At 36.0% G+C, this 72,089-nt stretch overlaps 2 protein-coding genes across 3 annotated transcripts; both read right to left on the bottom strand.

Annotated features, from left to right (window-relative positions):
• Positions 1-41,003: 41,003 nt before the first annotated feature.
• On the bottom strand, positions 41,004-44,544 carry LOC127138476 (autophagy-related protein 18b). The gene is made up of 11 exons (XM_051064937.1): positions 44,298-44,544; positions 44,135-44,208; positions 43,972-44,045; positions 43,660-43,769; positions 43,103-43,194; positions 42,915-43,027; positions 42,651-42,770; positions 42,347-42,492; positions 42,025-42,138; positions 41,791-41,856; positions 41,004-41,638 (listed from the first exon to the last, which is right to left on the bottom strand). Exons 1-11 carry the CDS (start codon positions 44,366-44,368, stop codon positions 41,506-41,508), a joined length of 1,113 nt encoding a protein of 370 aa, XP_050920894.1. The 5' UTR covers positions 44,369-44,544; the 3' UTR covers positions 41,004-41,505.
• Positions 44,545-53,234: 8,690 nt separating this feature from the next.
• LOC127138475 (elongation factor 1-delta) lies at positions 53,235-55,410 on the bottom strand. Of its 2 annotated transcripts, none has more exons than XM_051064935.1 (8): positions 55,263-55,410; positions 54,927-55,026; positions 54,723-54,839; positions 54,293-54,383; positions 54,070-54,193; positions 53,871-53,984; positions 53,530-53,691; positions 53,235-53,441 (listed from the first exon to the last, which is right to left on the bottom strand). In XM_051064935.1, coding segments are annotated over exons 2-8 (696 nt in total). In that variant the 5' UTR covers positions 55,013-55,026; positions 55,263-55,410; the 3' UTR covers positions 53,235-53,439. The 2 variants fall into 2 exon arrangements, with proteins under 2 accessions (XP_050920892.1, XP_050920893.1); XM_051064936.1 differs by having other exon boundaries at positions 54,927-55,037; positions 55,263-55,384.
• Between the last annotated feature and the right edge of the window lie 16,679 nt (positions 55,411-72,089).

Here is a 72,089-nt window from a genome sequence, read left to right as displayed (position 1 = left end):
CTCTTTTTATGCAGGACCTCAGGCCAAGGTGCATTAGTATGGATATTTTCCAATACCTCCACATACCTTTTAGATTGGGAGTCTACCTCAACTTACACAAACCTTTGTGAGAAAGGAATCAATGGATTATAGGAAGAAGGAACAACATAAGGTTTTTATTTCTCTACCTCTTTGACAACCTCCCTTTCGGGTGGTGTTAGTGGATTTTTCTCAATCTTTACTCTTTTCTCACTAGAACTCTCCTCAACATCATTATCACTCTCGTTAGGATTTTTGATTTGTTTTTCATTACTGGTTGTTACAACATCCGTATGTTTCTCAGGAAAGGGTCCTAGAAGTGTGTATGAAATCATGGAAATTTGAGTCTTCAATGCCTCGTTGTTAGTCGCGAGGAACTCAACCACAATGTTCAGCTGCCTAAGGGTTTCATTAATATGGAGACTTTGTTTTCTAAACTCTTCATTCTAGAGAGTTTGTGTCTCCATAAAGCATTCCATCATAAATTGTAGTCTAGAGAGAGAGTCTATGTTGCAATGAAATCCTCCATTAATATTCTGAGATCAGATTTATGGGAATCTTGAGCTTCTTCAAAATATTGGGAGTGGTGATTGTATATAAAATTTGGGTGATCCATCTACCTAAGATTATAGTAATTGAAATAATAGTGCCTTAGTCTATATGATGCTAAAATAGAATCACAATATTGATTGTTAGTCTCCTGCAACAATGCTAGAAACTTGATGTGGTCTATCCGCGAGTGTACAGACCAATCAATTGTAATATAAAAAATGTAGAACATGCCATATCCCAAAATTCACCCTACAATTCATAATGTTCATGTAGGTCATTAACCCTGATCATTTTCATATCATCATAAGCATTCATTTCATCTGCATAAACATGGTTCAACATAAGAAGACAGGTGACTTAAATTCATGGCTCTGTGCTTGCACCTAGTGGAAACTAGGGTTCATCAGCAACTTGAGGCGGGTCAATTGGTCAAACCCAAAATTCTTGGTTTGTGACATTGATAAACCCTTTCACTTGCATGGTAAATCACCTATCTTGAGGCATTTGTTCAAGCATGATCATGCCTTGATCTTTGAGGTTTAGCACATGTCTTGTTAACCAGGTATCCATTTGGTTTCATACCTCACTTCACTCTTAGATTCATGCTCATTCAAGACCAGTCATTTAATTCTTAGTTACATATTTCTACTGTATGATTCATTGATACATTCATCCATTCATTTCCTTCAACCATGTATCAATATAATTCAAAGTATTGTGATCATTTGGATTCACTAGTTCACTGCATGTTGTTATTAGATTCATCAGTGTGTCATCCATTGCATGATATATGGTTCATGATATGTGTTCAAATTTGGATTTGATTTTATTTGAATTTTCATGTGAAACCATACTTGATCATTGCATTTAGCATAAATGTCCATAATCATTTCATCATTGTTTTAAATTGATTTTGGATTCAAATTGATTGTGGAAGTTCAAGTTTAATTTTGGATTAAAATTGATTGTGGAAATTCAAATTGATTATGATAATTCAAACTAATTTTGAAAATTCAAATTGACTATGATAATTAAAATTAATTTTGGAAATTCAAATTGATTTTGGATTCAAACTGATTTTGATAATTCGGGTTAATTTTGGAAATTCAAGTTGATTTTGGAAGTTCAAATTGATTTTTGATAATTCAAATTAATTTTAAAATTCAAATCAAAATTTTAGAATCGTTTTTTTACTAATGGGCCATGAATGTGTTATTTGAAAGTTGGCTCATTCATTCATTCATTTTTATGACAAAAGTTTAGAATCAGAATTACAATTCGCCAAGTCCAAACAAGATCAGCTTAAGCCCATGATTCACATTCCAAGATCCTAATATCCAAGCCCAAGTCAGCATTGCAAATGAGACAACAAAAGGAAAAATGCAGGTGAAAGAAGTGCAAGGTTCATAATGCACACAACAACATGAACGACAAAAAACAAGTGAAATGCAATTGCAAGCAACCAAAACATAGCAGCATGTGTGCAGGAAAACAAAGCGAAACGCAACATTCCAAATGAAAACGCAAGCAAAATGACATGATGAAACAACATTGCAACAAAACAAAATGCAAGGCATGAAAACCAAAATGTGGAACATAAATGCAATTGAAATACAGCTTCCAATCCAACTTAAGAACTCATCCAATACCAAACTCTATATAAGTCAATTGATCTAGCATTGAAGCTTCTTCGGCCTTTTTTCCAAAACTGTGGACGAATCATCATCTTCAGCATATTGCATATGTCATGCACATCCAACAGCTCATAAATACCCATCTACCAAATAACATTTCAATCCCCAAAAGTTGCCATGCACAAAGACCAGTTTGTTCATTCCATACCCTTAGTGAAGAGACTCCTTAAGACCTATCTTCACATTACATTACATTTGTTCTTGATGGGCAGATTTTCCGATATTTTAGTATTTAATCCCCTTCTACTTGATTGTCCGGAAGCCATTGCTATCCGTACATTCATGTCCGAGAAGATTAAATAGGGGCAACTGTCATACTGTAAAATTCACCTTACCCTTTACAATGTTCATCGATGTCATTAACCTTAATCATTTGCATATCATAATAAACATTCATTTCATCTGCATAAACATGGTTCAAGACAATAAGACAAGTGACTTGAATTCATGGCTTTGTGCTTGCACTTAGTGGAAACTAGGGTTCATTAGCAACTTGAGGTGGATTAATTGATCAAACCCTAACTTCTTGGTTTGTGACACTGATAGAAATTTTCACTTGCTTGGTAAATCACCTATCTTGAGGAATTTAGTCAAGCATGATCATGTCTTGATCTTTGAGGTTTAACACATGTCTTGTTAACTAGGTATCCATTTGGTTTCATACCTCACTTCACTCTTAGATCCATGCTCATTCAAGACCAGTCATTTAATTCTTGGTTACATGTTTCTAGTGTATGATTCATTGATACATTCATCCATTCATTTTCATCAACCATGGTTCAATTTAACTCAAAGTCTTGTGATCATTTGGATTCATTGATTCACTAATGTTGTTATTAGATTCATCAGTGTGTCATCCATTACATGATATATGGTTCATGATATGTGTTCAAATTTGGATTTTATTTTATTTGAATTTTCATGTGAAACCATACTTGATCATTGCATTTAGCATAAATGTCCATAATCATTTCATCATTGTTTTAAATTAATTTTGGATTCAAATTGATTGTGGAAGTTCAAGTTTAATTTTGGATTCAAATTGATTTTGTATTCAAAATGATTGTGGAAATTCAAATTGATTATGATAATTCAAATTAATTTTGGAAATTCAAATTGATTATGATAATTCAAATTAATTTTTGAAATTCAAATTGATTTTAGATTCAAACTGATTTCGATAATTCAAGTTAATTTTAGAAATTTAAGTTTTGGAAGTTCAAATTGATTTTTGAGAATTCAAATTAATTTTAAAATTCAAATCAAATTTTTAGAATCATTTTTTTACTAATGGGCCATGGATGTGTTATTTGAAAGTTGGCTAATTCATTCATTCAATTTTATGATAAAAGTTCAGAATGAGAATTACAATTTGCCAAGTCCAAACAAGATCAGCTTAAGCCCATGATTCACATTCCGAGATCCTAATATACAAGCCCAAGTCAACATTGCAAATGAGACAAAAAAGGAAAAATACAGGTGAAAAAAGTGCAAGGTAACAGCATGAACGACAAAAAACAAGTGAAATGCAATTGCAAGCAACCAAAACGCAACATGTATGCAGGAAAACAAAGCGAAACGCAACATTCCAAATGAAAATGCAAGCAAAATGACATGACAAAACAACATTGCAACAAAATGAAATGCAAGGCATGAAAACCAAAAAGCCGAACTCAAAATGCGGAACGTAAACGCAATTGAAATGCAGCTTCCAATCCAACTTCAAAACTCATCTAATACCAAACTCTATATAAGTCCATTGATCTAGCATTGAAGCTTCTTCGACCTTTTTTCCATAACTCTGACGAATCACCATCTTCTTCCCTTGAATAAAATCAATTCTGCAGAACGAAAATTGTTTCTCCTTCCTCTTCACTGAACCACAAATTCTCACCTCCAAATTCAATTCTCACCACTGCATACAATCCTACAAACCAAACTTTAACTCATTACATCAACTCCACAACAAGTCTACGAATCAAACAAAATTGAGTCACAATTTGTAACAGAAACCAATTGCAACTAAAGAGAATGAAAGAAGATTGAATGGTGTGAAAAGTAAGATACATGAGTTTGAATTTGACGTCACTGACGAATCCTTCGCCTTCAACATCGTCAGTAGAATATCTCTTCTCTTCACATTAATTTATTCATTTGTAGTAACGTAAGGCTTGATCGAATATCATTCTGTTTGTGTTCACCTTTTGATTTTGTTTCGTGGCCGAATCGCGTTAGATTCTGATTTGGTTAGGTAGAATGTTTCTTTCGGTTAAGTTAGGAGAAGAAGATAGAGAGCTGCCGTGTGGAGGTGTCACCGTCGGTGATGAAGCCGGCGCAACTCGGTTCTTAGGATATCTGGATTTTCTTTATCTCCCTCTGCATTACTGAGTATGAAGAGGTGAGGAAGATGATGAGCATCCGTTCCTTCATAAGATTCACCTTAGGCTTAGTCTATCCAACTTAAGCCCAAGCAGATTTCGGCTTTGTACTCCCTCCAGAAAACTTTACTTTATACCCCTACATTTATTCATGTACCCCTATATTTTATAAAAAGTACCAATTTTACCCATATATATTTTTAACTAATTTATTATTTTATTTTTAAATATTTTTTTAACTTTTTTTGTGTGTACCGGAAGACTTTGCAAAAGAGTTCCGGTACACAAAAATTGACTACCGAAACTCTTTTGCAATGTCTTCCGGTATACAAAAAAAATTAAAAAAATGCTTGAAAAATGAGTACCGGAACTCTTTTGCAAAGTCTTCTGGTACACAAAAATTGACTACCGGAACTCTTTTCCAAAGTCTTCCGGTACACAAAAAAAATATTTAAAAAATGCTTGAAAAATGACTACCGGAACTCTTTTGCGAAGTCTTCCGGTACACAAAAATTGACTTCCAGAACTCTTTTGCAAAGTCTTCCGTTACACAAAAAAGTATTTTAAACAATGTTTGAAAAATGACTACCGGAACTCTTTTACAAAGTCTTCGGGTACACAAAAATTGACTACCGGAACTCTTTTGCAAAGTCTTCCGGTATACAAAAAAAATATTGAAAAAATGCTTGAAAAATGACTACCAGAACTCTTTTGTAAAGTCTTTCGGTACACAATTTTTTTAAAAATAAAAATAAAAATAAAATAATAAATTAGTTAAAAATATATAAGGATAAAATTGGTATTTTTATGAAATGTAGGGGTATAAGGATAAATGTAGGGGTATCAGGTAAAATTTTCCTCCCTCCATAGCCAGCATACACCTTGCGGGTTGGGTCTTCCCTGCTCCATGATCCAAGACTCATTCTGCTTGTTTTTGATCCACTTCACCTTGTTTTTTTTTTATATTTGTTAATTAATTTTGGTATAGATAATATTAGGTTTAGATTAATTTTTGGATATAGTTTTATTTAATTAGGATAATTTAGTTGATTTTGAAATTAATTTTGAAATGTTGATTTTAGCATATTAATTTTGAATATTGATTATATTGATTTTAAATGTTAATTTTAGAATTAATCATGGTTGCTTGATTTTAGATATTGATTTTAGAATTTTATTTTGTTAAAGAGTTAATTGTTCTTTTTAGAAATATTAATGTTGATACTTGATATTTATTAATTCTCTTATATTCTTGCAATTTCGATTTAGATTGATCCTAACTCTAAACTTCTAACATCTAACTCCTAATTTTTACATTTTCGTATTCAACTTCTAACATTTATATTCCACTTCTAACATTTAAATTCTTGTCATTTACTTTACTTTGTATCACATTACTCATTCATCATTGTCATTCTTCACCTTCATCTTGATATTCATTCAATGAACAAAAACATGATAAAAAATGAAAAAGACATAAAATAACTTGATTCATCTTCATTAAGACCTAAGCATGGAGTTAGGGCATATGGACTATGAACTTTGTGTATGACCTTAGCATATCATGGAGGACTATGGACTTTGTGTATGACCTAAGCTTGAGGACTTAGAGAACTCTTTTAGGACCCTTGCATCAGACCTTGGATAAAAATGATTGACCTAAGCACAGTTTGGAGCTTATTGGACTTTGTAATCTTTCATTACAAGGGATCACTCATGGTACTACCCTCAAAGGAAAAGGGAGTCATGTTTTGTAATATCATTATGCACTATTTAGCTTAGGACACAATGCACACACAAGGCTTTCTCTTGGGTTACCTTACAACAAGACCATTTATTTCTCGCACAAATACCTTGTATTTTTCATGTATCCCTCTCCCCACTTTGGTGTACTTTTTACTCGCTTTTCTTTGTCTTGTTATTGCTTGTTAGCTAACCTTAGAACATAGGATCGTCACCATTTCATAATCAATAAATAAACCCTTGATCCAACGTCAAGCAGTATTTTCTCAAATCAAACTCAAAAACATAATAAGATACGATTAGGATTGTACGCCACGAGCCTTAAGTGGTAAAGAAGGGATGATAATGGAGCTTTCCTACACTCGTTCTGAGTATTTTGAACACAAGACGTTTGACTTGGTAGTTCAAGATACTCACATTTACCCATAGTCTTTAGTGCAATCCGAAGTCAAGAACAATCTCTTCTTTAAAATATAAAATCAATATCAACTCAACAAAACAAACAAATATTTTGTATCCCGGGGCTCTGATTTCTCACTTCAATAAGTGAGCAACGTAGGCACGATGACCCAAATCCTTGGCGAGCACACTAATTAAAATTCATCTTCATTCCGTAAACCTTTAACAAGTAAGCATTAAGATAACGATACCCATTCAAGCGAAGACATCCTAGATGGTTCCCATGGAGTACCATGGATGTGAAGGATGCTAATATTTTCCCCTTACATAACCGACTTCCGAATCTGCCCGTGGTTGCAACGACCATTATTTTGGGATTTTCTCGATATTTTCCCTTTCCTTTGGAATAAATAAAACCGATGACGACTCTGTATTTTTTGCGTAGCGACAGAACCCACAGGGACCAATGTCAACCTACTGTGATCTATCGTCGCTTTATAAATCTAAGGCTAATAGAATTTGGTTGGTTTGAGAATATGTGAAGTTTTAAAAATTAAATAAATGGAGACCGGAATGTGATTTTCGGTGTACCTTCATGACTTTGATAAATCTCGGTACTTCATTTTGCTTTAAAATATTTTTTGGAGGAAATATAAATTTAAAAACACTGCTCACTTTCGCGCAACATGTGTTATGCCTCGAAACCGTATAAGTCATGTTGTCGCTCCACAGGTTACAATTTTGGAACAATTTTTGAAAACTAATAAGTCCTTATTAATTTCTAAAGCGCTATCTCTGTTTTTAGAAGTTAAAAAACCAATTTTTATTGATCGAATACCGATTTCACATTGTCGCGTTGTTGACTAGTATCTGAGTGTTTTCACTTTTGTGCAAAACTTTTTATTTTAAAAACTAAAAATTCAGACATATTTATGAAAATAAGCGCATATAAAGTTTACCAAGTTTCGTCGGAACGACGGTCCTCACATCCCAAACTCTAGGAACTCAATCGGACATATTTAGGAAAATATATTGTATTTAATTAAAATGAACATTTAATACGAACACATACTACGAAATTGTAAAAATATTACTACAATGAGTGATAATAAAAACATTGTAAATTCAGATTGAAAATAAAATTGACAACAATGATAAGTAATTGGAAATTAAAAACAAATATAGAATGAAAGTAAATAAACTGAATTAAATAAACAGAAATAAAATACTGATGAAATAAACCTGAAGTAAAATCTGGAAATCGTAAAAGGTACTGAAACTAAAAAACTGAAATTGATTCCAGTAAGATTGTAATGATCCAAGTACATAGAACTTCCTACCTCTAAATTGCAGCAGTCTCTTAATGTGAAAAACTGCAGCTATAATAGTAGTAAATTTTCTTCATAAAACTAGTATTCTAAAACTCTAATAATTCTAAAATGTAGTGCTTGGGACTCTGAAAATAGGTTGAAGTCGTGGAGAAAATAATGCTGAAGTGGGAGAAGACTGGGCCAATTTGTTGCTACTTTTCTGGTCACGAAGTCCATGGCAGACGCCATGCCATGGCCTCATGGTAAACGCCATGAGTGTAAAATGGGTGAACGTGTCTTCAAAGTCCATGGCAAATGTCATGGCCCTCATGATGAACGCCATGAGTTCTGAAATGTGTTTCTTGACTTTTCTTCTTGCTGAAGTGACTTTTAACTGCCATGTCATGGCTAACACCATGGTGAACGCCATGAGTGTAGTATGTTTCCTTTTTCTCCGTTCTTTGCTCTTTTTGTTCTGATTTCTCGTACGGAAGCTCCTACTTGAAAAAACACAAGAAATAATCACAATACACCAACATAAAACCATAAAATATGAATAAAACTAACTAAAATGGCATGCATATCGAGTAAAAAACGTGATACGTTTCATGGTTATCACCTACGGGAGCATGGAGGACTGATGCATCGGTAGGTGAAACTCATCTCTTATGGTAAGAAGAAAATGGAGAAGCATGAGCCCTAAAATTAGATGCATCCGCATTGCTAGAGTGAACAGGTGCCTCTACAACCTGACTCTTCTCCCTGCACATTGATGCATGATGTGCAATCCTCATGTACCTTAGTATATTGTGTCTATTGGTCATAATGCTTGTAAGTATATCATACAATTAGTACAAGCAAGAAAAAAAATAGACTGATAATTTTCAGAGATGCATCTTTGTTTATTGGAAAACTAAACATTGAAAAATTTCGAAGATGCATCTCCACAAATTTCTGTAACTTTTCAGGTGTGTCAATGGCGGTAATGGAGACATACAAACCCCAAAAGTAATGGTTTGATTGTTATTTTCAACCAACAAACATGTTTTATAGTATGTATAAACTACCATTCATGTAATTCCTACTCATTTCTTATCTAAATCGTCATTTTTTACTCATTTACACAAAAACTCAAAAAGCGTATCAAAACATCAAAAACTTACAAATTTAGACTTTACTTTAGTGTTAGACGATGTCTCTTATGTACTTGATGTTGATTGAAGATCCTTTGAGTTTGATTGTTTGATTTTGGACTTTGTTGATGGAAAAAAATTGAGAGAGTTTGATAAAGTTTTGAGTTTCGTTTAGAAATAGGGAAAGCGAAGGGTTCTAACGCGTTTTAAACTTCAATACTATCCCGGAGATGCATCTTCAAAATAAATTTGAAGATGCATCTGCTGAATATTTTAACATTAAGTCTGAACTCTATGTACTCATGATGCGTCTGGAGATGCATCTCTGGAAATTGGGGGCATTTTATATTTTCACGTGTGTAAGACCCTAATTTTAACCCTAAGATCCCTCATGACATCATATCATTGCACATTGCATTTGCCTCAAGGATCATAACATCTTGGCTCCTAACCCTAGGTTGGGACTTTTGAGTTGGTTTGAGACCACCAAGCATGCTTGAATTGTATATTATTGCTTTTCTTATTTTTTTTACTAGCCAAAAGCACAAAAATATGTCACTAACATCTTTTGTTTTGTAGTTTGAGCAATCATAAGATCTAAGGCTCCTAGGAGGCCCCTATACTCAAAGATTGGCCAGATGAAGGTGAAAGCAAGCATGACAATGGTTCACAAAGCTCTCAATTATCATATATGCCTTCCAAGTATCTCAATTTGTCAATTTGATCAAAGCAAATCAAAGGGCTTGAGGATTGTTTCCCAAGGAAACCCTAATTCATCTATGCATTGACTATGCCTTGCTCATGAAGCAACCTCAACCCATGATCAAATACAATAAAGGGAAGTTATTTAATTCATCATTTCATTCACATTTGAGCTTATTTGAGTGTCCTCAATCATTCATTCATCAAGATTTGAGGTATGGACTTGAGAAGTTGATCAGTCAATTCATCTGACTATTTTGAAATCCACTGAGACCTAACTTTTGATGTGTTTATCAAATGGAGATGACCCCAAGATCAAAAATGTTCTTAATAACCATATGAACAACTTTTATGTTCATCAAAAATTTATTTGAATCTTGTAAAGTCATCATCCATTTCAAAACATTATAGGTCATTTTGACTGAAACCCTAATTTTAGGTCAACTTCCCAAGGACCTAACTCCATCATTTTTCATGATTTTTAGGTGATATCAAATGCATTGGAAAGTTTAAGATGTCTAATTCATTTTTTATGTTGAAATTTTTTTCATAATCCTAAACGAAACACATGTGATAATACAAAACATTATAGGTCACTTTGGACAAAAGACATTGAAATATGAAAAAGTCCAACTTCAAGTGCCCATAACTTTCTCATAAAAACTCCAAATGATGCAAAATTTAAGTCCAAATTGATTTAATTGAAAATATATATAACTTTGACGTTGAAGGTTTTGTCATTTGAGGCTTGCATCATTGAAACATAAGGGTTTGAAGTTGATCCATTTTGGAAAATTTCACATGCACATGTTTTGCACCTTGGACTTTATGACCAATTTTCACTAATTTCCCAATTCCAAATGGAGTTTTGTTCAACATAACAATTGATCCTCATGCCAAGACCTTTCCATCCATTACCCACAAGGCCATGATTCATTTTGGTAAGAGGTAGTTTCGAAGAGGAGAAGATTCATGTGCATTTTTAGAAACCTTTTTAAAACTTCATGTACACTCCAAATGAATTGTATTTGCACGTCCATTTCATCTTATTATGACTTCAGCATGCCAAAGAAATTGGATTTGGGCCCTCCATGCACATGTACAAGCCCATGCATGGAGGCCCTCATCATTCATGCACACGAAATTTACATGCCTTGTATCTTGCTTCACTATAAATAAACATGCTCAGCCTCATTTGTAATCAACCTCAAGGCGCCTGATGTGCTGCAGAACCCAATCCAAACCTCACTCTAAAGGAATTATGCAATTTCACTTTCATTTTTCAGATCCAATTTTCAACTTCATTGGTTGATTATTGGACTTAAATTCCCTGGCCTTACTTCATTCATCTCAAGAGCAAACTGCAATCAAGAATTGTGAAGGATCGTGCTCCATAGATCTGCATTTCAGAGGTGGATGTTCAAACGTTTTTCAATCGAAACTCACTGATTATAGCTCATTTCTTGTGTTTATTGACTTGGCTGAAGTCCTCTCATAAGAGGCATTTGAATTGTGTCTTTAATTTTGCAAATCCATGAAGTTCAGATTGAACACCATGATTTTCTCTCTCTGATTTCTCTCTCTATGAGGATCTAGAGGAGGAACCAATGGTACAGGGGTGGGGACGACCGGGAAAAACTCGACGTTTATCGAAACCAACGGAGAGGTAAACAACTGGGGACGACCAGGAAAAACTCGACGTTTATCGAAACCAACGGAGAGGTAAACAAACATCTGCTGATGAATGGGAAAACTCGACCAGACATCGACGGATGAATGGGAGAAAACTTGACGTTTACAGACATCGAAAGATGATGTTTACAGACACCAAAAAGATCGACCAGACATTTACAGATGAATGGGACAACTCGACGTTTACAGACATCGAAAGATGATGTTTACAGACACCAAAAAAAACCGACCAGACATTTACTGATGGATGGGAGAAAACTTGACGTTTACAGACATCGAAAGATGATGTTTACAGACACCAAAAAGATCGACCAGACATTTACAGATGAATGGGAGAAAACTTGACGTTTACAGACATCGAAAGATGATGTTTACAGACACCAAAAAGATCGACCAGACATTTACAGATGAATGGGAATACTCGACGTTTACAGACATCGAAAGATGATGTTTACAGACACCAAAAAGATCGACCAGACATCTACAGATGAATGGGAATACTCGACGTTTACAGACATCGAAAGATGATGTTTACAGACACCAAAAATATTGACCAGACATTTACTGATGAATGGAAAACTCGACGTTTACAGACATCGAAAGATGATGTTTACAGACACCAAAAATATCGACCAGACATTTACAGATGAATGGGAATAAGAGAAACACAACCAGACGTCAACGGACGAATGGGAAAAACTCGTCGTTTATCGAAACCAACGGAGAGGTAAGTCCACATGGGGAATGGCACAACTAGACATCATCGGATGACTAGGAAAAACTCGACGTTTATCGACACCAACGGAGAGGAGGAAACTTCACTAGGGGAGGGACGACGCTACGAACATCGAAAGATGATGTTTACCGACATCAAAGAAGACCAGACACTTACGCATGACTGGGAATCACCGAAAGATGGTGTTACCGACACCAAGGAAAACAAACACACACGGGTGCTGACAGGGTATACTGACATTCTCAAGATGACAGGGCTAGGCTGAACACTTGCAGGGGGTCTCACTGGGGAGAAACAAACTTTCTGTCACCAACAGGTGAGGAAATAAACCTCTGTGGGGATTATAAACACCAAATGTTGACTGGAGCCACTGTAGCCAATGCGTTGTACAGGTTGAACAAAAATCCGTCTCTGCAGGGAATACGGTCTAATGGGGTTTCGAACATATGAATGCATATGTTTGATTTTTCCTATGGCGTAATGCTCCATTTATGAATGGAAATGCTATGCGATTTTTGAGGATGCAATGATTACTACATGCAAAATGCAAATGAACCCTGGCTAGGGAGCCAAAATGATCAGATACTCTGACTCTGTGGGGAGACTCCTCTTGGGGAAATATTCTGCGGGGAACTCTGCTTGGGGAGTGGCGAAGCGACTCTGCTGGGAGGAAGACTCAACCAATCTTCAGATAGGGTAAACCCTGCTTTGGAGAATGTCTGTTACTCTGCTAGGGATAACCCATGCGATCCATAGGTAGAATCAACTCAGCTGGGGATGCCGATATCAGTCTACTACAGAAACCCGCCCAATCCACTGGTAGGATAAACTCTGCTGGAGAAATAAATGCTACTCCACTAGGGACGACCCAACCAATCCATATGTAGGAAAATCACTGCTGGAGATGTATTTCATGAGACCCGCTCCACTCGGGGAACTTGCTGAGGAAAAACCACACCACTCTGCTGAGGAGAACAATCCTAATGGAGAGAACAACAACTCTGTTGAGGATGATAACACGTCATATCATACTGGAGATGAATTCCCACAAACCTGCTTGGGATAAGCACTCACGGCCATACTGGAGATAACAGCATCACAAAACCAATTGTTGGGGAACACACCAACAGTCTACTGATAAACTCCACTAGGGGATGAAAGTGGGATTTTACAACTACCAGCTAGTAGGTAGAAAACCACAAAGATAGGACTTACAACTACCAGTTGTAGGTAGAGGCCAATGGAAAAGTAACCGGTCATCATCGGGATGAGCACAAAGGGTTAACTCCACCAAGGGGAGAATGTGGGATTTTACAACTACCAGCTAGTGGGTAGAAAACCACAAAGATAAGACTTACAACTACCAGTTGTAGGTAGAGGCCAATGGAAAAGTAACCGGTCATCATCGGGATGAGCACAAAGGGTTAACTCCACCAAGGGGAGAATGTGGGATTTTACAACTACCAGCTAGTGGGTAGAAAACCACAAAGATAGGACTTACAACTACCAGTTTGTAGGTAGAGGCCAACAAATTCCGCTGAGGATAAGATGAATGAGTGCCGGTTAGTGAGCGACTATTCATTTATGCCCCAGGGAAGTACAGGAGACAGCCAACTGGAAGTCAATTTAGGATTGATCCAAAAGGCAGACTGAAACAAGACTCATCCTAATGAGGAAAGAACTCAATAGGGAAAACCCATCCCGTGTAGGGAGGGAACGGAAACAACCGTCATCCACGAGGATGTATCTCAGTGGGGAAATGGCAGGAAAGGATAGACACTTTCTGCTTAAGGGGTTGGCTCTACATGGAGAGATCGGACACACCCATATCTGCTAGGGGAGAATCTACCGGAGAGATCTGTATCACCAAATAGCAGGAGACAACCATCAACAGATACACGACAACAGCTGCATCATGAGTATTCGAATGCTATGATTATGCATGTATGCATTATGCATGATGAATGTATGATGAATGCTGACAAACAGACATGCTCAACACGCAGGTCCGGGAATCAAACGTCTGGAGAGAAAACCAAAGCCAACAGAGAGCAAAGAAAATCCACTGGGGACTGGGATATCAGGGAACACTTATCCTGCAGGGGAGAAAGGCCACCCGAGGCTTCCGGAGGGATCGTCGGTCACAACCGGAGAGAAGAGTTCAACATACAAGCGGATGCGCCACAACAACTTGTGCTAGAGATACCAAGAAGCGATCAGATCTCTGATGAAGATAGATAGGCATTGAGAAAGCTTTTCATGCCAATAACTCCGTTGGGGAATCTATCTGAGGGACATGATGGAGTACTGGGATGTCAATTTGCAAAATACTGAATCTTCCAAGAAAAGCACCCATGCTGGGGAGAGATGAAGACTGCTCTGCTGGAGAGGCGAAAGTTGAAGTCTTCGGTAAACACTCTGCTAGGGGAGCTGCCCCACAATAATGTCCGAAACAGCAAACTTGCTGGGGATGCCCCACGATAGGGCTCAAACAACACTCTACTGGGGATGCCCCACAATAGAGCTAACAGGGATTTGGAGGAAGAATCTGTACTGCCGGGAACATGAAGATGAACAACTTCAAACAACACTGCATCGGGCAACTTCACTGAGGAGAGACCATACGAGGTTCTGCAGGACAAAGATACAGTCATGCTCGAGATACGAACAATTGTCTTACCTGTTGGTAATCATACCACCCTCGGGAGAGCACTGCAGATCTCCTAAGTATCCTTCCATCATTGTGAATGTTCACTTTGTTTAAGAACAAAATTTTTTTGAAAAATTTGTTTATTTTGAAAAACAATGATACTTTATCAATTAAAACATGCAAAACGTTTGTTGAGTTGAAACAAATAAGAGTGCAAATAATTGGATAAAAGCTCAAATTGATGTGATGGAATGGTAGTCTGCAAAGGGCGAGACTCCCTAGATCTGTGCAAGTTTGAAATCGGTGATGTATATTGGAGAGGGATACATTGAACATAATGACCTTTCCTCTACCATTCTGAATTTTCGATGTATTCAAAGCTTCAGTCGACGACGAATCGAGAATCCCTGACGGATGACAGATATAGAGCACAGTCTTGTCAAGATGCAGTTACTTGCCAAATCCCTAATTTTTGCCTAGATTGCCCCAGTGTGAGGTGCTCAATCTAGCGGGATGCAAATTCTTTTTTCAATGTCTCTAACTTTTGCCTGGATCGCCCTTTCGGGTTTTCAATCCACCGAGACGCTCCTTTTTGCCTAAGTCGCCTTTTGGGGTGTTCGACTTAGCGAGCTTTTGCTTTTTTGTCTTAGGCGAAGTATTTCTTGACTGCATCGGGATTCACAGGACGAGTGAACTTCTCCATCCATTGTTGTAAGTGTCGAAACATTGCCTGAAAAGGCTCTCTTGACAACATATGGACATTCATAGCTTGGGGGTTCACTTGCCCCTGGAATCGGGCGCGAAAGACAAGACCTTCTTGAACACAAGGTCACCTTCTCGGAACACACGAGGCTTGACCTTCTTGTTGAATGCTTTTTTACTCTCTGCTGACATGACTGTCCATGACACACGGCAGTTGATCTCTTCCTTTCGATCGAATTCAGCATCAGCCAACTTGGGACTTTAAGGGTGCTATTTTTTTGTTTCTTTCTTTCTTTTTCTTTCTTTGATTTGGATTTCTTTTGATTTTGCACCCTCTCTTTCTTTTTTCTCTTCTTTTTTTTGATGCCCCAGTTGGCTGTTCTGCTGATTCTCGGGATGCAGCTGAGTGATCTTCTTTTCTTGCTCAAGAAGTCGGGAAATCTCGTCAGGAATCCCTTCAACATCATCTTCTTCCGCTTCGAATACAGGGAATTCAAAATTGGGAGATGACGTCTGATCATTACGTTCAATGGGTTTGAGAAACAACCTGCATAATGATTTAGAGATGAAAAGCTCTTTGAAAATCAAACAAGACAATCGTTATGCAGATGAGAAGATTGCTTTTATTCTTGTTTTTTAGGGTTTTTTTGTGATCACCAATTTCATGCAAAAAGCGAAAAGGGAAAAACAAATGGAAAAACAAATGTTTAACATGAATTATTTGAATGAAAATATCATTGCACAAACTGTTGCCAACAATGTCATCACTTCTCCTTTTGGCATGGGAGAAGGGTTTTTAAACAAAGTGATTGTTACTCTGACTTATGAACAACTGTAGGAAAGCCAACAGTGACCCAATTGTGATAGATCCCACCGAGGATGACAACTGTCAGTATCCTTTGCATTAACAGCTTCTGCTCTCTGAACAACTCTTCTGAAGAAAAAGTCGGCGCCAGCCCGGGACTTGTTATCTTCAAGCTTGATTAGCATTGGGACCTAAGTCTTCCAAAATCAGAATACCTGACCTCACAAGGTCTTGAACCTTCATCTTCAGCTGGAAACAACTGTCCACATCATGACCAGGAGCACCCGAGTGATACACACAATGCTGTTCAGGCCTATACCACCACCGAGGGTTGTCGGGTTTAGCCGGCGGGTCTCTGGGAGTAATCAAGTTCCGCTCTAACAGAGAGGGATACAATTCGGCGTAGGACATGGGGATTGGATCAAAAATGATCTTCTTCCTCTCATTACTCGTACTGGCTTGTTGGGAAGCCTGCTGCTGAGGACGACGTTGTTGATGCTGATATTGCTGAGTTGGTCTTCCCTGCTGTTGTCGAATTGCTGGAATAGTCACAGCAGCAGCCTGACGATACTGTCCTCTGTTCACACTCCTCCTACGGTGCACGACATTTGTCTCACCCTCTCCCCTTCTGGGTGCCCCAGAGGATGGCTTCTTAGTACTCGAGGAACTTGAAGAGCCAGGATGGCGAACCGGAGCGCGGGTTGCTCTGACATTAATAGTCTCTGCGGCAAGAGGCCGTTCACTGATTCTGATCCCCCTCAATTCATCACCCACGGCATAATCATTGACGAGAATAGTGACAGCAGCATTCTCATGAACGGGTACACTCACTGGTGAAGCACGGTGGACTGGTGGAATCACGGCTTCCAGTCTCTGGGCTAAGGCACGCAGCTCCTCTTGCCCCTGAACAACTCCTTGCATCATTGTCATGAACTGGGCCATGTTTGCCCTCATCTCAGCCAACTCTGTCTGAACCTGGTCCATACTTCTCTGTTGATTCAATCTGGTTGAGTAACGATGCGGTCGGCGGTCAGCAATCCTGTCTCAGTCAAGAACCGAAGTGAGAAGTCTCTCCAAACATGTCTGCAATGCAAGGATGTACATGATATGCATGATATGGGTACTATATTTTATCATGAATGATCCTGATAAAGGATATGCGCATGCAAGTTAACTTTTTTCATGCATTATTATTTTTTTGAAAATAAATATGCTATGATGCAAATGATGTGAACATGACTGGTCGGGCTGTGCGTCTCAAGGCACAGGGTCAAAGCTTCGGCTTGAACTCTGATCACAAACATCTGAAACCCAAAGTCAATCTGCTCAACTGGCATCTGAAACCAATCTGAGGAACCAAGTCACCATAAATCCGACTTGGGGAGTTCCGAAATAAACGAAACTGGAGATTACATCACTATCATCACAGGAACATCCACTGAACGGATGACAGCCAGCTCCTCTGAACAGGTACTCTCAAATTCAACCCGGGGATCCGAAATAAACGGAACCCGCTGATAAACCACGGACAGAACTCCGGCGTCCCAGAAATAAATGTCCATAATTCACAGTCACCATCAGTACCGAGAGTCACCAACACATCACCAACCAATCAGCAACTGTACCTGTAATGATCAAACCCTCCCCACTCACGGGTGTTATCTAGGCCAGGGTAAGGTCAAGAGAAACGCAGGATAAATAACCTTTCGCAGAATATCATCCTGTGCACACCCGATGTATGCACCGATAATATCCCACCAGGGTCTGAACTGCTCGTGATATCAATGTTCCGCTAAGTGGCGTACACCACCCGCTTCCCATGAATCACTCTATTCCTAGGTTTCCTAGATTTCACTCATAGCCTGGGTATTGGGCCTTTTACCTCGAGTAACTCCCACCCCAAACAGAGAAACACAGCCAGATGAACAGATGAATATGAATGAATGCAAACATTAATGCAAATAATAAATGCAAACAGTAAATGCAAATATATACAAAGAATGCAATAAAACAGTGCAAAGCAACCAAAGCCCTAACCTAGAGAGCGCTAGGAGAGACTCGCTCAGGGAAGATGGACCAGCATAGGTCAACTTCTCTATATCCCCAGCAGAGTCGCCAGCTGTCGCATCACGCGAAAAACCGGCGGGAAAAGAAAGAACAACAGAGCCGCCACCGTGCGTTATTTATCCCAAAAGAGGGAAAGGAAACGCTCAGAGTAAACCTGGAAAGAACATGGTCTCGCGACCAAAGAGAATGGGTTCGGGAGTCGGTTATGCGAAGGGAAGGTATTAGCACCCCTACGCATCCGTAGTACTCTACGGGATCCACGCACAAAAGGAAGGAATATTGGTTGCTAAACACTGCTCAAACTCACACACACTGGCTGAAGGAGACATAAGAAAACAAAACTGAAACTGACTCGGCAGGATGTCGCATCCTGGGCCTACTTAGTCTATCAGGCATAGACATCAGAGTCGAAGTAGTTCGGACTGGGGAAACGACACATGTTCGCTAGGACATCGCATCCTATGCATACGTATCTTCTCGGACGAGAGAAGAATCAGAGCATTCGTAGCTCGGCTGACACGCACACAGACAAACAAGACACAGGCAAACGTGGAGCCCGAATGCCAATCATTGGACTTACATCAGCATCCGAACCAAACACACGCACACTGGAACCCAAATGCCACTCGATGGACTTACATCAGCTTTCAAGCACACGACAGCACAACAAGTTAATAGGGAGTCGGGGACTCAGCCTATAACTGTCAAACACACACAAAAAAGAAAAAGGGCGCCCGGAGAGATCAGCTCAATCTCCTGCCTACATACTTCATCTGGTATGAAGATCAGGGCGATGTAGTTCCCCTACGGAGGGATAAAGGACTAGCCTAACCAGATAACAGAGGGAGACACAACTAGGGAGACTACGACTCGAGCCTAGATGTTATCATGCAAAATCGTCCCTAAGTTAAGGTTTCTAGCTAACTGGCACAGGGAGCCAACCTATCCTAAGCATGGCTCACACAGGAAGCAAGCCACACACACCTGACTTGCCCAGGAAGCAAGCCAAACAAACCCTAACTTGCACGGGAAGCAAGTCAAACAATCCTAACTTGCACAGGAAGCAAGTCAAACAATCCTAACTTGCACAGGAAGCAAGTCAAACAATCCTACAAGCACAGATAGCACACACTATACACAAGCAAGTGGCTCAAACAAGGGTTAGGTTTTAGTCGAGGGGTCATATCAACCTCAACAAGCAAACCTCTGGAACTGGGTGAATGTGCTCTTAACCTTGCCATTGAGGGGCTAAGGTGAAGCAGATGAAAGGTGAGTGAAGATAAGACTTCACAGCTCTTATCCCTGGCCTGGGAGAGCTCAAGACAAGAATGTGTGGGTTCAGAAAGTGGGAACCCTTCTACACATTTGATACTGACTCAACTGTGCAATTGTACAAGATCTTGGGTTTGTATCTGCAATGCATCAACACAGTGGTGTGAGCAAAGCAGATGACACACTGAATAGCAGGGGATAGGTTGCATATCCCTTGGGTTCTGCCAATTGCCTCTTCACTTAGGAGGTCTTTGACTCTATGCAAGGACAAAATTAAACAATCACAAACATTGCCTCTTAAGGAGGACTTCAGACAGTTGCCTGGCCAAGTAACAGGCCAGGTCTTCCAGACTACATGAAGAAAAAGAGATATACCTCAATGCAAATTGCTTATACAAGCAAAGCAAAGCAAAAAAAGTTCACAAGGAACTAAGCAGCTAAAAGCACCTGAAATAGTCAAGCAGATGTTAGTATGCAACTTCAAAACAAAGCAAAAAGAACAGACATCAACCAGTCAACACAAGCAAGTGAATGTGCAAGGCACAAGGCTCAAGGCATGTGAGCCAAGCCACCTACAAAACAAACAAGTTAGACAAGGATATTTAAGCAAGGTCAATCAAAAAGAAATGGTCTCATTGGTCACTTGTTGGTCAACCTGAAAACACAAGCTCAAAAGTGAGTAACAGGACCACTAGGACAAGCCTAGGGTCAAAAGAGAATGAAAAAGTCAAAACAGAAAAGGATGAGTATCCAAAATCATGTTCAAACATTCAAGAAGCAAAACCAATTGGGTTCATGTTCATATCAATCATCATCATCATTTCATGGACAAATTAGGTCAAGGTATAGCAAACAGAAGCTCATAGAAGTCAACAGCAAGACTTAACTCAAAAGCAACCTAAAACATTTCCAAAAATCACCAAATAAATCATGATCAACCCTAACACATAGCATGGTAAGCATGTCAAATTTCATCTCATTTGGACAAGTGGAGGGCAGTCAATGAAAATCAGAAAGGCAAAGCAATTTTGAACATGCTCAATGAAGTCAACCAAACATGCATCAACTTAGAAAATTCATAAATCAGAGATGGCATATGATAAATGAATGGGGTCAAAACCATGGCAAAGATGAGGATGTCTAGTTATCTCATGCAAAATTTCATGTCCATCCAATAAAGTATGAGAATTTCACAAATGAAATGGGAACAAGTGTCACAAAAAGTCAACATATGACCAAGCATGGGAGAAAATCTCAAACAATTAGGAAATGCCACAAATAATTCCAAGAAAATTCACATGTAAACTAGACATACAAGAGTAGGTTCATGCAAAAAATCAGATCAATTGGAGGTCAAGAAGCATGGTAATAAAAATCATGAAGTTGGACATCAATGGTGTGACACAAATTGTCACACCCTAATTCAAAAAATCATAACTCACAAACCACAAATGATAAATTCACAAACTCTACACCAAAATCACCATGAGTGTGTCTAGTTTAAGCACAAAAAATTTGGGAGCCATTGGATAAAGTATCACCATTTCACAAATGTTTTGGTAAAGTGTACAAAATGTGCATACATGTCACAAACCCTAGCGCCATTTAAAAACCACTCATCCAAAAAATTCTGGAAAAAATATGATAAAATACTAGAGGTCATGAGGAAGACAATGCAAAAATTCCCATTAAATTTGGATCAAAATTGGACAAGTTATGATTTTTGGAAGTTTGAGTGATTAAACGAAATAATAATGAAAAAATAACATAATCCAATGTGACATATGCCACGCTGTGGCATTTTTGTAATTCTTTGGACCACTTATCTAAACACAGTCGTTTTGGGCATTGCAAGGAAATGTTTTTATTGGCCAGGCGCTTTCAAGGCATGCAGCACGTGAGAGAAGCCAGTTCTGGGCCAGGCGATGGAAACCTAGGGTTTCTACTGTAGCATCATCAACTTGTTCATCATTTTAAAAAGACAGCAAGGGCATTTGTTAACCAAACTCAAAGAACAACATATCAACGTGATCATCTCAACATATACAACATCAAACCAACAACCATTAACCCTAAATCACGCTGAAATGGAAGCATCATGCAAAATAAATTTTAACGACCAAACTTAAATTCCAATTTTCTCTCTCGATAATCAATCATTTTCAAAACTACAACAACTGTTGAACTCAGCATAAAACGACCTTTCTAAAGCATGTGTTGGTTTAGCCAAAAGAGGGGGTCGAATCCATACCAGTTTTTGAAGCCAATGGAGAAATAGCTGTTGTTTGGTCCTTTAATGGTGAAACAGATGCTCCACGTACCCCCAAATGATGAATGGTTAAAAGGCTTTAGCTCACCAAAGCTTGACAAGGCTCAGACCATGAACTGCCATGGGAGAAGCTAAGCAATAGCAGTTGGTGAACAGGGCTTTACAGTGAAGATGTGAGGCTGGAAAATGGTTCAAAAATGATGGTAAAGGATGCAGCATCTATCCAAGGCTCGAGTTCTTTTGGTTCTCTCAAGGAAAATACAAAAATGCAGAAAATGGCCTTTTGAGAATATGATTTTTTTGCTGTTTTTTCTTTTCCAAAATGGCTGCCACTAGTTTCAAAATGATGCTTGGATGGTGAAAAAGCAATGCAAGGTTTTGTTCTCTTTGAGTTCTTGGACAGAAAATTGGAAAAATGCCAAAAGCAAAGTGAATGTTCTTAGAGAATGAATGATGTTTGTCTGCAAGATGATGGCTGCTCCTAGTGGTTTTCCATGACAGAAAATGATGTTGGATATTGTATTAAGCAAGGCCAGGTTTTGTTCTTTGGCCCATGTTGACAGATTTTTAGAAATGCACAAAAGATGAAGTTTGAGAGAATGAGTGAAGTTGGTTTTTTCTGCTGTCAAAATGTGGCTTGTCTTGTGTTCATTTGACAGCAAATGATGCATAAAATCTGCTGTTAGAAGTACCAAGCATGGCAAGGTTTTTTTCTTTTTGAAGTTCTTTTACAGCTTTCTTGCAAAAGTGCAAAAGTGAAGTTTTTGGAGAATGTCCATTCTGTGTTAGGGCTGCTTCTAGGGTACTCAAAATGACAGAAAATGATGAAGAATACTGCTAGGTTGTGGTACAAAGGATGGTCCATGAAAGTATGGATGAAAGTGTACCTTTGCCAATTTTCAAGCAACTTGGCATGGCTTACATGTACTGCATAATTTTGGCTTTGTAACATGACCAAAACCATATTTCTGAACATATTCCAATGGCCAAGTGGTAAAAAAAATGATTATATCAAAAAGTCAACCCTTGGTCAAACTTGAATTTAAATGAGACAAGTCAAAAAATGCCATTTTGATTGGCAATGTTTTGGCTCATGAAATTTATATTTTTGGAAAGAGGGGATCAAATGTGACTTGTAGGAAAAAACCCCACCCAAATTGGCCAAATGGTTTGAGAGATATGGCCTTTTGAAGTTCCAAAATTTCTGAAATCGATTCGATCATAACTTGCCAACCACACATGGGAATTAAGAGTTCTTGGACTTTTTGGAAATGGGAGAACAAGATCTTCAACTTTCATGTTGGGCAAAAAGGGGTGATGTACATCACCCTAGCTTTCCAATGATATGAGGATCGCTTCATTTGGTTAAGTTTTGTTGACCTGCAACTCTGGCCGGAATCCTTGAGCTCGCCGGAGAAGACGGTGGTGTACACCACCGTCCCCTTTCCAGATTGAATCCAGGCCATTAATCTCAATCTCCAGATCTAATCTCCACCTTTCCTTCTTATGACTATATTTAATTCCATGTGTGGCTCAGTTGACTTGGAATCATGATGCGCGTGCATGCCATTACATTTGGATCTGCTAAGTCATTTAATGAAACAGATCCAACGCGCCTGGATTTTTGTTATTTCTGATTTTCCACTTTTATTTTGTTTATTTCCTTTTATTTCAGAAAATCACAACTCCTTCATTTTAATTCCAAAAAATATGGGACCAATTGCATTATTTCCTTTTTTAATTCTAGTTTCTGAAAATGATTTTTAATATTTTTTATTTTATTATTTGATATTTTTTATGAATTTTCTCTTCTCTGGTTATTTTTAATTCATTTTAAATAGTTTCCAATATTAAAAAAATGCAAGAATATTTTTTTAACCTCTTTGAATGATGATGAATCTATGAAAAATATTCTCATCAATTTATTAATTGATTTGAGATTTATTTGAGATTTTAGTTCAATTAGGTTATTTTTTATTCATTTTTAATTGTTTAAAAATAGTTTCTGGTTTCTAAAAATGCTGAAATTTTTTGTCAAACTTTGTTTGACCTTGTTGAACTTAGGATGATCCATTTGGACTTTTCAAAGTTGATTTGAAATGGATTTGAAGTTTGACCTTTAATTGTTTATTTTAATTTTCAAAAATGCCAAAATATTTTATTTGTTTCTTGACTTCTAAGTTTCATTTTACTTCTGTTTACTATTGTTTGACCTTGATTCCATTTATCTTTGGTCAATGTACTTTGTTTATTTCATTTGATTTCCAATTCATGTACATTCTTATTCATCTTCTTCTTCATCTTTTTCTTTTTGATCAATGAGTTAAAGATTGGTGGTTAGCCTTGATATATGGGAGGTTTAACCTTCCTTGATTCAAATCTAATTCATCTTGATCAAAGATCAAGTGAATGGCTTTGCATTAAGGATATGTTGCTTCTTGATCAAGCAAAAAACCTAAATCAATACAAGATCATTCTTCTTTTCTTTTGGCATGGCAAGTTGTAGGAGCTTGGCTTACTAGTCAAGGTCTCTAACTTGTGTTTGTTGGCTATATTTTTATTGACCGGCCTCAGATAGGTGTGACTACTATATTAGTCCACTTACGATTGCTTAACATAGCGTTAAATTGCCTTATGGCACACTAACACTAACTATTGACCATTAACTTTTAATTCAAGTCTTTAATTCTTGCACTTTACATTAATGCAATTTAATATTCTTGTACATTATTTCATTTGCTTTTGCCCTTTGCTCACTTGAGCTCATGTTTATGTTAATGCAATTTGCCTTTTGCTCACTTGAGCACATTATTGTGTACATACTATTGTGCTTGTGTTTTGTTTTTATTGTTGTGAACCAAATGCAAATGGACAAAAGGACTTAGACTTTAGGACATTCCCTATGCTAATAGAGTCAAAGAGCAACTAGGCCTCGTGCCTTTAGAGTGCTATAAATGTCAAAGAGCAACTAGGCCTCATGCCTTTAGAATGCTTAATGTTGAAGATGAATTGAAAGGACCAAATTCTAAACTCCCTCTTGTCCATTCTTTCTATTGTTTGTGGAACTTTTTTATTTGTGTGTTCTTGTGCTAGAGATTCCAACTTGAGCCAAAATGGAAGAACCATTGTCATGAGCATCCAAAGTGAGAGATACAAAAGCCATTGGAAGATTCCTAGGAGCTTGTTTGATTGTGTGCTTGATTGCTTGAGTATTTTCTTATTTGCTTGCTTATTCCAAAGGATGGGAGCTACTTGGATCATCACTATGATCTCAAGAAGGGAAATCCATTGTGGTTTTATTTCTCCTCCTTCACCTTGGCATGTTTAGGACTTAGCCATTCTTCTTCTTCCCTCCACTCTAACCCAAGCCAAAACTTTTGTGCAAACATTAACATTGCTTTTCAAAATTAGAAACCTAAGCACTATGCTTTTGATTTTCCAAACTTCTTTTCATAACACTTATTTTAAATTGAATCCTAAGTCAACTTTGACCATACTTTGTAAATACTTTTCATTGGTAAATACAACTCACTCAATTGTTTTTATGGTTTCAATGGACACTTCTTGCCAAAGCTTTTCATAAACATTAGCTATTAGGTTTGAGTTATCCTAGAGGTTGATATAATACTCACATATATCCTTAGTGATTGACTATAAGTCTTTCATGCTTATTATAGGGTTAACCTCTCACTAGCATGTTGAAGCTCTCCTCACATGGTGGATTTGTGGTTCTAGGTTGAGTTTTCTCCCTGTAATTCTGGTATCAGATATAAGATGTCGAAGGTAATGTCACGGCACTAATATTTGTTAACACAAATAGGATAAAGAAACATAATGGTAAAGCAAATGACACAAGCAATTGTTAACCCAGTTCGGTCCAACTCACCTACATCTGGGGGCTACCAAGCCAGGAAGGAAATTCACTAAAATAGAATTAGTTCAAAGACTCTCCGTACACTTCAACAAGTTACAGTCTTTCTCACCTAATCTCTACCCGTGCAATTTCTACCTAAGCACTCTTAGATATGAGAACCCATTCACTTCCCTACAATCACACCTGTGATCTTAAACAACAATCCCTTGAGAAAATAAAACACTTTTCAATAACACACTCATGATTTTACTTCACAGTTTCAATCAAGAAGACACACTCTTGATCTTGCTTCATAGCTTTGATCAAGAAGACACACACTTGATCTTACTTCACAGCTTTGATCAAGTAGACACACACTTTTGCTTAACAGCTTTAGAGTGACAAATTACAACCACAAATCAGTCCAATTCAATCATCAAAAGATGACTTGAATGGCTTACAAGTCTCACGACTAAACAGACATAAACCCTAGCTCTCTCTCTATATTTCGCTCAGTATTGGTTGTGTGTTCAAACAGGTTTTCTAAGTCCCTTTTTATAGAAGCTTTCAGCTAGGCTTGGACATCTTGAAAACCCTAAATCTATTTTCCAACTAAATCTTTTCATAACAGCTGGTTAGATCTTCTTGGAAAATAAGTAAATCAGGTTATAATCCATGATTGAATGCACCAGCTAATCAGATCTTCAATCATACATAGATTGCCATTAATTGTGCAATCACAAAACACCAGACATTCATACTGAATGTTTTGTGTACAGGGTGTCATGACATCGGGTCTGACATCCTGGAAAAATCCTGCATAATTCAGTAATTCCTTTTATAACTTGCCATGACCTTGTGTATGACATCTTGAAACAATCCTGCATGAACATGTCTTTTATTTAAGCTCCAGCAGGTACAACCCATATCAGATGCCATGACCTTGTGTATGACATTCTGAAACAATCCTGCATGAACATATTCTTGAACTCCAGCAGGTACATAGGATATCTCATGTTAAGACATCACACATAACATCTTGTGAACACTCTTTGTTTTACCAAAATTGCTGCCAACACTTAGAATCAATACTCCCTTTGATAACAAAAGACCTTCAAGGCTTTTGACCAATCAATTCATCAACTTCTTTTGAGATTTTTACCCCGAACTACGAGGTTTTGATCCTAATATTTTTTAAGATGGTACGTAGGCAGTGGGTTTATCCATTCAAACACAAAATTGTAAATAAATTTGTACATTCTTCTCTCATCCCCCCAATCATGTTTGCACAATTTTTTTTTTTACAAATACCAACCTACCTTATAACATTGTGAAAATGGCTCCCTAGGAGTACCTAGGATGTTTTGGGTGCTTAAAACCTTCCCATTGCATAACCAACCCCCTTACCCAGATCTCTGACATTTTTATTAGTTTTTGATTCGATAAAACTTCTTGGTTTTTGTTCGCTTTCTAACCTTTCCTTTGGATAAATAGAAGTGCGGTGGCGACTCGATTTGTATGATTTACTTTTGATTTAGTCAATAAATCTAAAGGTAACGAATACCCCGCTATCGGACCATCCATCATTTATTTCCATGCTCTAGATGTCTAATCATGGGTGTGAGGGAGATGTGTTAAGAGTCACATCGAATAATATATGATCTGAACATATACTTATAAGTGAGAACAATCCTCATCCTACAAGTCGATTTTATAGGATTAAATTAGACTCTGTTGGGAATTCCCCAAAATCTATCGAGAATTTCAATCAATCTTGATGAACAAGATTATTATTACCCACACAATAGCAATGAAAAGAAAAGAACAATGGAGAAAGAAAGAGTGAGTGTAAAGAACGATGAAGGAGAAGAGTAATAAAATTCGGCAGAGTTTCTCTCTTCCCACAAACTGTGGAAAACTTCTTATTCACTTTGCAACAGCAAAATATTATGAATACAATGTTATGAATAGTCTATTCACTTCATTACAAAAATAAGGGTTACTGTCTCTATTTATAGATTTAGGTTAACTTGTACCTCAAGGAAAAACCCAAAACTATAAAATCCCAAAATAGCTAACACTACTAAGATAGGCATAAATCGAAATCCTGTGTGAGGCAACATGCTTTGACATTCGACACACTAACACAACTTAACATACTAGGTGGTTCGACACTTCCTTGTTTTATCAAGCAACCTGCTTCGACACAAGGAATTACAATTCAACACACCACCTAATTCATTATGTCTAAGCTATCTACATTCATCATAGCTCTTAGTCTTCTGAACACTTCGACCTTCACTCCCTTTGTCATGATGTCTGCAATCTGATTCTCAGTTCTGTAGTGTTCCACATTCATCTTCCCATCTTCTACCCGCTCTTGAAGATAATGGAACTTCATTTTGATGTATCTGCTTTGACCATGTGCTATCAGATTCATCGCCAGATTGATAGCTGACATATTGTCGATTCTCATGGTAATTTCTCCACGACTCTTCGTTGTTATCTCTTCGACCAGATTCACCATACATGTTTCTTGACATGCACAAAGAGAATTAGCTATGTATTCTACTTTGCACGATGATAATGCCACTATTGGCTCTTTTCTCGAACTCCAAGCAACTGGTGCACCACCTAACATAAACACATAGCCAACTGTGGATTTTCGATCCTCAGCATCACTACACCAACTTAAGTCGGTGTATCCCACTAATTTGCATTCTTTTCCTTCATCAGATGCAGGAAACAAAATGCCATAGTCGAGAGTTCCTTTCAGATACCTTAGTATCCTCTTCACTGCTTCTAGATGTGATACCTTTGGCTTCTGCATGAACCTACTCACCATACATACACTGTATGCAAAGTCAGGCTTTGTGTGACAAAGGTATCGAAGTGATCCAATAAGTCTTCTATATTAGGTTGGGTCGACATCATCTTCATCTGAATCTTTCGACAGTTGTAATCTAGGCTCAACTGGAGTCGAAGTTGGGTTGCAATCTCGCATCTTAAATTTCTTGAGTATTTCACCTACATACCTTCTTTGATGCATCATCAATCCTCTACCACTCTTGTAGAATTCGATGCAAAGAAAATATGAAATGTCACCCAGATCTGACATTTCGAATTCCTTATTGAGATCACCTTTGAAGTCTTTGATCTTCTTCTTGCAGCTACATGTTATCAACAAGTAATCGACATAAAGACATAGTATAAGTAATTAACTCTTGCTTCTTCTTACATATACTCCATGTTCACTTGTGCACTTCACAAATTTATTCTCTCTTAAAAAGCCATCTATCTTCTTGTTCCAAGCTTTTGGAGCTTGTTTAAGTCCGTACAGGGCTTTATACAGCTTGTACACCTTTCTTTCTTCGCCATGTTTGACAAATCCAGCTGGTTGTGCAACATAAATTTCTTCTTCTAATGGGCCATTAAGGAATGCATATTTCACATCCATCTAAAACATCTGCCAGTTGTTCAAGTTTGCTAGACCAATAACCAACCTGATTGTTTTGATCCTAACAACAGGTGCAAAAACTTCGTCAAAGTCGATTCCTTCTTTATGAAGAAATCCTTTTGCCATAAGTCTCACCTTGTGTCGAGTCACTTCTCCTTTGAGATTCAACTTCACTTTGTATACCCATTTCACATCGATTGCCTTCTTGTCTTGGGGAAATTTGACAAGTGACCAAGTGTTGTTGACTTTGATTGACTTCGGTTCTTCGTCCATTGCCTTCGAATCTTTCAATGTCTCAGCTGCATTGACGGGTTCGACATCTGCGTAGAAAGCATAATGTACTAGTTCACCTTCTTCATTGACCATATTATCTGATGTAATCACACATTCTTGCAATCTTGCAGGCATGTGTCTTGTTCTCCGAGGTCTGCTTGGGCCTGCTTCACCTCTGACTTCTTCCTGTCGAACTTCTCTTTCGACTTCACTAGCTGGTTCATCATAAAATATTCTCACTGAATATTTCTTGACATTCTCAGTTCAATCCCACTACTTAAGCTCATTTATGATCACGTCCCTGTTGATCACTACTTGCTTATTTACTAGGTCGAACAACTTGTATCCTCCAGTCGAATGATATCCTATCAGGATCATCTGACTCGACTTGTCATCAAGTTTTCTTCTCAACTGATATGGCACATGTCTATGTGCTATAGTTCTAAACACCCTTAGATGACTCGAGCTAGGCTTGACACTAGATCAACATTCTTCTGGCGTGATTCCTTCTAGCTTCTTCGTCGAACATCTGTTAAGGATATATGTCGCAATCGACACAACTTCTCCCCATAGTTCTTTGGATAGATGCTTGCCTTTCAACATACTTCTAACCATATTCATAATGGTTCTATTCTTCCTTTCTGCGACTCCATTATGTTGTGGAGTGTGGGGTGACACCACCTCATGCATAATCCCTTCTTTCACACATAATGCATCAAAATCTTTTGACACATATTCTCCACCACCATCAGTCCTCAAAATCTTGATCTTTCGACCGCTCTGTCTTTCGACCGTAGATTTAAACTTGGCAAATACCTCGATCACTTCACTTTTCTTCTTGATCAGGTAAGATCACAGTTTCAACTAAAATCATCTATGAATGTAACAAAGTATTTGTTACTTCCAATCAAATCCACCTGGAGATGACCACATACATCAGAGAATATGACTTCATGAATTGCCTTCGACCTACTTCCTGCATCCTTACTGAAGTTGTTCTTATGTTGCTTTGTCTGCACACATTCTTCACACACTTCGTTTGGAATATCGATTTATGGTAACCCTGAAACCATATTTCTTCTCTTCAAATCTCTGATGTCTTTGAAATTAAGATGACCAAGTCTATAATGCCATATCTATTCATCTCTGTTGGTTGGTGTTGCAAGGCACTTATGCTCCATCACATTTAGTTCAATCTTGAAGGTTCTATTCTGAGACATTGGAGCCTTCAAGATCAACCTTACATTTGAGTCGAGAACTCTCATCATCTTGTCTTTGACCGACACCTTGTAATTCTTTTCGACCAACTGCCATATGCTGAGAAAATTACTCTTCATGCCTGGTATGTACAACATATTTGAAATTACTGACCTCTTGCCACCTTTAGCTGGTAGCGTGTTGTCATTTGAAAATTTCATCATGTTCTTCATTGAGGGATTTATGTTGACAAATCAATCTTTTCTTCCAAACATGTGTGATGAACATCCTGAGTCCAAGTACCATTGGTCCTTGAATCTCTCTTCTTCTCTTATTGTAACCATCAATAGCGTCTCTTCTTCTTCATGTTTCTCCATCTTTGTATAAGTTTCTTGATTCTTCTGTTTTTCTGGACAATCACTAGAATAATGACCATACCTTTGAAAATTGTAACACTGAATGCGACTCTTGTCTAACTTTTTACCACCACCTCTTCCTCTACCTGCAACACCACCTCTTTGGTTGCCTTGGTTCCAAGGTTTTCTCTGATTCTACCAGTTTCCTTCTTGCTGATTTTGACCAGTCGAATTCTTGTAACCTCCTCTGCCTTTGTTGTCATTCCAGATTCCTTTGCCTTTTCTTTCTTTTGCTGATTGTGCCTGCAAAGTCATATCACTCTTCGACTTTCATGCAACTCTTTCAGCCATTCTTTGAAGCTCTTCCTTTGTCAGTTTTGACAAATCTTTCGACTCTTCTATGGCTACTACCGCGTGGTCGAACTTTGGAGCCGACGACCTCAAGATCTTTCCAACAATAGATCTTGATGTCAACACTTCTCCACATACCTTGATTTGATTCACCAGTTTTGTAACCTTGGTGAAGAAATCAGTTATGTTTTCATTGTCTTCCATCTGAAGCAATTCATACGTCCTTTTGTGAGTTTGTAACCTCACCTATTTCACCTTATCCGCGCCTCCAAACGGTTTCTCCAGAATTTCTCATGCTTCTTTCGCTGACTCTGTTGGAGAATAGCCATCCAAGGCGCAGCGGAATTTAAAAATTTCTCCATTTAGTGATCCTTACGAATGGGCATGATCAGTGATAGAATCGTTACCTCTTGTGGCGATTCAAACCTTTGGTGCAGATCTCTGATTATGATCAAAACCTTTGATACAGATCCACGGGGCGATCACGAACGTTGAACGATGACAACGTCTCTACTCAGTCCACACGAACGGATTCCTTCAATCGCAGTGCTAGCTGTTATGAATGAAGGCTTTGAGTGAGAGAGAGATACGAAATTCCAACTCTTCAGTTGTGTTGTATTCCCATACAAAGCTTCTGCACAAGAGCTCTATTTATAGAACCACTTGTGTGGGCTTCAAGCCAAAAAGCCCACTTAAGTGCATTTTGGCCTATATCTCATAATATGCCAAAATCACTTAAGTATTTGGTACCTTACCATATTTCGTATTCTGCTTAAGTACACCGTACCTTACGATGTTCCTTAATTATTCTATCTCTCATCAATCCGTCCTTTGTGTGTGACCCTATAGGTTTTCGCGGCGTTGGCAATTATATTAAATCACGCATTTAACATAATAAACAGTGAGCGGTATCTAGCAACACATCACTGCTACCCAAGTCACGAAAATGTCATGTGATCTGACAAAACCTCCTGTGATAATAATTATGTGTATAATTACCCCTTTGCCCTTATGTCTATATTGAACACAAGGTATAGACCGTGTCACCCTTGTCCAGTTCAATATTGGGCCCATAGACATTTATCCTGTTACGCAGGATTGGCAAATTCCATCTAGGACACTCATGTCCCTCAGCATGCTTCGTGGAGTACCCATCAACTGTCTTTATGGTTATCCAGTTACGGACAACGTTGGATCAGTAATAAAGCACTCGACTCTACATCTAGGATCCATAGTGGTTTCAGGTCGAAGAGTGGTATACACTATTATCACCATGAGAATAACTTATGACACTTTGCATAACTTTCTATATAGTATTCTCATAGCGGGTCAATCCGGTATAAATATTACTCCTAATATTCATACCTATGTTTAAGACTTGATAACTCTTTATCCATGATCCATGAGATGTGATCATCAATCTACAAACATAATAGTCTTAATGCTTTAATGTTATCCCACTTCACATTAAAGCTCGACTACGGATACTTTAAGAATAGTGTCCTTATGTTTAATGTGTTCTCATGATTAAGTCACACTTAATACATTAAACGGACTATCTATTCTAGGGACTTTATTAATCAACCATAATAAAGAAAATGCCTTTTATTATTAATAAATAATTCGATACAAGTACCAAAAGTATTGGCCTCTAGGGCTTACACCAACAATCTCCCACTAGCACTAGAGCCAATCGGCCTCAATTGTAGAATCGACAACTGCATCTTGTGTTGAACTTTTCAAGCTCACAGAGTGCCACCATTTAAGCAAAACACATAACCAGATTGGAATCATTCATATTAAAGCGTCTCAGCACTTTGTCTATGTATGTACTCTGACTTAGGCCAAGCAGTTTTTGTGATCTATCTCTATAGATTCTGATTCCCAATATATAGGCTGCTTCACCTAGGTCCTTCATAGAAAAGCATTTCCCCAACCAAGTCTTTACTTGTTGCAGGGTAGGGACATCGTTTCCAATGAGTAATATGTCATCTATATATAACACCAGGAACACGATCATGCTCCCACAAACCTTCTTGTAGACACAGGGCTCATCTTCGTTCTTGATGAATCCATACAGTTTTACTGTTTCATCAAGGCGAAGATTCCATGAGTAGGTCACAGGCTCATCTTGATCCATGAGTAATACATCACCTTGATCAGATATCCATATATCTCAGGTAGGTGACGTATCCTGCCTGACCTACGCTGGTCTTGTTCTACTTGAGCAGGTTGCTCTTACACAACTACTTGTGTTTCCTGCTCTAATTCCTCCATAGGTGTATCGATGCTTTGTGATTCTTGAATTTCTCCAAGCTCTACTTTCCTCCCACTGGTTCCTTTGGAATTAAAATCCTTTTCTAGGAAAACTCCAGTTCGAGCGACAAACACTTTGCCCTCCGAAGGATTGTAGAAGTAATATCCTCTTGTTTCTTTAGGATACCCCCACAAATAAGCATTGGTCAGATTTGGGCTTAAGCTTAGTTGAAATTTGTCGTTTCACATAAACTTCGCAACCCCAAGTCTTCATGTAAGACATATGTGGTCTCTTACCACTCCATATCTCATATGGTGTCTTTTCAACCTTTTGGATGGAACACGGTTAAGTGTGTAAGCTAATGTCAATGGTGTATGTCCTCAAAAGGAGTTTGGAAGATTGGTGTGACTCATCATGGATCGGACCATGTCCAACAGGGTTCGATTTCTTCTCTCAGATACACCCTTCCATTGGGATGTTCCAGGAGGAGTAAGTTGGGATAGGATCCCACACTCTTTCAGATGGTCATCAAACTCTAGGATTGAATACTCATCACTTCGATCTGATCGAAGAGTTTTAATATTCTTACCTAGTTGGTTTTAACTCGTTAGGTTTCACCCTTTTGTATTAATGTTATTAATAGGCATTTCAAGATCAAGGACATATAATCCATTGTTCATTTGTGCAGTAGCATAGAATATATCATTCAAATAAATTGAGCAACAATTGTTCTTTATTATAAATGAAAAACCAAACTTGTCCAAACAAGCAATGGAAATAATATTCTTGCTAATTGCAGGTACATAATAACAGTTCTCTAACTGAATTATTAAACCACTAGGTAAAGTCAATACAAAAGTTCTTACGGCTAAAGCAGCAACCTTTGCTCCATAGCCAACTCGTAGGTCGACTTCACCTTTTGCCAAATCTCTACTTCTTTTCAGCCCCTGCACATTTGTATAAATGTGAGAACCGCATCCAGTATCTAATACCCATGATGCAGAAATAGATAAATTAATAACAAAAATACCTGAAGTTGAAGTCTCTACTCCATTCTTCTTATCTTCCAGGTACTTTGGCAGTTCCTCTTCCAGTGTCCGGTCTTACCGCAATGGAAGCAGGTGTCTTCTTTTGCTATACCTCCACTAGGCTTCAAAGCAGCAGTGGGTCTGGGATTGGCAACTTCCTTGCCCTTCCCCTTATCACTCTGCTTAGTGGGCCTTTTGTTCTGTCTCTTTCCATTTTCGATCATCAGAATGGACTTCCCTTTTGACTTCAGATTCTGCTCGGCAGTTCTCAACATGGCGAGCAGTTCAGGAAGAGATTTGTCCATATCAATCATATTGAAATTTAGGACAAATTGACTGAAACTATCTGGCAACGATTGCAAGATCAAATCAGTTGCAAGTTCCTTTTCGAGGGGAAAACCCAATCTCTCAAGGTTTTCCACATACCCAATCATCTTGAGTACATGGGGACCTACAGGGGCTCCCTCAGCTAACTTGCTTTGAAAAAGGGCTTTTGAAACTTCAAACCTCTCATGCCTTGCTTGCTCTTGATAGAGCAACTTCAGGTGTTCGATCATATCGAACGCTGACATGTTCTCATGTTGCTTTTGCAATTCTGAGTTCATGGTAGCCAGCATGAGACAAGCAGTTTCATTGGCATCATCGACATGCTTCTTATAAGCATCTCTTTCTGCCTTAGGTGCAGAACTAGGAGGTTCCCCTTCAGGAACAGGTGTCTCCAAGACATACAGCTTTTTATCATGTTTGAGGACAATCCTCAGGTTTCGGTGCCAATCCAGGAAATTTGTCCCAGACAATTTTTCCTTATCAAGGATTGATCGCAGGATGTTGTTAGAGGTGTTTGTTGTCATGGTAATCTACACAAGGATTAATGAAAATATAAGTATCATTGACATATTTAATTAGGCCTTTAATTAAACATGCTCCCACTATTTTACTCAAAACAAATGACCCTCATCATCTGATTCGGAAAATCCCGTTGGAAGATTTTCTAGTGGGTCGAGATCCATATTTCACTTCGTTCTAAGTCCGCGTAGGCGGATTACACAAAACTAGGTTATTTTAGGTAGGAACTCCTTCCAATTGTATCTCATACAACTCTCGAAAATTTCAGTTGGGTGAATAACTCCTTATTCTAATCCATCATATGGATTATTCCCAACTCTTGCTTCTAAACATATATATAATCTTATTATAATTTGTTTAGTTAAGTTTGACCCATTGTTTTAACAGTTGGATATTACAATTATCCCATCGCACCTTACTAATATATAGATCATGCACCTCGCGTAGGCGAAACCTACATTATCCATTACTAGTCTTGATGAGTGTTAAAACTTGGAAAGCATAAACTTAATATTTAACTTTGAGGGAATTGCAATTTTCTGATCTCACCGGCTTGTTTATCATATAAACCGTCTCTCACATGCATCAACATACATACAAACAAAATGAAACAGTTATGGCCCCTAGCGCAATTGTTCTCCCAAGCCAATGAGAGAACCTAAGCTAACCTACGACGATCTAAGCTTCTCTAAGCAAGATCTTCAAGGTTGTCCTCCTTTGGCACTGACTTCTTTGTTTTCTTCATATCATTACATTACATGAAAGAAACTCGTTTTACATACGAGAGAGTGAGATGAGAAAAGAAGTTACATTTTGGAGATTAAGAGAGAGGCACGACACGCAGGTCGTATTTTAAAACCCAAAATCGAACAAAGGAAAACTAAGGCCATAACCGATCACCACAAGGCAATAATAAACACTTTATTATTATTATAATTAATTCCTTTAATTAATTAAAATCAAATTAAATTTCGACGACCGATCATCACATTTTAATGAACAATTCATTTAAAATCGATGTCGCTTTTCGTATCAACACTTGACACTTTTAAAGCACTGAGTTAGCCGAACGGGTGAAAATTTCCTTGCGTTAACCGGTTAACCATATGCGTTAACCGGTTAACACTGTTTGAAAACTTTTAGAAAATTCTTTTCTGCCTTGCGTTAACCGGTTAACCATATGCGTTAACCGGTTAACACTGTTTGAAAAACTCAGAAAACTGAATTTCGTCTTGCGTTAACCGGTTAACCAAACGCGTTAACCGGTTAACACTGTTTGAAAACTCAAAAAATTTTATTTCGCATCCCGTTAACCGGTTAACCATACGCGTTAACCGGTTAACACTGTTCCAAAAAGTGTTTAGGAAGCACAACTCTTGTGCGTTCAAACCCCAATCGCATAACTCTCTGACAACACAACCTTTGTGTCGTCACTAACCCTGATGCACCAATTTCAGACCGTCAAACACATCTCGATTGTTAATTCAGTATGATTGATCAACATGTCATTGCTTCACAATACTAATGTCGGATCAAGAAGCAAACGACCATTGATCGCTCAAAGGAAAACAATCATCGAGGGTTTGAATGAAGGAAACAAGAACACTATATCATATATAATGTATTTTGCATCAGGGTTACATATATCACATATATGTAACTTGATCGATCTCAATTTAACCTTTGATTCATTCTGTTTTAATCATATTATTACAGAACAAAAACAGATATCAGATTCATGGTTTCGTAAGTGGCTCTGATACCACTGTTGGAGAATAGCCATCCAAGGTGCAGCGGAATTTAAAAATTTCTCCATTTAGTGATCCTTACGAATGGGCATGATCAGTGATAGAATCGTTACCTCTTGTGGAGATTCAAACCTTTGGTGCAGATCTCTGATTATGATCAAAACCTTTGATACAGATCCACGGGGCGATCACGAACGTTGAACGATGACAACGTCTCTACTCAATCCACACGAACGGATTCCTTCAATCGTAGTGCTAGCTGTTATGATGAAGGCTTTGAGTGAGAGAGAGAGATACGAAATTCCAACTCTTCAGTTGTGTTGTATTCCCATACAAAGCTTCTGCACAAGAGCTCTATTTATAGAACCACTTGTGTGGGCTTCAAGCCAAAAAGCCCACTTAAGTGCATTTTGGCCTATATCTCATAATATGCCAAAATCACTTAAGTATTTGGTACCTTACCATATTTCGTATTCTGCTTAAGTACACCGTACCTTACGATGTTCCTTAATTATTCTATCTCTCATCAATCCGTCCTTTGTGTGTGACCCTATAGGTTTTCGCGGCGTTGGCAATTATATTAAATCACGCATTTAACATAATAAACAGTGAGCGGTATCTAGCAACACATCACTGCTACCCAAGTCACGAAAATGTCATGTGATCTGACAAAACCTCCTGTGATAATAATTATGTGTATAATTACCCCTTTGCCCTTATGTCTATATTGAACACAAGGTATAGACCGTGTCACCCTTGTCCAGTTCAATATTGGGCCCATAGACATTTATCCTGTTACGCAGGATTGGCAAATTCCATCTAGGACACTCATGTCCCTCAGCATGCTTCGTGGAGTACCCATCAACTGTCTTTATGGTTATCCAGTTACGGACAACGTTGGATCAGCAATAAAGCACTCGACTCTACATCTAGGATCCATAGTGGTTTCAGGTCGAAGAGTGGTATACACTATTATCACCATGAGAATAACTTATGACACTTTGCATAACTTTCTATATAGTATTCTCATAGCGGGTCAATCCGGTATAAATATTACTCCTAATATTCATACCTATGTTTAAGACTTGATAACTCTTTATCCATGATCCATGAGATGTGATCATCAATCTACAAACATAATAGTCTTAATGCTTTAATGTTATCCCACTTCACATTAAAGCTCGACTACGGATACTTTAAGAATAGTGTCCTTATGTTTAATGTGTTCTCATGATTAAGTCACACTTAATACATTAAACGGACTATCTATTCTAGGGACTTTATTAATCAACCATAATAAAGAAAATGCCTTTTATTATTAATAAATAATTCGATACAAGTACCAAAAGTATTGGCCTCTAGGGCTTACACCAACAGACTCTACATCATTAACCTTTTCAAAGTTATCTGTATCAACACATTGATGGATTATAAAGAGAGCTTTATAATCTTTCTTCTTCAATTCTTTATGTGCAGCATTTTCTTGATCCGTCACGACTTCTGCAAGCTTGTTACTCCTTCCTTCACAAGATCCCAGAGATCTTGATAACAGAACACAATCTTTATCTGTTTGCACCAATTCTCATAATTGTTATTCTTGAGAATCGGAAGATTTGCTGGAAAATACCCGTTTGGATGATTCGTTGTCATGGTGATTTTCTTCCCATGAATCAATTAAACCGGAGCTCTTGATACTAGATGTTGGGAATCCCCCCAAACCTATGGAGAATTTCAATCAATCTTGATGAACAAGATTGTTATTACCCACACAATAGCAATGAAAAGAAAAGAATAATGGAGAAAGAAAGAGTGAGTGTAAAGAACGATGTAGGAGAAGAGTAATAAAATTCTACAGAGTTTCTCTCTACCCACAAACTGTGGAAAACTTCTTATTCACTCTGCAACTGCAAAATACTGTGAATACAATGTTATGAATACTCTAGTCACTTCATTACAAAAATAAGTAACATGCTTCGACACTTCAACACACTAACACAACTTAACATACTAGGTGGTTCAACACTTCTCTGTTCTGTCGAGCAACCTGATTCGATACAAGGAATTACAATTCGACAAATTCAATCACATTTTTTAACAATAACCGGCATCATACAACTAAATTTTATGGCTAACAAAAATTTTTCAATTTAAAATTGTATTACACTTTAAGTTAAAATACCTATAAAATAATTTTCTTATTGTAATTTTGTGGACGATTGAAAATTAAAATCTTCAACACTATTTCTATTGTACTTAATAAGTTTTGAAAAAAAAATCAACATTATTCTAACATGGTAAAATATAAACCTAAAAATATACTTAAGAATGTTACGACTTTGCAGAAAAAATAATATGGTTTGTCTTAACAGGATCCAAAGCATGAACACTCAAGGTAAATATGAAAATTTCGATCCTACATTTATTTTATAGAATTACCTTCATTAGGACTTGTTTTCATGTAATATTTATTTTTTATTTATGTTACAATTATATAATGTATAACAAGTTTTGATGTTAAATATTTATGCCCAATTATAAAAGAAAATTTTAGTAAATATTTATGCCATATCAAACTCCTTAAAATTTATTGTAAGCTTGATAGTCACTTTTCAATTTTTTTTAATGAACATCATTAATCATGTTAGATTATCATGTGCAATTTGCTAAAGAATACAACTATGATATGAATATAGACATATTAAAAATATCAATAGTATAATCAATGTGTATGTTTTATATATAACTATTACTAAATTACTTTTTAGAATTGGATATATTCAATGACTTTTTCCTTTTAAATTTGAAAAAGAATAGAAATAAATTAATAAAGATACGATACTCCTACAATATTAGATAAATTCAATTTATCTTTTATAAAAAAAAATTAATCTTCCTTAAAATATTAAAATTTTGTATCTTTTATCTCCTAAACACTTACCCCCAGATTCAGTGTTCAAATTTGTATGTGTAAGAGGAAATTCAAAAAGAAAAATATTACTGGAATAAAGCAAAATCACCTACATGCCAGGGATGTCGTATATTTACTCAATAATTTTATTAATTTATAAAGTCTTATATTTAAAATAAAATAAAAACAAGCAAAACTTTAAAAAAAATTATCTTATAATTAGACTATCGAGAGTAATAATTTTCTTAATTTCTATAATTTAAATAAAAAGATTTGTATGTTTGATTTAGTTTTTGGAAGAGATTAAAACAATTCTAGAGTAGAGAATTGATTATAGAATAATTTTGAGTTATGTTTTTTAAATAGAATTGATTTTGCATATAGAATTAATTCTATTGAAAATTATAATTTGTAACTTTTATATAAATATATTTATACATAAATCAATTTATATTCAACTCCCTTTAACCCAAATCTATTTTATAAAATAAATTCTCCTTAACTCGCAGAACCAAAGAACCAAACATGCACTAATTCTGCATCTTAATATAATTAACAATTCACTCACAACTTTCTAAAACATTCAATGGAGAAAGTTAGTCATTGGTTAATAAATGATCATCATCATACATATTTTTGATGTAATTATTAAAATTTGGTTGAACTCGTCATTACAAAACCGACTTATAAAATGAGAGGTGTCATTCTATTTCAAGACTCTATCTCTAATTAATATGGAAACCCTTACGCCCAACACTCTTTTGGGTTTGGTGCATGGATATTAACACCGAATACCCTATGATCCGATCGATAGGCTTTCATACCATATTAGAGTTTGACCTATCTCATCCTTATAAAACGAGCTTGTAAAATGAGGAATGTGCCTCTATATAAACTCTCTATATAAACTCTTTCAAGGTTGTATAGATAATTACCAAATCTAATACTCCTATGACATTATAGGAGAGTAATGTATTGTCACCTTTCTATACATACCAATAATTAATCTAGGATCATGATTTCCTCCACCTAACACATTCATGTTGGAAGAAGTTATGGTAGTAGCTTTGGAAAGTTTAACCAAATGTTGGCACCATGTATTTTTCTATTCATAGAACTTTATCCAATGCCACAGTCAAAAGATTGGTCTCTCGCTCTAAAGACCAAGACATTTTCTGAGCATCAATGCTCAAGTTATATTCTTGAAAGTAGCCATTATAACTTATCACACACATGCTCGCCCTGAAAATTTGAAAAACTTACACTTTTAGCAAATAAATTGATATCAGAAATTTAACGAAACATTCGAAGAATCGGCGTCAAGGCAAGATTTCAGTAGTAGTATTGACAAAAGCCGACAACAACGACCACCAGGCCAATAATGAGGCACTCACCTACAAGCCAAAAGTTCATAGGATGAGGTGTCTGTAACATTCTCAACCTTGCAAATGACTGCGGAGCTGTATGACAAACGCAAGATTTTACAACATTAGTGAGCGTAATCCTTGTTTGGTTGAACATAATAAAATCCTCAAAGATAAAGCAATGAATCTTGGACTATAAAAGTGAGGGTCGTTTTCGAATATGATCTCCCCAAGACGTGAATCTAGCAACATAAAATGCTTAACCTTTTGACTCCGGCAGGAACGGCATTATGAAGAACGTGATGATAAGCAGGATCTAGCACATCGTTGACAGCATCAGGAATTATTGATCCAAGAAAACCACTCGACCTCTTGCTCCTAGTAAGTTCATAAAAAACATAAATAGGAAATGGTTCCATATCCATTTCAGAGGAAGAAAATAATTAAAAACTAAACAACGGAAATAAACTTTCGAAAGTAATCGAAGCTTCCCCAAATCATGTGGAAAACTAAAACCAATAACACAAAGGGTTGTGTACATCAACAACATAGTTTGACACTTAGAAAAGTAAATTGAAACTCTCACCTTGGATGTGAAACAAACCCGAGAGTGAAGAGATGAATAGAACCAGAAGAACTAGTGGCTGCTAGAATATCGGGAAGCTGCTTTGATGGCCCAAACGAAAGAGAAAATATAGTAGATGAATATGAACCCCTTCGGAAGCTATATGACTGCGATAAAAACATTTGTCAGATTTTAAAAATCGGAGCAAAAATGTAACAGATATAATATCAAAACCATAAACAACTGTCGCAAGGAATGTCTCGTGTATGAAGGCGAACAATCGAACCCAAAAAAAGCACAAAACGAAAGGTGAATGTCTCATTACCTTTGTTGCATCTGACACCAAATGAACTCTGACTAAGGTTCCTTGCTCGGATGCAGTAGCTATGTACATTCCATTAGAAGAAAACACCATTGCAGCCAGTGGTGAACGATGAGCGTCAATCTGTATTTCCGATTCATCATTAATGGAAATAGGTATATCAGTCCATATGTGGAAGTAAGACAAAGAAAACTTGTGAATAATAAAGTAGCAAATCCATTTTATCGGTATCATACAAAGAAATTTAGAAAGGAAAATTACGCATACCTCACAGTGTAAATTACAATCCATAGCATTGTACAACAATGCAGATCCTTTTGTGGTGCTAGCGGGAAGAGCCATGTAGCAAGCATCCAAACAAGGGGAAAAAGCACAAAGTCCTGTAGGAAAAACATTGCTTATCAGAAGCCTTCCTGATTAAGAGAAATCTTATCACACGTTAACTCCAACCTCACCTTTACTATTTGGCACCGTGTCGAAATTGTCCAAGATTAAAAGGCTATTTATGTCATACACATATGCTTTGTCTTGTAAAATGACAATGAGTCTGCATTAGAGAGAAACAAAGTCAGATAAGATTATTCTTAATGGTAAAAGACTTATTCTAATCAGGTCATTAGACTTTATGGATTTTATTTTACGGAATGTTTGGTTTCCATTTTGATAGGGCCAAAACAATTCTAGAGGTGTAAAATTGATTTTGACATGTTTGTTTTTTCAAAAGTAGAATTGATTTTGCTTCCAGAATTGATTCTAGCCGAAGCTAGGATTGTTCAACCCACTTTTACATAAATGTATCCAAACATTGAATCACTTTATATTCAACTCACTTTTAACCAGAATCAATTCTACAAAATCAATTCACTCATAATCAATCCTCGTCACCGCAAGAACAAACACACACTTAGTAATAACAGAAGAAATTTCAATGCAACAGTAAACTATCTTTCAAAGTAAACTCCTCAAACCAAATCAAATCAAATTGAGGAAAAAATAAGCATGTATGTGTGACCTTTTTCGATTCATGCGAATAGCTAATATTGAAGTAAGAAAGTTCAATTCTCTAAGAGGAGCTCCAGTAGTAGTGTTGAATAAACAGAGACGGCGAGGCGACAAAGATGGCTGCATAGGTTAAAACGATACGAAATCAAATCAGAGATAACAGAAACCCCTAAATCAAATAAAACATGACTTTTTAGTACTAACCTATGAAGTACGGACATCCCGAAATCAAATAAAACATGACTCTTTAGTACTTCCGAACACAATACCGACACTGACACGCCCTTTTTTGAGATGCATAGATCCTAAGTAACTAATGTACCTGATCACCAGCACCAACAATAGCCAGAAGACTTGAAGTAAACAGCATCTCAACAATAGAGAACGCACCAACAGCTACAGATAAGGAAAAAAAACTGTCTGAAAAAGCAAGATTCTGATAATGATGATAATGGAATTGAAGAAATTGGTACTAGAATTAGTACCTCTTTCATAACAGAGTTTTCCTGTATTGGTATCAAATATTCTGAAACCATCTTTGGTTCCAATTGCAAAGCAACTGAAAATAATGAATTAATGGATGAAGTTGTTTGTGAAAGGAGAATCAATTTAGAATGATTGAAGAAAATAAGGGGGAAAAGAATTGACCTATTGTCTTGGTTGAAAGAAGCGCAAAGAATGGGAGTTGGCGATGATGATGATGACGATGATGATGACATTGAATTGATTGCTTAATGGTTGCTTTTCTCCTTCGATTGTATTGTGTGCGTAACAACGATCATCATTAGGGAACACCTTCCTTCGAGTCAAACGTAAGATAGACAACTTCGGTGGTTTTGTGTTTTATTTTTTTGAAAATTTTAAAATTTAGGGAAAACTTTGAGATTAGTAGTTATGCATCATTGGCATATTAAACCTAGTGGTGTTATGTTTTATGTTTTTAGTAAAAGTATTTTAATTTTAATTCAATAGAAATTCACCAGTGAGTGTTATATCATTAATTGGCAGAATATACAAAGGTAATTAATTGACATTATTAAATTACATATTTTATTTTCTTAAACTTTTTTTTTAATATGAAAAAAGTTTAATAATTATGGAGTGATAATATAAAATAGTTTTACATTATCATCCAATATTAATAATTTAAAAGTTATTATCTGATTTGATGGAATATACAATATTGATTGATTGATAATATAAAATTAAATTATTTATAAGTCATTTTTAAAATTAAAATTGATTGGTAAAACATCATCATCAATTATCGTCTATCACTATTCTAAGAATTATTACGGTCACCACTATGATGATTGTTAACCACTATTCACACTCTCACCATTTAATCTAGTCACTACTCTAACCATCACCGACCACCGATACGACCACCTTTTATCACCCATAATCATCCATTTATCCACATATGATCTTAAATAGGACTATCACTCTGATCATCGTCGTCCACTATTATAGATGGGAATATATCATATCAACTAATAAAGACCTACAACGTATCCTACATAAACATTGGTGTGGTCGGACTTTTTTATAAGTCTATTTAGTTTTTTTTTAAAAGGTAGGTCATAGGTCATACAAAAAGCATTTTAAGCTTATCAGATCAACCTATTTAAATAAATATGAATGGAATTTGTTATGGTCCGACCAAAGATCCAAATAACCAATGTTCAATTCATCTCTAATCCACTCCACTCGACCCAAGAAATAAAGTCATTACTCACAACAAACAAGATACACATTTTTATTTCCACTTTCATACGATACTCATCATGAATCTTGAACTGAATTGGATGTTGGAGTGATAACCATGCAAATTCATCCTGCACTACCGTGATAGAGATCAGCACCACCAGATAAAGGCATCAAGTTCATTAAATGCATCCATTTCTATTTCCCGAATGGAACAATGACGTCATCTGAGGAAATTGACTTTTGATTCCTACAGTTTCTACAATTTCAAATTCAATCTTCAATTTACATGTTTGCAACCTACTTAGGTCACCGAATCAAGAGCATATATAATCAAACACAGAAATCTATCGCATTTGATCTAGTCGGTTATCATTTCAACGATGATCCACCAGGTCTCCAATTTCCCTTGGGAACACCGTGGAGAAGAAGAATAAGAAAGGATCATAGATCCAAATACCAATACACACTAGAAGCACCAAAAAGTGAAGGCAAGTTCCCAAAAGATGACATCAGAGATTCATTGTCAACTTTTCGATCTAACATCGTCTCCATCTTCCGTCGCCGATGTGAAACTCTTTGTGGCAGCAAAAAATGTATGTCGAGCTCATAATTAATGAATGACACAGATTTGGTACCAAAGTACCCTCTATAGGTACCAAAGGATCTCGGATCATGGGTCGGGACCTCCTCAAACCATATCTCGTAGGTCGAGGTGGAGTGTGTCGACCCCATTACATCCTTTCCTTATCGCTTAGATCAGTTATTACTATGAGAGCAGCTAATTCCAATGATGGCCCTGGTAAACTTCTTGTTCCATGTGATCATGGGGTGAGGCATCAAGAAATAGAGTCGGTCTAAAAGCAAGAATTCTGAATAAGCTAAAGTTTCATGTCTCCCGACAAGTGCGACATTTTCCATCTAGGCCAGAGTCCGGGCGAGATTACTTATAAGCAACCTTCGCCGACATCCATCGCTCTGCCCGACACAACCGACTACCAAATCCCTATGGCCGGACAAACAGAGTAAATGGTATTCTCCAACTACTCACAGGGATATGACCCTCAGACTATTATATCAAGGAAACAAATTCTCCCTAAAAGACACCTCGGGTTGGAAATTTCCTCTGGTCATCCGCCTGGCATCGTCGATCCTTAGAAATATGGCCAGATGAGGAAAGCAAGTTGAGCTTCTTTCATAAAGTCCAGGAAACAAGAACCCTAGGGATCTTCGCCTTCTTCAGACCACACTCTTCGCCCAGAAGAATTTGTCTGTGAGCTTGGAGTCGAGCTAAAGCAGTGTATAGTCGAAAGTTTACTAGTCTAGTTATTCTATTATTTCACTGTAATAAATTTACTGTATTGTGAATATAAATATTTGTCTATTCTTTCTTTTGTTGTGTACTTTCTTGTTTGTTCCTCTTTTAGAGAGTTAGAAGAAACAAAGATAAAGATTACACACTTATGTATGTTCGACACAGACTAAACACATTTCTGCATATCTGAAATGATTAAGCATATTTCTGGCATCTCTGCGTGTCCAATACATACTAAATGAATTCATGTGTATCTGATACGACTTAAATTCATTTTTGGCATCTATGCGGGTCTGATACATACTAAACGCATTTCTACGTATATGATACAACTTAAACGCATTTCGTGCATGATTGTGTACTTGATATAGAATACACGCTTTTCTCTATATATGATACGACTTAAATTCATTCTTATGAAGCTGACACACACACACACACACCCTTTGGGTCCAGCCAATCCAAGGGCATAAGTGATAGAGCCCGGAGATGTCCATCTCAATCTGAGCCAAGCCTCGGAGGCAGGGACGGGGATCGTACCCTTGGTCAGGGAATGGTCATATGTCACGAGGAGCACAGTACATAAAGACAAATGCATCTCATCAACTCTACTGATCACAAGCCCCACCGGGAAAAACACCAGCAACACTCTCAATATACCGCACAAATCAACATGCTAATATAACCAACTATAAATACAACAGACAAATGTAGCAAACAAAAAAGGTAGATGGACACCTTTAATGTGCTAAGTAATAAATCACAAAAAATCTTTGTTGAGGAAGTGCGAAGATCACATCAAGTACCTCGTCACAATGAGGCACCTCCTTCTTAAAATTCAGTTGATTCGGGTTTCCACACACTAAATTTACCAGTGGACACCGTTAATGCCCTAGTGGCTGACTAACTTTATACTTCGAGGATGGAAAGCAAGCCATTGTTTGGCAACAACTCATAGACAACAAGAATTGCAACATTGCAGCAAATGAAGGAAACTAAATACGAAATTTAAACTAAGCAACGCTCAAATCACTGAGGTAAAAATACTTTTAAAAATATTAATTGTTACATCTAATGCACAATGACCTTGAAATTTTTTGAAGAAGGGAACAAAATAATGAAAAGAAGAGGAACGGTCAAGCCAAAGCACCCTAGACTAAGGCACCAAGATCGTCAGCTAGATTCTCTTCATGGGCAACCTGGAAGGGGTTCAATCCTTCAACAGGAATCTTAGTGGTCGGGCATAACCTCTTCTCTTGTTCCACAACCTGATCGCGGACCCCAAACACAACTTGCATAGTCTATTGGACGAAATCATGGAGTGTCACCTTCAGACCAGCAATCGTGCCTTCAAGAGTCTTTAAGGGCTTGACATGAGCCTTGGCCTCTAACAGTAAAGTTTTTTAATCCTTCCTCGTCTGACGGGTCTTATCTGCAACAACATATGAGGCATATTCATAAAACTTCTCTTCCGCTTTGAGAAAAGCCTTCATCTCAATCACTCGAGCAACCATACTAGAAGAGGGATTGTTGGTCTTCACCTCCTCTTGCAGAGGATCCATATGTCCAACCTTCTCCTGCAGCTCAATCAAATTATTCTGAAGGGTATATAACTTTTGCTCTGTATCCTCTCACTTTTCGTTCCAAGTGTTCCTTTCCTTATATGGATTAACGATAGCCAAGACATCTCCCCGACCAACGACGACCATAAAAATTATGGAAGAAGCATGATACAGTAGATATAAAAGAAGAGATCCATATTTTCCGCCGCTGAGAGATTTTAAATGTAAGACAGATCCTCCATTGACACAACAGCAACAACTTCATCCGAAGCATAGGAAAGTAGAGAGGTAAAAGTGGCAGGCATCTTCATGTAGGTGCTCATTTTTCCTAAATCATCTTCCCCGGAGAGACGAGTTTCTTTTGGAGAACCATCTTCTCGGGGGAGTGTTGGTCTTCACCTCGGGCCCTCTTCGTCGAAATTGGAGATGGAGACATCTCCTCAACAATCAAAGTGGTTGCGGTGGTAACCAAATGGTCGACCCCGAGGCAGTGGTAGTAGTATCAGTGGTGGGGACGTGAGCAACAAACGGGTCGGGATTTGTGGTCTTATGAAAGGTCATCACTACATGGCCAGAGGGACTAGTCTAAAGACCTTGAGCATCTCCATGATTAAATAACATCTATAACTTATCCATTGTATCGAAAAAATACATAAAATCTATAAACCAAATATCCTTTTGTTATCCTCTGGGTTGACTACACTCACGATGACGTAAGTATCAATCCGCCTTTTTCTCACCTCGGTAGGAGACACCTTGTCGGGGCCAAACCCTTCCTCTTAACTAAATATGTGGAACCGATATCGTATTTCCTCCTTCATTTTCACCTCGTCTGGAGAAAGAAAACCCAACTTAGTATGGTAGGAATGGACCTCCCAGTTAAAGTGAATTGAAGACCAGTACTTTAGGAATGAACTCATACAAAAGCGAGAAGACTCGCCAAGAGAATAGTACCAAGTGAGATAAACGTCTAATGTAGGGAGCCTTACCATCAAAAAATGCCCTAGAAAATCACTTTAGTCTCGAGTGAAGGGGTCGAAAGAAGGATTGTCTAGATAGGAAATAATGATCCATTGGTCACAGAATTTATCCTAAAAGGAACGCCTCAAATGGAACAGATTAAGGAACAATACAATGGAATGCTTCCAGGATTTATGCTCAGCACACAGTTGGAATGTCTTCATGAAGGCTCAGGACCTCAGATGAAGCTAGAAAGGAGCAACTTTTAAGTACTTTAGGACAACCACTTCGAAGTTGGAGAAAAGAAGCCGCAATCATAACCTTATGAATAAACATTCATAGAGAGGGATTGTGCAGTCATCAAAATAACTGCATATCCTCTCATCTGAGTCCACTGGAAGAGTCGGTCATTCTAGAGGATTGCCTACCATGATACATGCAGCCTCTACCACTGCCCGAGTACTCATAACAGATTGAGTGCAAACTATTTCTGCGTCCACCTAATTGGGTTCTGATGCGTCTGGCCAACTTCGAAGGTCCAAGTAAGCCTTCACCTCAGCATTGTTAGGTTCATCATTATTGATCTTCAGGAAAAGCTAGATAAAGCTTTTAACGCAATCCCTAATTTGTTGGTTAGCTTGTATTTCCTTCTCAGTTAAGATGGGATGGGGGATTGGGACCTCGACATGATTCACCTCTCTGTTGAAACCTGATAAAAGGGCTTATAATGAACCGGATGAAGAAGTTCCTTCCTTCAAGGAATCCTCAGATACCCTTTTAGAGTCAGAATCGTCTGATAAATATATGACTTCTAGTTCTAGGAGATTATGGTTAAGAGGATGGAGTTGAGAATCGGGGGATGTCTCCATTCTCGACTAGAAAATAGGAAATAATGAAGATAAAAGCTTGAGTTTAGGATGGTAACTAGTTATGTAAGATTGATGAAGCCGAAGAAATGAAGAAAGCAAAGATTTTGACTATAAAATTGCAATTGCCCAGTTAACGCTCTCAGAAAGGAGGAAAAGTGTATATGAATGAGCTTGAATGACAAAGCTTGCAAAAACTTTCCAAAACACTTGACTCGTCCTATTTAAGAGCAAAGGCTGATGAATGATCCATATCAGCTAAATAAATGAGTTATGAAATCAATGGCTAGATTTCTCTTTGGAGATAGATGCAAACTCAAGTCCAGCCAAGCACACTATAAGTTGTGTCATGCCCTAACTTGTCACGTCAAACACACATTCCAAAAGAAGGCGAAGAAATGTCCTAATGATGAAAATTCGATTTAATGCGCTAGTTTTCCACTACTTTTTTTAACTGACTCCAAACGTTTCTGGCTCACCTCAGACAGCATCTCAGAAGCTGGCTAAAATCGCTAAAGGCTTCCCCAGCTCGGAAAAGTCTTGGGGAGAACATTTTTGAGTCGGCCAAAGACCCAAATAGCCAATGTATTATTCATCTCAAATCCATTCCACTCGACACAAGGTATAAAATCAGTACACACAAGAAACAAGATACATTATTTGATTTCCACTTTCATACAATACTCATCCTGGATCTTGAACTGATTTTGGCGTTGGAGTGTTAACCATGCAAGTCCACTTTGTGTCACCGTGATGGAGAACAACACTTCCGGTTCAAGCCATCTGGTTCATCAACTGCATTCATTTCTGGTTTCCGAACAAAACAATGTTATTATTATTATTTATATTATATTTTGTTCTTTGAATTAAAATACCATAATAAAGTTTAGTTATCTTGAAAGATTTATAAAAATAAGCTAAAAAACCCTATGAACAATGTCATAAGTTGTTTTATATGTTCGCTCAAACAAATAGTCTCACAAAACTTATGTTATTAAGTAAGTTCATATAAGTCAATGCAAACAAATATTTAATCTCATTGATATTTTGATTTTTTTTGTCTATTTAAACATTAGTTGAATTATTTATTTACATATACTCAAATGAAATAGACTTTTAATTAGGTTAATATGTCAATCAAACCTTCGAAAAAAAACTATATTCGAGTCTAAAAATAACCATATGATAGACTACAGATCATGCTTAAACTTTGATTTTTTTTCACCCCTAATCACCCTTTTGATCACCACTAACCACTATTATGACCACCTCTAACGATCATGTTTATCACCACTAACGACCGTAATGACCAATGTCGATCACCACTCTAACCATTGTGGATCACCAATCAAACTACTAGTCACTACCATCGATTATCATTTTAACCACTTTTACCATTGTAAATCATCCCTAGTCATCACCACCAACTATCATCACTTTGACAATCAACAATTGACAATCACCGATTTTAACAATTACTATTAAAATTACTACTAAAAGATTATTATATATTTATAATATTTTAATTATTTTGCAAAATTAATGGTATGAATTATTTGGATTAAGATGTGTTTATCAGGAATATTAATTTTTATCTTTATGTTTAACACTAATTTTATTGTTTAAAAATTTCATAACTCAAAACCGAAACTGATTTTGATTTTTGAAACTTTTTAAAATTAAAATAGAAATTGATTTTAATATTTGAAATTTTCAAAATAGAAAACCACCTCGAACGAAGTGTTAGATTTAAAGTTCTTCATTTTTGTTTCTTCATTTGACTTTGGTATATGTGAAAAATTAAATTGATGACTTGGTAACTATTTATTATGAAGGTGTTTCATCTTCCTCATATTAGGATCTCTGAATGTTCTAATACAAATCACAGATAGTCAAAACCCCGATTTAAAGTTTAAACATGAAAATCGAAAGCAACAATTATGAAGTCCTAAATAAAATCAAACAACAATTTAAAATTCGATTTTGGGTTCATTAAGTTTAATTCAGGTTTTTCTTCATCAAATTATTTTTTCTCCAATTCGTCATCAAGTCCTTCATGAAAGTCACATTGTTCATTATTCGTCATATTATATATATTCAATTTGTTTTGAATTCGTCATCTCATCTCTTTTATCTTGAACATACACCTTTATCAAACTTAATTATTTTAAAAAATGAGTTTCTTCAGTATTGTGTTTTACTGTGACGATGAGTTTGCATGAGACAACCATTGGTTTTATAAATGAGGGGTTAAAACAATCCTATCTCATCAAGAATACGATAGATGGAGTTTTTGTGAAACTATTAGTTTGGTGAAAGAACTGTGGTATAGATTATCTTGCTAATAAAGTTAATAGACATGTTTATGTGAAACAATCATGTCTCATCAAGACTATGATAGATGGAGTTTTTGTGATAGTAATAGTTTAGTGAAAGATTGGAGTTGTGATAAAGTTAATTTTAGGTTTTTGAGACAAATTGATAGAGTATTAGTGTTTCAGTGAAACAATAATATCTCGTTAATGATAGATGGAGTTTTTGTGATACTATTAGTTTGGTGAAAGATTAGGATTGTGATAGAGTTAGTTTCAGATTTTGAAAACAAATTGATAGAGGATTAATGTTTCAAGCTAGGATTTACATGTCATGGATAAGGGTATACACTATCTTAGTAGTTAGTAGTCATGTTAATGTGAAACAATCATATCTAGTCAAAGACTATGATAGTCGGAGTTTTTGTGATACTACTAGTTTGGTGAAATATTAGGTTTCGGAGACAAATTGATAGAGGATTAATGTTTCAAGTTAAGATTCACATGTCATGGTATACATTATCTTGATAATAAAGTTAGTGGACATGTTTATGTGTACCACATTTTAAAGGTTACATGTTTATTATCTTGATAACAAAGAAATTGGTTTCAACAATAACGAGGCATAATGAGTATGAAGTGGTTGGGTTGGGTTTTGATTCACCAAGAACATGGAAAATATGAGCACAAGCGAGGGAGAGAGTGAGGTGGCGTGAGTAAGTGAGTCAAAATAAGTTTTTACTAGTCTTTGGGTTGGGTTTTGATTCACTAAAGAAAAGCCATCAAAACTATAGGTGGCAGAGAGTCCAAAGAGACTGGCAAGCTTTAGAATCAGCAAAATCTCAACAAAGAATCAAAATTTTAAAAACACAACACAACTTCAATTCTTAACTTAATAATTATAACACAATCCATAGTATAGATGAACTCACAAGACAAAATTCATAAAATGAAAGGTAGGTTTCCAAAAAAACAAAAATCTAATATAACAGTAACCCTCGATTGTCATCTCTGATAATTGCAAATACTCTCCCACTATCATGATCTCCATGTCACATGAATAGCAGATTCTGCAATAAAGATTGTGAAATAGCATTAGAACAAGATGTGCAGTTATGAGCAAATTAAGTCATAAAAATAAATCAGAATATTACTTACATATTTTATTGAAGGCCACAATGTCACAACTCTGAACATACTCGTTGATGGGCTCGACGGTAAGATAATCTTCAACCATATTGTCGACAGAAACCAGGTCATCCACAATAGTCATCATAATTTGAAGCTTCTTGATACCGTACCCAACAGGAACAAGTTTGGCTACAACATTAATAAACAAATATCAGAATATAAAAAGAATTTTGATTCTAAAGACTGCAACTTCAACCGATTGAAACTCTGTCATTAGACATCATATACTATACAAAATAGATCAGAATGAAAACAATCAAAAAGATTGAAATGTGCAAATATAAACTGTGATAAGAAAAATAACATACATGCACCCCATAACAATCCGTCCAACTTAACAGATCTCACTGCTTCTTCGAGCTTTTTCATGTCGGTTTCATCATCCCATGGCTTCACATCCAACAATACAGATGATTTTCCACCTGGAAAGGTAATAAGCAAAAAAAACAATAGCATAAGTTAAATTCAACCAGATTTCAAATAATCATGCACACGGCAGAAACTTACTCTCTTTCTTTTTGCCAGATGCCTTCACAGCTGCTGCCCGTTCCTCAGCTGCCTTCTTCTCTTCCTCAGTCTCTTCACCAAACAAATCCACATCATCATCATCGTCATCCTCTGCTTCGGTGGCCTAACCAACATTTTCCGATCAGTCACAAATCAACTAACAATTAGAGTTAAACATGACATCACCCACAGTTCAAGTATCAATTGTTTGTAATATACATACCTTTGTGTCAGCAGCTGGAGGAGTGGCAATAGCCTCTTCAGCCACAAGAGAAGATTCCACAATGACACCAGATCCCTCACCAGAAACACCACTACAGACAAACATTCAATCAAAAATTGAAAAATCTAACCAAAAATAAATGCATAGAGTGAACAGGTCATTTGAAGCACTGAATTTGAAACATTGTTAGGGCCACACATATAAACCAGAGTGATAACAACATCACCAACAAAGCCCCAAGCCCCAATAAGTGGACTCAGCTACATAAATCAACTTCACCATAATATTCTATCCAAATTGTTAATGTTCCACCCCAGGACAATGTTTCTCTTATAGTTTTTCTAGATCTACCTCTAGATCACATAAAATCATTGTCAAACCACAATGATAACATCACAAAAATCATTGCTAAATGGGAACAGAAACTTACGAAATTCTCAACAAAGCATCAATGTGCTTGTACCACCTAGCAACATTGACATATTCATTCGATGGAACTGATGACAAAGCTGAATAGACAGTGATATCATCCTTTGAAGCTTGGTACCTAAACAGATCAAGTATAAAGACAATTCATAAGAAACAGAAGAAAAAATATCAAAAAACAAAAAAAAACAATTTTTACATGACCTACCCAGTGATATAACTGCGTGTAAGAAGGAACTCGTCAAGTTTCTTCAACCCAGATTCAGACTTAAGGTTATACAATGTGACTGCCATCTTTGTTTGTTTTTCTGCAAAACAACTATTACACTATCAACAATCAACGATCCAACCACGTGAATTTCAGAAAATAAACAAAAAATGGGGCTTTTTGATAGAAATCAAGTGAAAAAAAACCTAATTAAAACAGAAATTCAGAAAGATAAATTAGTAATTCATGTGAGAAATTGAGTGTTTTTAACATCGAAATAAGGAGTGTTATAGGTGCAGATTGATGGATAAGAAATTGATTGAAGGAGGGTTTTACCTTGGGTTGAGAGACGCAAAGATGAAGTAGCAGCAAGGAGTAACAACGACCGTGAAGAAATTTGTTATGAGTTCAGAACTAAAACCCTTACCCGGTTTTATAAATAAAAAACCCTTACCCGGTTTATCAATTGGCCCATTGGGCCCAATTGGAACATTTGATTCGATATTTTAAAAAGTATCTTTTACCTCGTACCCCTACAATTATACTTATATCCCTATAATATAATTTTTTGGACCAAAATACCCTCGTATAAATAGAGTATATTTTTCAAATTTTGATTTTTTTTTTCATTTTCGTTTCAAGACTTCCGGATCAGCGTTTTTGGCCGTGTAAATCGGAACACTAAGAGTAAGTCTTTGGATTCACAAAACATATATCGGAATATTTTCCAGAAGACTTCCGGTTCGCTGCAATTTTTGGGCGTTGAAACGGAAGTCTTTAAGAAAGACTTCCGGTTTGGAAGAGTGTTTATCGGAACTCTTTGTAAAAGACTTCTGATTTTCATTCATTTAACCGGAAGTCTTATGGAAAGTGTTCTGAAACTTAACTTATATTTTCATCACACTGGAACACTTTTTAGAAGTGTTCCGGTGCGTTTTTTTTTAAATTTTTTTTATAATATTTTTTTTATAGTGGTTCGAAGATGATGTGCCGACAGTATGATTCTAGACCGTAGTTTAGAACGGGGCGCATCTACATTTGCAGCAGAGCCGACTGGCTATCTAGGAGGGTCGTACGATACGTCTCTTTTGATAAAGTACGAGCATCATGTTGCTCGCCATTTATGGTTTGGTGAGGTAAATAAACGGCGTATATTTGAAATTGAATAATATTTGAATAATTTAATTTGTGTTTTATAATATGTGTTTTAATTGTTTTTAGGAAAGAGGTCCGAAAAAAGAGTTAAAGGTTGTTGGACACAGACTTAAGCTGACATCGAGGGTTCCACTAGCTCTTCCACAACAGGTGGAGAGTTGGGTTTCTATGTCTGGATTATCTTCACTTTAGAGAACTTGTTTGAACAAGATAGACACAAATCTGGTATCCGCATTTGTGAAAAAATGGCATCTAGAGACATCTTCATTTCACATATTGTTTGGTAAAATGAACATTACTTTGGATGGCGTCTCATGTCTGCTTCACTTTCCCATCAAGGGTGTGTTCTGTAGTCCTCAGGATGTCACTAAAGAGGTTGTTGTTGAACTTGTTGTTGACTACTTATGAGTGTCACATAGTGAGGCACAATCACATGTTCGTAGATGCAAGGGTTCTTATTATAAATTGGAGTGGTTATACGATTTATTCGTACAGCATTGAGCTGCTTCTAGCGGGACATGTGCGATTAGAGCATATTTGTTGATGTTGGTGGATTCCACAATTTTTGCCGACAAGATCTTTACACTTGTCGAGGCACGATATCTCTTACTGTTTACGAACTTAGATAGATGTTCAGGATATAGTTAGGGAGTAACTGCATTGGTTACCCTATACAGATACCTTGGACAAGCTGACACCTGCCGACGCCATATGACGTCCATTTGAGGATCATAGAGGATGACGTCAGTTTGATGAGTTATGTTTGTACAGGGGGTATTTGAAGTGGGGTGACATAGTTGTTCCATACTTACCTGATAGATATTTACGTCAGTTTGGGTACAAGCAGTATGTTCCATCCCCACTACTTGATTGTATGATGGCTAATGATATTGATGTTGATTCGATTGGTTACCATCAGAGCGTTCTTGTTGTGATCCGTCCAACTACCTTGGCCACCACTCCATCTGATATAGAAGATGGATATTTGGAGTGATATTATTGTGTTTCGCATCCACGTTTGGTCCCTCCTCATCGTGACGAACCAAGAGAGGTGCAAGTTCCTATTTACGACACAGGACCATCTGATCCTAATGGGGCTAGTGTATCTACTTTGATTCATCGTTATCTGAGACAGGTTAATGCCGAAGAGGAAGATCCGTAGTTTGCTGATTTATTTGAAGCTTTGCATATTTCTCGTTCACATTGATTTATGTATTAACTTTTAGAACTGAATGTAATAAAATAGACATAATATAATATTCATGTTTTGATTATATATGCATGTTTTTATTACATATTCATGCTAATATAGGCGTAAGTAATTGCCAATGTTGTAGACGTCCTGCAAATCCTAACATCCAAGACGTTGTTGCTTGACAACGGAAACCCCTCTTTCATGTTAACCTGATAACAATAATTAAAACATATATTTAATAAAGTGAAATAATTAAAATAGTAAGTCATATCTGATAGAAGCTCTAATGTTGCCCAGTTGTAACCTTAAGTTGTTATTCATAGTTTCCCAACATTTGACCATGTCACCTATACTGTTTCCTAACATCTGCTTTAACTTCCAATGAGCAGATTAAACCCTAAAAATAACATATTGAAAATATTAAAAATATCACATATAAAAAAATACATAGTAAAAATTATAACACGTACCGATTAGTCGTCGTGTTACCCAAATGTAGCACTCGATTAATCCATGCTCCAACAAATCTCTGTCTATATGGAGTCAACCATGTGTCTTTCACATAATTAATAAATCCACTATAATCAACACATGTCTGCTCAAGTTGATGCAACCGTTGACCATACTCAACCTCATCACTAGCCCAAACAAATTTCATCCATAATGTGTTTATCGTCTTTTGCATGTCATTCACCACATATTGTTTGCATTTTGCACTAACGTTTTTGTTAATGTGAAATCTACATAGCAAATTAATCGACCTAGGAAACACAATTTCAATTGCTTTCATCAAAGCAAGATTTCTATCGGTCAAAATCACTTGTGGACACAAATATTTCCTCACAAACAATTCTTTAAGTTTCTCTAATACCCAGCAAAAATTCTTTGTCTGCTCAGACTCCATATACGCAAATGTGATAGTAAAAGTCAACTCGGTTGATGTCATGCCAACAATTTCAAACAAAGGTTGTCTATATTTTTTTATCTTGTAGGTGTTATCCATAACTAACACAATAGGAAAAATATTCAACAACTTAATTGAATCAGGATGGGCCTAAAATTTCTCTCTCACAACTTCTGAGTCATCCTTTTTTCTACTCCAATACACATAGCCTGCATCCTCAATAAGCTTAAACAAATCTTGTATCTCACTTCTAGGACCTCTTATCTCTTTTTCTATCATTCTCTTATGCTTGTATATTTGCATAATCCGAGTGACATTCTCTAGATCTCGATCTTGTAAGGAAAGCAATATGTGTCTAGGTGATACATGTCTCTTTGTCAAATCAGCGACATGTTGCATCTCATCTGTGGTCAACCTACCAACAAAGGAATGATGTTTTAATCTATCAGGTAAACCATGATTATGGGCCCCATATTTTACATCAATCTTCCAACCAAACCCATCTTTCGTCGGAGTCGACCTGATTTTAAATGGGCATCCACGTTTCTTGGACGCACTTTGGGTTCCACTATCAGTATCCTTGTGTTTCCCACCTTTATCACAACCAAATATTAATTTGTTACTTCTCCCCCTCTTGTCTGTTTCAATATCTGAACGAGTGATAATAATGATTACTTTATTATCGATTCCAACCTCTTTAATTCATCTGATCACCTCTTCCCGTGTACCAAATCTTTGAGTCGTTAAAAACGCATCAGAAGTATCTACACATATACGGGGAAGGTTTTTCATTCCTGCACAATAAAAAAAGTCAAAAAAATAAATTAAAAATGCAAACTGGAAGTCTTCAACGAAGAGTTCCAGAATACAAAAATATAATATCGAAAGTCTTCAAGGAAGAGTTCCGGTTTATGTCACTTTGTTAACCGGAACAAATATGATAAGTGTTCCAGAATGTTTTTTTTTTCAAAAAGAACCGGAACTCTTTAGATAACTCTTCTGGTATACTGTTTACAGTGTTCCAAATGTCTTTCACAAAGTCTTCCCGTTTGAAAAAAATACATATCGGATGTCTTTTTCAAGGAGTTCTGGTACGGGGGTGGAAAGTGTAATTTTCAGAAGTCTCAATTGAATGGTTAAAAATTAAATGGTAAATTGGTTAAAAACAATTACGGGTAAAATTTGTATTTTTAAAAAATTGTAGGGGCATTAGTATAAGTGTAGGGGTATGAAGTAAAATTTCCCTTTAAAAAAGGAATTACTAACATCATATAAGAAATTTGAAATTGTCTATTATAACTGCATCTCCGAACACATTCTTAGCTTCAGTCAAAATATTAAAACTGAGTCACATCCAATATATTTTTCAAAACTGAATCCGGAAATATATTTTCAGAATAAATCAATATACACCTTATGCATCCCTCATTAAAATGTCATTTTTTAGCCAAAAATTGTTCTGGAGATGCATCTTCGTATTCACATTAGGCAGAATCTAGAGATGCATATCTGTAACCACACTTGACAATAAATTTTAAGTTTGTGTTTAGTGATGCTCATATGAAACTGACGATATATTTAAGTTATACTATGATGAATTAGATCATACAACCGATGTGAAGAAAATGACATAAAGTAATAAAATCAAAGTAAACAATGAAGTCAAAATAAAATAAAACCGAAAATAAATCTATAGTACAAATAATATAAACTACTGCATGTGACGAACTTAAGCCCCCTGTTCCTACGTTGTCTCATGTACTACAATGCCTCTCGTGCCTCTGCCATCATGACATCTACAACGTCAGTGACCTCATAGCCATCTAAAAAGAGTCATCTGTCAATACTTACTTGTCCAATCTCCATGATACAACGTCATATATGCAACATATCAACAATATTATTTGCCCTAGCCTCCTCCTCTCGTATCTCTTGATGAGTTGCCCTTGGTGGATATCCTAGAGCATCATGTATCATATTGTTGTAGTTGAATTGTCGCATGACGCACGCAAGTAGATGAAGATACTTTAGACGTGAACCGTAAGCCAAACATCCATAGTAGAAAGCAATGTCATCCAATAGACGCATCTTAAGGTGAGCGACATTAGAATGGAAATGTATGTCATTTGCTACCAAGCGGTCAAGATACACTCAGTATGGCTCTGTCGCCTTATTCCCTCTGAGCGGGAGAAATATAGAAGCATGTGGCATATACTCAGTTTATGTCTTAAGACATAACCAACTGAACATGTGTGGGAAGTGTTGGAGGATCAGAGCCTGAAAAGTGTTGGGACAGATTAATCGTTAGTAATGGCACTGTAAAAGTGTTATGAAAATGGCACATATACACTAAAAGACCAAGAAATATTACCGATAATAGTGTGATGTTGCTTGACACTTGTTTGGTCTTCCACATACAACCTTCCAATAACTTAGAGTACAAGTTGAACAAACAAGCGGCCCTCTAGTTGTACTCATGGATCCGCTCAAAGTCATCAAAGTATCGCAAGTAGATGACATCCACAAAAGTGGCACTCTTGTCTATAAAAATGGCAGTGCCAACCAAATACGAAAAGTATGCTCTCACAGCGTATGCTTTATGTTGCTAAACTTGTTTGGTCTTCCACATGCAACCTACATTACTCTAAGTAGCTCATATGTATACACATTCTCTAAGAATCGAAACTTAGCATGAACCCCTCAGATGGCTTCAAACTCCTTCATGACAGCCTCTAGGTCAACTCACATATCGTGTACCATCATCTCTATTAATCCTTCCATAATCTAAAAGTTTCCCCCTAATTGGAAGATACATCAGACACAGTACATCGTCAAGTGTAATAGACATCTCATCATGTGGAAGATGAAACAATGACGTTTATGTGTGTCATTTCTCTACAAATGCATATAGCATACCATGATTAACTGTAACATAACCGGTCTTGCATAAGTCTCTCATCCCAAATAGTCACAAAACATCCTAAAACCACTACTTATTAGGCTGATGCAAGACAATAATATTCTGGCCATGGTTGATGAATTTTAGAGCATCACAGTGTCATACCCCAATTTTGTCCGGGCATATTTAAATTTTTGTAAAATCGATTTCATTTTTAATTTGCATCATATGCACAACATGACATGCATTTCATCATGAATAAAACCTAAAATATCAGTCAGAATAAATTTATTGAAAATACAGACAAATTGGTTAAATCATTTCTCAAGAACATGTAAAATCAGCGGGTAAAAAGTTTCAGAATTAAAATTACAGACACTAGCATTATTAATCTACCGTTCATGTAGTTTAACCTGGTGTGCTCGTCGCATTTTTCAGCAACTGTTTCAACTGTGTTTTGACCCGCCTGAGCCTTTTAACCGGTGCAAATTTATTTCAGAATTTGAAGAAACGCTGTATTTTTTCAATAAGTATATTTTGTGCTGATCATTTTAGTGTATCTGATTTAATTTTTTCGAGCGAATTTTCATCTGACTCCTATTTATAATCAGTCTTTTTATTTCTTTATTCTAATATCTAAATTAGAGTTTGTTTTATTGTTATTATTATTTAAATAAAATTATTGTTTAGGAATTTTTTTAATAAATATTTTAGCATTGAATTCCTATTTGTTTTACGGCTGGTACCTGGCACACTCATTTCCCATCACTACTTGACCGCCCCATTTTTCAGAAACACATTTCCTCTCTCCCTCACGCTTCCCCTCTCTCACACTCACACGTTACCTTTTATTTTGAAAACACCATAACACTTTCTTTATATATACATTTTTTCTCTCAAACAGTAACAAAAAACCTTCAATCTCCCTTTCTCTCTCTGTTGGAACTATTCTCTCCCCCACTCACATGAAGACACATTACTCTCCTCAAAAACCTCTGCCTCCACTCACAAAAAAGTCTCTTTTAACACTCTGAAAAAATACAAAAGAATAGGTCACACGTTATTTCCTCCCATTCTCACTGCAAAAAGTTTATCCTTTTCTCTCCATTTACTCCATCACCTTCGCTTCAAAATCCCCACTACCTCCGCCGACGACACCGTCATCTTCACCCTCTCACCAAAACAACCTTGCTTCCATCACCGGATTACCTCCCATTTCCGTCTTCCGGCCAACCACCACAACAAATCCATAGCCATCGCCTTCCTTCCAACCTTCAAGTTTCATCGTATTCAACACCGTATCTCAGACCCGCAACCTACGTTAGCACCGTTAACAACAACACAAATGTTTCTCTCTGCAACAACCGTATTAGAGCGAACCACCCTCACTGCCGGTTGAGCAACAACTCCAAACCACCAATAACCACTTACTAACCTCCATAACCGTGTGAACACCGCACATCAATTTTTTCGCGTACATCATCTTCTACAGTTTGTTACAAATTATTGAACTGATAAGATGGTTTTAGTGTCGCATTCTTGATGCAAGAGAGGAATGAAGCATGCCAAGTGTTCGTAAAAATGTCAACCATAACACTCGATTCGAATCTCTGTTTCATGGACGCGTCGTGCAAGATCCGACCTAAAAACCGCCCACCACAAAGTTCAAATCATCGTCGGGTTTGCTCCAATAGCACCGGAGATTCGTCGACTCAATACTTCGTTTTGAAAGACGACATACTCAATGCTCTTGGCTGCATTCATATTGAAGGAGAAATGGTTCTCCATCCTGAATCAAAAAGCATGAAGATCCGCTACTTGGGACGGTCTTTTAGGAGCTAGCGGTTGGTCAATATCACATATTCGCTTCAGGTCACGCTATTGATACAAAGATTGGTCGGTCCACCTCTGATTCCACAGGTAAATATTATTCGATAACAACAAGGCCATAACATTTAAAGTTCCGCATTCGACAACATTTCAAACTGATATGAATTTGTTTAAAGTTTTGATTCGTGTTATGTTTGCTGTCCTGATATTGTTATTTTTCTGGTTCCAAGTCGATCATTTTGGGTGTTAGCTACATTGTGCGTTTCGATTATGTCCGCTTGTATGTCGAAGTTTTGTTTTGGGTTGTATGTTGGATTTATGTTGGAATTTTAGTAATCCTGTAAATAATCATAACTTGTTCTATTTTTGCTTTGCCAATTGTTTAACTTATATGCGGAACTAAGTGTATAATTTACAAAATATTCTTTTATGCTTGTAATGTTATCCATAATTTTGACAAATGTTGAAATTTGACAGCACACTTGGTTTGAAACTTAAGTTCATTTCATTAAAATTCTACACCCTTGTTTTTGCTTTGAAACTTAAGTTTTCCTTCATTTTTATTCTGCACCTTTGTTTTTGCTGTTTTTGTTTTGAAACTTAAGTTTTCTCTCATTAAAATTCTGCACCTTTGTTTCTGTTGTTTTTGCTTTGAAACTTAAGTTTTCTTTCATTAAAATTCTGCACCTTTGTTTTTGCTGTTTTTGCTTTGAAACTTAAGTTTTCTTTCATTAAAATTCTGCACCTTTGTTTTTGCTGTTTTTGCTTTGAAACTTAAGTTTTCTTTACTTAAAATTCTGCACCTTTGTTTTTGCTGTTTTTGCTTTGAAACTTAAGTTTTCTTTCATTAAAATTCTGCACCTTTATTTTTGCTGCATATGTTAATGGTATGGCGGCTCTAGGATTTTATTAAGGTATGACTGTTGGATTATTATCGTCATTTACGGTAATTATTCAATACATGATGTAAACCGTGATAGCTTGGATTGGCCTTTAAAATGGTAGCATGCATGATGTAAACCGTGGTAGCTTGGATTTGCCTTTGAAATGGTAGCATGCATGATGTAAACCGTGGTAGTTTGGATTTCCTTTTAACATGGTAGCATGATGTACATATTGAAAAAAATTGGATTTTTTTTAGTTTTAAATATCATGTAGATAGTACATTGAGTGGTGTTGGTGTAAGCTTATTGCATTTTTTGTTGTTTTGTTGAAATTGAAATTCGCGGAATTGGCAACGTTATACCGTTAGGCTACTAAATTTTCAATATATTGATTGTGTATTTTCACCGCGTTTCGACTGTCATTATGTATAAACCGGTTTATGAGTACATGACGGCCGATTCAATTCGATTAGTTAATATTCGATATTGTCATTTATCTCTTTTTAAGTCAACTAATTAATTAAAATGTCGATTAATTATATAATTTTGCTAACTAATTTTAATTAACTTAATTATTTGATTATATTAATTTTTAATCGAATAAATTTGATAATTAATTTTAATTACCTTAATTAGACGACTTAATTGAATTTTAATTGATTATTTTTAAATTGAAATTTTAACTGAATTTCACGATCATTTTCCGCTACCACTTCATGATACAAACCCAAATTCAAAACTAAAATCACACAATTCTTGATTTAATATCGAGTCCATTTTCAAACACCCTTGTAAGTCGATCGCTTTTAAAGCATCGCCATCAACCTCACATAGCTTACTCTTGGGCTTTCTTACAATGAGACCTATTCGATTTTTATCGAGTAGAAGAACAATACACTAAAATAAAATCCACTTCATTCAAAACACAAATTTAAAACCTCGATCCAATGTCGAGTATTTCTATCCAAATCAAATTAAAATACCCAATCACAATCAAACACCATTTCATTTGGAAATGAAAAGGGGGGTGATTTTGAGTTTTCAACTCCTCTCCTCAATTATTTGAATACGAGTTTTCTTACTCGGTTAGTCAAATGGTCGTCATTTCTAATCCATTTAAGCAAAAACAAATCAAATCCTTTTATAACAAGAAACTAAAAGGGAGATAAATTTGAGTCTTCAATTTTTCTCCATGACTATTTGAATACAAGTTCTCTTACTTGGTTATTCAAATGATTGTCGTTCCTCTACAAACTTCTAAACCCGATTAAATCAAATTATTTTCATAATAAGCTAAATGAAAAAAGGAGATGACTTTGAGTCTTCAACTTCTCTCCTCAATTGTTTGAATACGAGTTCTCTTACTCGGTCAGTCAAACAATTGTCATTTTTTACAAACATACAACTTAATCAAATCATTTTCATAACAAACTGTACGAAAAGGGAGATGGTCTTGAGTTTTCAATTCCTCTTCTCAAATGCTTGGATATGAGTTGTTTTACTCAGTCATTCAAGCACTTGTCGTTCATTCTAAAAATACATCGACGATACATAAACTTATTTTTATAATCACTTAGATGAAAGAGAAAGTGGTCTAGAGTTTTCTATTCCTTTTCCTGATTATTAGGATACGAGTTATCTTACTCGATTATCCGAGTATTCGTCATCCATTTAAAACACCTTAATTATTATCAAATCCTTTCTATAATTAAAGATGAAAAAGAAAGTGGTCTAGAGTCTTCTATTCCCTTTCCCGACTGTTAGGATACGAGTTGTCTTACTCGACTATCCGAGTAATCGTCATCCGACCGAAAACACCTCGACCAATCAAAACATCCGACATATTAATCCAACTTGTCACCCCCGTGTGACTGAAACTCTTTTCAGAAAGAACACTATTAGTCCTTTCTAATGCGCACAACAAACTAAATGCTTAAGCCTCCGTCGAGAGTAGACAAGCTAACGTTTAGCCTTTAGAATGTGATCTAAACAGTTGTTCATAAAAAACACACCAACCAACCGTAGTTCCCCGAACTACGAATGCTCTGATTTCCTTATTTAAGGATACGTAGGCAGGAGATTGTTGTATCTTCGCGAGCACACTAATAAAAAACCTCCCCTTTCCCTTTTTGAGGTTCTCATCCATTTCTATTTTTAATAATTTTATAACCTAAAGATAACAAACAAACATAAATTAACAGACGAAATGCAAATTAGAACTAAAAGGTTCCCGTTGAGTACAACGGACGTAAGGGGTGTTAATACCTTCCCCTTACGTAATCCACTCTCGAACCTGAATATGGTTGCGAAGACCATTATTCCATTTCCTAAAGGTTTTATCGATATTTTCCTATCCCTCCATTGGGATAAATAAAGTTTGGTGGCGACTCTGTTTGAACATAAATATTTTCCGCGACCATCGCGAGGAATCGCATTTTTCGAGATGCGACACACAGTCCTGTAGAAAAACAAATCATCGTCAAAAACTTTTAATATTATATAAAAAACATGATTTAAAAATAATGAGTCCAAATAAATTTTACCTCTTCATCCCAGACATGTCTGACATTATGGTCCAGCAGAAATGCAGTCCCCAAAATAGCAAAAATAATGCCCCTCAAAATATTAGCGTCAATGGCTGAAATGTAGTCCCCCAAAACAACAAAAATAGTGTGTTGATCAATAAAACTACCTACCAAACATGTTTCTCATTTATATAATATATTTAAACTACCTATTGAATTACCTAATCATCAATTTCTACAAATTTCTACCGAAACTTAAAAAAAAATTAAAAAAGAAATAACTTATAAGCTTTGAAGTTGGTTGAATGGTTTTGAGAGAATGTGAGCTCTTTGATGGACTTGATGTTGATGGAATAAATTTTGAAGTTTATTGAATGATTTTGAGAGAATGTGAGTTAAGAGAGATTGAGAACCTTGAGAGTATTTTTTTAGAAGTGAGGAATGAGAAATGATTCAGGCGTGTTTTTTAACGAACAACATCCAAAGATGCATCTCCATAAGTTACACAAAGATGCATTTCCGTAATTTTTTACATAATTTTAGGGTCTTATTCAGAAATGTATGGAGTTGCGGTGCATCTTGAGATGCATCTTTAGAATCTGAAGTTATTATTGTATTTTCACAAGGATGTGGTAGTAATCCATATGATTAAGTATTTCCCTTTTTAAAAATCGGACCATTAGATATTATATGAAACACACACATACTTAAGTTTTATAATTGATTTTTTTGACAAAAGTTATGAATACATATTAAGTATTAGCTAGGGTGATGAATTTAAATTTTGAGATTTGGATTAATAAAATGAGAATTTCAGTTGTTTGACATTAAAAAGTTTTAAAAATCATTAAATTATTATTGTAATGCCCTAATTCTAATGATTATTTCTTAATGTTGATTAAATATGCTAATGAAGAGTGCTAAACTTGATTAATTATCAAGGAGTATCGTTAGTAATTGTGAGAAACGTCAAGGGAAAATTGTCCTTGCATAAGGCCATTTTATAAGTGTTTGGATCCTTATTTCTCCTTAATTCATACTTTTTTCCCTTTCTTCAAAATCAAAATTGAGAGGGAGCATTGGAGAGAGCAGATAGAGAAGGCCGAAATCCAAGGAAGATGGGGGTTGGAATTGAGTTCAAGCTCCATCTTTTGGCTTGCATGTCAAAAATGGTGAGGATTCTTGAAGAAACACCATCAAGCAAGTCTTGATCATCATCCTTTTTCATCTTCAATCATTAATTTCAGAATCTTCTCTTCCTAGGTGAGTTATAGTTAGGTTTTTAATTGGGAATTTAGTACCAATTAGATAATCATGTGATGGAGAGAGAGATTTGGTTTATGCTTCTTGAATGCTTGCTTGATTGAACATGCATGTGTGTGTCTCTTTATAAATATGTGTGTTTATGAAAGCTAAGTATAAGTATGAGTTCATGAATGGTGAAATGTGTCCTGATCATATGTTTCAGAGTCCACTTTCAATTACCCTTGTAAAGCATCGTAGAATTCATCCAAGTTTAGTTTTAGTTAGAACATAAATATCTCACATTGAGGTATTTATGCAATTTATTTTTTGTATTTGGAGTATTTTTTTTTGTTCCAATTTTGCGCCATTGTTAGTTAAACTATGCACGGTTGTTTTCATTATGTTGTTATACTGGATCAAAAGTCTCCCTTCTATGCAATTATTTGGCTTTTTATATATTTTAGGTTCTTCTTATTGTTGTTTTTATTATGCATTCACTGATTACATGCTCTTTATTTATTTATTTATTTTATCATGTTTGAGTAATTCCATTGAGTCCAAAACATGATGACTTTTATACTGACGGGTCGTATAATTTACATGTTGATTAAATTGTAATGAGAAATAAATTTATGTTCTAAAAATAATGTTTTTCAATAAAAGTTTTATTAAGAAAGTAGAAATACTTAAATATCGGTTATGCGTCGAAGAGCAGAAATGGTATTGGACTTAGAAAGTTCATATTTCTAATTAAGTAATTAGCGAAAGTAATTTTTAATTAAATAAGAACTTGATGTTTTTGAAAAGTGAATATTAAACGTGTAATTACACACTACGAAAGTAGGTCATTACAAGTTTAAAATCCGGTAACGGACACGCGAAACACGATACCTCTAAATTAGTATTTTTTATTAAAATATTTTTTTCGTTATAGTTATAATTAAAATATTATAATTTGTATGAGTAAAGTAGGTATACGAATATTGCGTTTTGGTCTTTCATTGTTATAATTAAATTTAATATGTTATTTTCTTTTTCGAGCAAAATCAATCATTCCCATAGCCTTTGATAAACACACTAATGATAGATAACGGTAGTTGTGATTGGTCTACATGGATTCGACAAATCTTTTATACTAAATTGATATAGTTATATTGCGCCTATCAACGCTATTATAAAAGAAATAAAAACATAAACTACAGTTGTAGCGTTCGAAGTGCGTCCCTTTGTTCGGTTTCCCCTCAATTATGTGTATCAATAGAGGAAATAAATGGTAGTTTTATAAAAATATTAAAACATGACGCACTCAGGGTTTATACCATAAATTTTAATTGGGTGAGTAGAAAACTAACTTGTCATAAAATTTATTATTTGTAATAGTGATTACATCATGAATTGCATGGTCTTTTTTGTGTTGATCAATAAAACAACCTATCAAACATGTTTCTCATTTATATAATATATTTAAACTACCTATTGCATTACCTAATCATCAATTTCTACAAATTTCTACTGAAACTTAAAAAAAAAAAAATTTAGCAGCTTTGAAGTTGGTTGAATGGTTTTGAGAGAATGTGAGCTCTTTGATGGACTTGATGTTGATGGAATAAATTTTGAAGTTTATTGAATGATTTTGAGAGAATGTGAGTTAAGAGAGATTGAGAACCCTGAGAGTATTTTTTTAGAAGTGAGGAATGAGAAAGGATTCAGGCGTGTTTTTTAACGAACAACATCCAAAGATGCATCTCCGTAAGTTACACAAAGATGCATTTCCGTAATTTTTTACATAATTTTAGGGTCTTATTCAGAAATGTATGGAGTTGCGGTGCATCTTGAGATAGATCTTTAGAATCTAAAGTTATTATTGTATTTTCACAAGGATGTGGTAGTAATCCATATGATTAAGTATTTCCCTTTTTAAAAATCGGACCATTAGATATTATATGAAACACACACATACTTAAGTTTTATAATTGATTTTTTTGACAAAAGTTATGAATACATATTAAGTATTAGCTAGGGTAATGAATTTAAATTTTGAGATTTGGATTAATAAAATGAGAATTTCAGTTGTTTGACATTAAAAATTTTAAAAATCATTAAATTATTATTGCAATGCCCTAATTCTAATGATTATTTCTTAATGTTGATTAAATATGCTAAGGAAGAGTGCTAAACTTGATTAATTATCAAGGAGTATCGTTAGTAATTGTGAGAAACGTCAAGGGAAAAATTGTCCTTGCGTAAGGCCATTTTATAAGTGTTTGGATCCTTATTTCTCCTTAATTCATACTTTTTTCCCTTTCTTCAAAATCAAAATTGAGAGGGAGCATTGGAGAGAGCAGATAGAGAAGGCTGAAATCCAAGGAAGATGGGGGTTGGAATTGAGTTCAAGCTCCATCTTTTGGCTTGCATGTCAAAAATGGTGAGGATTCTTGAAGAAACACCATCAAGCAAGTCTTGATCATCATCCTTTTTCATCTTCAATCATCAATTTCAGAATCTTCTCTTCCTAGGTGAGTTATAGTTAGGTTTTTAATTAGGAATTTAGTACCAATTAGATAATCATGTGATGGAGAGAGAGATTTGGTTTATGCTTCTTGAATGCTTGCTTGATTGAACATGCATGTGTGTGTCTCTTTATAAATATGTGTGTTTATGAAAGCTAAGTATAAGTATGAGTTCATGAATGGTGAAATGTGTCCTGATCATATGTTTCAGAGTCCACTTTTAATTACCCTTGTAAAGCATCGTAGAATTCATCCAAGTTTAGTTTTAGTTAGAACATGAATATCTCACATTGAGGTATTTATGCAATTTATTTTTTGTATTTGGAGTATTTTTTTTGTTGTTCCAATTTTGCGCCATTGTTAGTTAAACTATGCACGGTTGTTTTCATTATGTTGTTATACTGGATCAAAAGTCTCCCTTCTATGCAATTATTTGGCTTTTTATATATTTTAGGTTCTTCTTATTGTTGTTTTTATTATGCATTCACTAATTACATGCTCTTTATTTATTTATTTTATCATGTTTGAGTAATTCCATTGAGTCCAAAACGTGATGACTTTTATACTGACGGGTTGTATAGTTTACATGTTGATTAAATTGTAATGAGAAATAAATTTATGTTCTAAAAATAATGTTTTTCAATAAAAGTTTTATTAAGAAAGTAGAAATACTTAAATATTGGTTATGCGTCGAAGAGCAGAAATGGTATTGGACTTAGAAAGTTCATATTTCTAATTAAGTAATTAGCGAAAGTAATTTTTAATTAAATAAGAACTTGATGTTTTTGAAAAGTGAATATTAAACGTGTAATTACGCACTACGAAAGTAGGTCATTACAAGTTTAAAATCCGGTAACGGACACGCGAAACACGATACCTCTAAATTAGTATTTTTTATTAAAATATTTTTTTCGTTATAGTTATAATTAAAATATTATAATTTGTATGAGTAAAGTAGGTATACGAATATTGCGTTTTGGTCTTTCATTGTTATAATTAAATTTAATATGTTATTTTCTTTTTCGAGCAAAATCAATCATTCCCATAGCCTTTGATAAACACACTAATGATAGATAACGGTAGTTGTGATTGGTCTACATGGATTCAACAAATCTTTTATACTAAATTGATATAGTTATATTGCGCCTATCAACGCTATTATAAAAGAAATAAAAACATAAACTACAGTTGTAGCGTTCGAAGTGCGTCCCTTTGTTCGGTTTCCCCTCAATTATGTGTATCAATAGAGGAAATAAATGGTAGTTTTATAAAAATATTAAAACATGACGCACTCAGGGTTTATACCATAAATTTTAATTGGGTGAGTAGAAAACTAACTTGTCATAAAATTTATTATTTGTAATAGTGATTACATCATGAATTGCATGGTCTTTTTTGTGTTGATCAATAAAACAACCTATCAAACATGTTTCTCATTTATATAATATATTTAAACTACCTATTGCATTACCTAATCATCAATTTCTACAAATTTCTACTGAAACTTAAAAAAAAAAAAAATTTAGCAGCTTTGAAGTTGGTTGAATGGTTTTGAGAGAATGTGAGCTCTTTGATGGACTTGATGTTGATGGAATAAATTTTGAAGTTTATTGAATGATTTTGAGAGAATGTGAGTTAAGAGAGATTGAGAACCCTGAGAGTATTTTTTTAGAAGTGAGGAATGAGAAAGGATTCAGGCGTGTTTTTTAACGAACAACATCCAAAGATGCATCTCCGTAAGTTACACAAAGATGCATTTCCGTAATTTTTTACATAATTTTAGGGTCTTATTCAGAAATGTATGGAGTTGCGGTGCATCTTGAGATAGATCTTTAGAATCTAAAGTTATTATTGTATTTTCACAAGGATGTGGTAGTAATCCATATGATTAAGTATTTCCCTTTTTAAAAATCGGACCATTAGATATTATATGAAACACACACATACTTAAGTTTTATAATTGATTTTTTTGACAAAAGTTATGAATACATATTAAGTATTAGCTAGGGTAATGAA

This window comes from Lathyrus oleraceus, chromosome 4 (assembly GCF_024323335.1).
Source record: "Lathyrus oleraceus cultivar Zhongwan6 chromosome 4, CAAS_Psat_ZW6_1.0, whole genome shotgun sequence".
Taxonomy (NCBI): domain Eukaryota; kingdom Viridiplantae; phylum Streptophyta; class Magnoliopsida; order Fabales; family Fabaceae; genus Lathyrus; species Lathyrus oleraceus.
Note: the sequence above shows the minus strand (reverse complement) of the source record. Positions and strands in the feature narration are given on the sequence as shown.

Coding starts and splice junctions, on each gene's coding strand:
- LOC127138476 (XM_051064937.1), bottom strand. CDS start 44,368: ATGTCATCATCATCGTCATCATCATCATCGCCAACTCCCATTCTTTGC. Junction 42,771..42,914: donor ATTGTAATTTACACTGTGAG/GTATGCGTAATT, acceptor TCGGAAATACAG/ATTGACGCTCATCGTTCACC. Junction 42,139..42,346: donor GGGTTTGTTTCACATCCAAG/GTGAGAGTTTCA, acceptor TGAACTTACTAG/GAGCAAGAGGTCGAGTGGTT.
- LOC127138475 (XM_051064935.1), bottom strand. CDS start 55,012: ATGGCAGTCACATTGTATAACCTTAAGTCTGAATCTGGGTTGAAGAAA. Junction 54,840..54,926: donor ACACGCAGTTATATCACTGG/GTAGGTCATGTA, acceptor TGATCTGTTTAG/GTACCAAGCTTCAAAGGATG. Junction 53,692..53,870: donor CGGATTGTTATGGGGTGCAT/GTATGTTATTTT, acceptor TTAATGTTGTAG/CCAAACTTGTTCCTGTTGGG.